General features: G+C 47.1%; 1 protein-coding gene and 1 long non-coding RNA gene across 2 annotated transcripts in view; one reads left to right on the top strand and one right to left on the bottom strand.

Annotated features, from left to right (window-relative positions):
• Positions 1-10,185: 10,185 nt before the first annotated feature.
• Positions 10,186-40,280, top strand: LOC103262675. The gene is made up of 4 exons (XR_504449.2): positions 10,186-10,319; positions 24,003-24,072; positions 32,460-32,563; positions 39,928-40,280. It is a non-coding gene; the product is annotated as an uncharacterized LOC103262675 (long non-coding RNA).
• A 7,902-nt stretch (positions 40,281-48,182) lies between these two features.
• The window catches only part of GTF2E2 (general transcription factor IIE subunit 2), an 83,101-nt gene continuing 79,275 nt past the window's right edge, over positions 48,183-52,008 (bottom strand). The window contains exons 7-8 of the mRNA XM_008060309.1: positions 49,932-50,047; positions 48,183-48,714 (exon numbers count right to left, since the gene is read on the bottom strand). Coding sequence (XP_008058500.1) covers positions 48,598-48,714; positions 49,932-50,047 — 233 coding nt within the window. The 3' untranslated portion in view covers positions 48,183-48,597. The remainder of the gene's footprint in view (positions 48,715-49,931; positions 50,048-52,008) is intronic.

Genomic DNA, 52,008 nt, shown 5'->3' with positions numbered 1-52,008 from the left:
GTAGCTGGAACTACAGGTGCGCGCTACCACGCCTGGCTAATTTTTGATTTATTGCAGAGATGAGGTCTTGCCAGGTTGTCCAGGCGGGTCCCAAACCTGCGGGCTCAGGCAATCCACTCACCTCAGCCTCTCAAGGCGTGGGATTATAGGCTGAGCCACCAAGCCTGGCTGGTTCATAAATTTTTAAAAAATTCATCTTCACCCGGGAGCATTTGTTCAGATTGCCTTGAATATATACTTTTCAAAACACCATTGTTTTAATGTTAGAAGAAAATTTTTTTCCTCCCTTTCTCCTTCCTCTAGTACTCCCAGTGAAGCACAAATTGTTGCTATTTCTCATGTCATCTCCATGTTCTAAACCTGTACTTTTCCATGCCTCCTTTCATCCCTACTTGCTGCTCTTGTACACATAGCATGTCTCCTAACCAGTTTTTGTAGAACTTGTGTCAAAATCACTTTATGGTTATGCTTTTATTTTTATTACAGATTTTAAAAATACATTTAAATATTAATTACAGACTGGGCATGGTGATGCATACCTGCAGTTCCCAACTACTTGGAAAGTAGAGGTGGGAGGATCCCTGAGCCCTGGCATTCAAGGTCAAGTTCAGCCTGGGCAACATAGCAAGATCCCAGGTTTTTGTTTTGTTTTTAAGTACTTATCACTATGACCTAGGAAAGCAGATCAGAATTGTCATGTTTTTAGAATGATCTTTGTGTCATTTATTCATCCTAAAGCAGTGTTCATTTTCGTTTTTGTAGGTAGTAACCTGTCTTTTGCAACTTGGTTCGGAAGTTAAGCTTCATGGTTTTGGGGTGAGGTGTTTATTGGTTAGACAAAACCATTGTGATAGATCCATCACATAATGTAGTGGTTAAGAGCATGGACTCTATGACCACATTGCTTTACCCCTCCCAGCTGCATGGCCTTGGGCCTGCCTCTTTATCTCTCCAAGCCATTCGTTAGTGTCCTCCATCTCTGAAGTGGAGGTGGCAATTGCAGTACTTACCTCATAAGAACATCTGGAAATTAAATAGGTGAGTCTGTGAAGTATTTTGCCCAAAATATACACTGTATAAATATCCTATTATGAACATTTTATATGTGAATAGTGCCATAGATGAGTCACATAGACAACCTCATGTGTAATACTAAAGTCCCTTTATAATCAAAATTATTTACCACAGATGGAAAAGTTCATTTGGGACAGCAAAAGAGGCAGACGAAACACTTTAAGAAAGGTAGTATGGTTCTGGTCTAGAAAAAGACAGGAAGGTGGTGGTATTGAGAAAATATCGAGTGCCTATTTTGTGCCAGGCACAGAAGTGAGTATGACAGAATAGTATGCTGCCCTCATGAAGCTTACCAAGATAGAGCTGAGCAGATGCGCATATGCTGTTCATGTGATATAAAACCACTGCTTTTTGAAGACAGAGCTCTTGTTAAATATCCAGGCTTGATTGCAGTTAAGAAACCCAGGTTCTCAGAGAGGCTGGCAGGTGTTTCGAATGTTCGGTCTGCCGGTGACTGGGAATGGACTTGCTTGGGAAACTCTGGGTAACCTTCATCCCTACAGCTGCAGGTCATAGGAAGGAAAAGGAATGAAAATGTCCAAATGTGCTGAACAAGAGTAGATTAAACGGTAGTGACTCAACTCCTTGGAGGAGCAGTTTTCTTCCTGCTCATTCTTTGGGTTCTCTTCAGCTCTACAATCAGAGAGCAGATCTTTTAAAATCGTGGATTGCATTAGATGGTTTCTTGGCAGTAAGGGCAGAACAGGACCATAGGAGCAGTGACCGGTGAAAGGAACAGCAGAAAATTGTTAAGTGAGCCAGCTGAATCAAGACCAACTTGTTTTGGGAATTTTCTTGGCATGCTTGTTTTGTGGATCCGTTTGCCTTTTTGCAGACTCACAGAGTATTATGAGAGAAATATTGAAGTGAGGAGACTGGAAGTTAAAGAGGCTGTTAAGACAGTCCAGATGAGAGCCTGCATTTGGGTAATAGAAGAAAGGATGAAAAGGAGAAAAGAGGGAGGAAGACATAGAAGAAATGCCTTTATAATCATTAAATGGAGATAATGAATATGGGGAAGCAGTGAAGGGTTTGGACTCAGATAACCTTAACTAATTCACATCCTGGTTCTGGTGACGCTGGCAAGTTACGGGGTGAGATATTTAACCTGTGTCTCAGCTTTCTCATAAGGTAAAGGGCTCGTGTTCTTTATTTTATTTAATTTTATTGTTATTATTTTATTTGGAGTCTCACTCTGTTGCCCAGGTTGGAGTGTGATGGCACAATCATGGCCACCACAGCCTTGGTGTACTGGCCTCAGGCCATCTTTCTACCTCAGCCTTCCAAGTAGCTGGAACTACAGGCACATGCCACCACGCTCGGCTAATTTATTGATTTATTGTAGAGACAAGGTCTTGTTAAGTTGCCCAGGCTGGTCTTGAAACCCTGGACTCAGGCAGTCCTCTTGCCTCCCCCTCCCAAAGTGCTGGGATTTCAGGCTTGAGCCACTGCACCTGCTCATGCTAATGCTTCCCAGGAGGAACACTGGCACATAGAATGTGCTCAGTAAACATTAGCTGCTATTATTACTACTACTGCTGTCATTATTATCATTATCCTTGTCATCTTTATTAGGACTTAGCAATTGTTTGGACATGGCAAGTGATGGAGACTTTTAACCTGAGTAAACGGGATAAAGGAAAGTGTGAGGTAAGAAGAGGAATTGGCCGGGCTCGGTGGCTCAGCCTGTAATCCCAGTGCTTTGGGAGGCCGAGGTGAGTGGATTGCCTGAGCCTGCGGGCTCAAGACCTGCCTGGGCAACTTGGTGAGACCTCATCTCTACAATAAATCAAAAATTAGCCGGGTGTGCCTGTAGTTCCAGCTAGTTGGAAGGCTGAGGTGGAAGGATCGCCGAAGCCCAGCAGGTCGAGGCTGTGGTGGCCGGGAGTGTGCCACTGCACTCCAGTCAGGGCGATGGAGTGAGACTCCAACTCAAAAACAAAAAGCAAAACAAAAAAAGAAGAGGAATTGATTTATGAGTGACAGTGAGTTCACTTTTAGATGAGTTGAGTTTGATGAGTTTAGAATGTTTACATTAGAGTAGAAATCAAACTTGTAGGTTTGTAAGTTCTCCTAAATAGAGTGAATAGTTGAAGCAATGGAAATGGCCAAGGTGGAAGTTGTGGTGAACTGAGCAGAGACTTTATTTCTTTCTCGTATCTCCAATACATGGTACAGTTGTTTCCCTGTGAAGAATACAAAAATGACTGTGGTGATCTGTGCTGGGTGGTGTGACACATCTCCTGAGCTTTTCACCTAGTCTTTTCAGTAACTTCTCTCATAAAAATCTTACCCTACACTTATCTTCTTATGGAGCCAGTGAATGTTTAAGACCCTCTATGGCTAATATATTAGTTCTCTAGGGTTGCTATAACAGTTTACCACAAACTGGATGGCCTAAACAGACAAAGTTATTCTCTGATAGCTTAGGAAGCCAGAAATCTGAAATCAAGGTATCAGCAGTGTTGGCTTCGTAGAGACTCTAAGGGAGGAACTGCCTGTGTCTCTCTCCTACTGGTCATCATTGGCTTTTTTTGACTTGAAGCTAATCCAGTCTCTGCCTCCGTCGTCTCAAGGTTCTTAAATAATTACATCTATAAAGATCTTGTTTCTAAAAACAGTTACATGCTGAGGTTTCCCGTGGAAGTGGATTTGGTAGGAACACGGTTCAGTTCATTACAGGACCACAGGATCTGGCATGAGCAATATTGGTAACCCTAACACCGGAAAAGCATGTCCTAATAATCTAGTCCTTATTAAAAGAGTGGGGCTTCTAAGGCTGATTTTTGAATGGTTTACTTAACAGGCCTGGATCAACTACTTGCTGAGGTATGCAAGTGGGAGTTCATTACTAACAGAATCCTTGATTTATTTTTCTTGTTTCAAAATTGATATTTTTCCTATTAAAAGTGGAATTTTTCATCATGTTTGGATCTTCTGTGTCATGGCTGCTGTTTTTCCTGGCCAAATTCTTTATCTACCAGGAAACTCTCCTGGAAGACTCTGTCCCTGAATTTATTATAGTAAATTGAGTATGCTAAAAGCCAGAAATAAAGATCACGTGCGTTCCAGGGACCCTCTCCCCATCATCTGTAGTGGGGACATTACCCAACCCAGGGAGAATAGCATGGTGAATTGAAGGGACCGTGAACTATTAGACAAGAGACCTGGGTTCTAATCTCAGGTCAGACACTATAAGTTAATGATGAGACCTTAGATAGATCTCAGTGCCTTTAAGTATATATTTCTCTTCCACTCAGAATTAAATCCCTCGATTTGATTATTTCCCCCTGTGAAGGCAGGATGGAAGCATATTTCTTTTCTCCATATTCTCAGTTATAGAGCAAATGGTGGACTTCTCAGTACTGTCTGATGTACTGGGTAAGCAAGAATAAGAACTTACCAATCCAGGAGGTAACTACTGTGATTGAGGAGGTGCAGGATGGGGTGAAGCACAGAGAAGGCAGTCTTCAAACTAGAAAGGTGAAGTCAGGTAAGTAGAGCCTGTGGGAGGAGTATGCGATAAGAGTTAAGCCAGGTGGAAGGAGGAGCAAGAGAATGCCTCTGGCAGAGGGAGCTGTCTGTGGTAGGCTTAGAAGGGGCAGAGAAACAGGCATAGTCAGTGGAAATGACTGATCCTAGACCACGAGGTAGAACCAGATGAGAGCCTGGGCTGGAGAGTAGACGAGAACCAGATTGCCTGGGGTCTTACAGGCCATGACATGGAGTTCAGATGGTGTCCAGTGAGCAAGGGGAAACCATAGAAGGGTTTTAAATGGGAATGACATGACTCTATTTTGTCTTTTTAAAGTTGTCTTGGCTTCAGTGTTTTGAGCAGGAGGGCTTTCCAGCAACCCAGGAGTGGAGGTGAATATCAAAATAGGTGATGGCATAGTTTCAGCAGGACCTTGATGCAAGATTGGAAGGAGGTCAGGTTTTCAGTTTGGCATCTGAGTGGAAGGTGTTAGGGTATGGACGGACCAGATGAGGGTGGAGAGGGCAGGGAGGCGCGCAGCCCTGCCAGGGCCGGCAAGCCGGAGGTGTGCGCCGAGAACCCAGAGATCGGAGTAAATTGCAAAGAATTGCAACACACAAAAAGATTAAGAAAGAAAAGTTTATTTAAAAGTAAATTAGAGAGAGAAAGAGAAGGAAGAGAGAAGATTCACCTCCCCCAAGGTGGGGGAGGGGGACCAAAGCCAGGAAGCATGGCGACAGCCATGGCTCAAAGAGCACATGGCCCCACCAGACTCTAGCAAGGCAATGCCACTGTTTGCTTGTGGTTGAGTCCTTTTAACCATTCCCCTAGATGGGGGAGGATCATTAAGGTGGTTGGGTGGTGGTCTGCTCCCACATCATCACAAAGGGGCAGACAAGTGCAGGTACTGATGATTTCAGGTGATGGACAGCAGGCAGATGGGTGGGTTAGTCGCATGATTGTTGCCATGGTGGGGCTTCTTTGTGTCACATAGGTTAGCCTGGGGGGGGGGGGGGGGGGGGGGGTGATTCGTGCAAGAGACTTGTTAGATATTTGCAATTCACAAATTCCTTGACCAAAGGTGGGGTGGTCATTTGGGCTGTCCTGATCTTGTATCTGAAGGAGATTTTGCACGTGACTGCTGTGACTTCCTTATCAACCACCTGTGGGTGTCCTGGAGAACCTGTTGACACAGAGACCCACTAATGTCCACCCACATTATCATGCCCCTTAGAGAAGGGAGTGATAAGGATTCTAATTCTCCTGTACCTTCCCAAACGACATTCCTTAGACCTAATAGAGGATGTACCTCCCCTTATCTCCTAGGCATTCCCAATAGGTAGCTTTGGGGGATCCTTGTAGATAGTACCCAATTTACTGGAAGATCAAATCCCCACCTGCTCTCCCTCTGAACAGTAATAACTTTTGTAATTACAAGTTTCATGACTTTTACAGTCCTTGCCCAGTGCATGATGTCTTAGGCCTTGTAAGTTCCCTTTACTCTAGGCAAGCGTGATTGCCACTATGAGATCCCTCTGATACCTGGAAGTCTGTTTCTAAAAAGACAAAGTCGGTAAAGTTAATTATACCTAAAGTGTGCATTTCTCCAAAAGCATAGCTTCTACTTTCTCATCATTGTGTCAGGGTTTAAGAACAAGATGAAAAATGGCTTCCCACTCTCAGTCTGTCCTTTCAGAAGGTGGCGTCTTTTACTGAAATCTGGAATGAAGGGGGACATTGGAGGGAGAATGTTGAGTTTGAGGATATGGTGATCATCAGGTCACCAGGGAATATTTCCATATAAAGATTTTCAGGAGACATCATAAATGCTGATTTAAAATTCTTGTACCTTGTGCTCTGGTTTATGACCACATGTAAGTCCGTTAAAGAGTCTCCTTGTTTCTCTCTTTCTCTGTCATTGTTTCTAAGAATCATTCCTCTTTATCTCTGTTTCCTTATGACCTGAGACTGGACGTTTCACCCTTCTGCATCTGTTTCCTCACCTAAAATGAAAAGGCAGACTAGGTGATCTTCCCTGGCTCTTTAGGCTTAAACCTTCATCAGACACTCTGTAATTCTTTCTTTTCAAAGAGATTAGAGGGTGAAGTTGGAAGTTTCCAGGCCTTGTTTTTCAGAATCCAATTTGAGCTCTTCTGGTTGTATATTCTCATGCTAAGAAAAAGGCCTATTCAGATGTATATTGTGAGCCCTCAACATTGTCCTCAAAAGGTGCAAAAAAGAAAAGATGTAGCCAGATTTGGTGCAATGGGAAAGGATTTGCCCAGCCTCTCAGGAGGCCAAGGATTAGGCTCAGACAAAAAAGCCTTGGCCTCTTGATCTGCCCTCTTTCTGCTCACTGGGGCCTGGATCTCTCTGGGTGGTCAAGAGCCTCTTTTGTCAAGAGGACTCTCACCCCCTCCCTGAACTCCAGTCCATCCCAGTGAGCCTTGGCTAGCAATCTTTGTCTTCTGTTTTCAGCCTTCCCATCCTATGAAATTTGCGCAGGATGGGCAGCGACTTGGGAAGGTGAAAGCTGTCGGAGCCTTGCTGCTCCCCTGCCGCGGCCTGCTCAGCAGAAAACCTGTCCCTTTTGCTTTTGTAGTTTTCTCAAGACTAAATCAGCAACCAAAAAATGTACATTGCAGAAAGTTCACTCTGCTCAATACCTGCTTCCATCAAAGGAGAGTGTGTGCTTTAGAAACATTCCCAGTCTCTTACTGAAGTGTAGGTAGGTGTCTGGAGACTGCTTTTCTACAGGTGTGATCCTGACCTGGGTATACTACATGTCTCTCACATTTATGGTAACTCACATTCTTTCATGAGGAGGGAAGGGAGAGATAGATGATAAGATGTATCAAGGGATTTATCAAGTGTAAGTTTACCCCTACTATATGCACTACCTACAGCAACTTTGAGTTTAGGGGATTTCAGAGTAAATCCTTTATTCTGCCGGGCTAGATATTATGCAAATGTTGAATCAGTGAATTGTCTTTAAGCATCAGTATAGATCTAATGGGAAGTAATGCTTTAGAATAAGAATATAGGAAGGTCTGGAATTCATAAATTCCATCAGTCAGGCTGAGATTGAAACTTGATTCCAGCTTATCTCCACTACTTATCTCCTTAGGATCAGATATCTTAAAAGACATACTCATTTCATTTTAAAGTTTTCTAAAGGAAGTGCTCTCTAATCGGGCCACTCCATCTCTTCTCCTCACCCCACCACCCCATCCCCTACCCCCATTAGCCAGTTCCTGTTGGGCAGGAGGTGAGGAAGGACCACTGACAGGCTGCAGGTCAAGCACATTTCCTCTGATGATCTCCTATCAGTTTGTATTTGTGTCAGTTGTATATATCAGTTCTATAGTCTTCTGCTATCACAGTGGGCTTGAACAAGCATGGGCTAGAGATTTGGGTACTAGGGCTTGACTCAGAATGTCTTAAAATAGCCTGGTAGCTAAAATAACAACAGCAGCAACAATAATAGCTTGCCATTCCTGAGAATTGTTGTTTGCCTAAAATTCAAGGCATCAGTTCTGGCAGCAGTTAGTTTCCACTAGCTGGGCTCCCACATGAGTTGTTCTAATGGAAATCGCATGGCTTCATCACGACAGGAAACACAGGGGTCTGTTACACATCCTCTCAGTCCCCCTTTGAAGGATTTCCTGAGTCTTGAACTACAGGCACCTACAAACCCTATGACTTGAAGTAGATGATGTGGACCTGACCATTTTTAAGAGACTGATGATGCTGTTGTTTCCCATCCAAGTGAAGCTCTCAGTCCATTCTTACAGTCTCATCTCTTCAACATAGATACACAGGCAGTCTGTATTTCCACCACCTAGTTCTGAGAAGGAACTTTTGACTGCCTTGGTGAGAGAAGGAGGGAGTCAGGGAGGCCAGCCAGCCACAGTATATGAAAACCCCATTGTTGGGATCCCATTATATCTGCAAGTGAGTACAAGCTGCTCTCTGAGTGGGTAGTCACCTGTCAGCTCTTTTTTTTTTTTTTTTTTTTTTGAGTTGGAGTCTCACTCTCACCCAGGCTGGAGTGAAGTGGCATGCTCACAACCTCTGCAGCCTCAACCTACTGGGCTCAGGTGATCCTCTGCCATAGCCTTCCAAGAAGTTGGAACTACAGGCAAGAGCCACCACACCCAGCTAAATTTTTTTTGATTTATTGTAGAGTTGAGATCTCGCCAAGTTGCCCAGGCTGGTCTTGAACTCCTGGGCTCATGCAATCCTCTCACCTCGGCCTCCCCAAAGTGCTGGGGTTACAGGCTTGAGGCACCATGCCCAGCCTGATCCATCAGCTCTTGACCATGAGAAGCTCTTGCCATGCAGGCTGCCTACAGAAAGTCTCACCTGCCCCCTGCCCACCAGATCCACATTCACCCACAGGCTCTGTCCCTTTCAGGTTTTTCTATAGAGAGTCATCCCCACATCCCACGCAACAAAGCAGTTTTCTGTTTCTAGCCTCCTTTCTTTATTGACAGTCCTACCCAGAACCAAAGTTTTTTGGGATGAGAAGGATGAAGGAGACAGCGGGCCTGGAATGGCTTCTTAGATGGTGGGAAGGGGTAAAGTGACTCTGTTAACCTTGGATCACATGTGCTGTAGACTTCTGGAAAGTCCTGAATGGCAGAGTTACTAATGGCCTTATTGAGTCACCTTTTCCTGACTCCCTCAGCAGTCCTGGATAGCATCCTCCACATACTTGATTTCAGATTTTGACAGGTGATAAAAGCACATATTGAGATTGCTGCTTCACAGGGTCCAAATTCATAACTGTTGACTGAAGTTATTTTTGCCTTTGCTGAGAAGCTCCCTCATGTGTTTGCTGTTACTTTTAATGGATTGCTTCCTGATATATTGGGAGGCCCGGGCACTTACCCTTCGATCTGGCTAACTGCAGCTTGACCTGAGTGGAATTGGAGCTGCATGAGGAACATTTAGACCAGGCAGTTGGCAACAGAACTAACTTTTCCCCCCTAGAAAATAGTGTAAACAGCAACCACAAGCGCTTCTGTTTACATCTTGGTAGAACTTAACTTTAATCAGGATACTCAAGGTTTTTCACTTTGAATCTCTGCATATGTAACATCTTGAATACTCTATGGTCACAGTGTTGTTAGGCCCCATAAAATACTTGATGATCATGATTTATTTGTCAGTAGTACTAATCAGCAGGAAAGTCTTACAGTTCTTCTGCTCTGTTGGGTTCCTGCCATTAAACCATTGTTCTCCCATAGGCTCTGCAGTGGGTTCTCATGGGATATATTTTATTGATTTCTTTTCTCTTCCATTTCCTCAGAGGACCATATTTTCTGTTTCATGCAGGAAATTCCCACTGTTCTTGAGTTCCCCAGCTACAGCTGGAAGGACATCTGAATATCCAAGGCGGAGTCCAGGCCTGAGATCCCAGCAGGCCAGACAGGCAGCAGATGCTTGTTGCTTTTTTTATTTTTATTTCTCATTCCCTCACTTAGCATTTGTGGGACCAAAGCCAACAGGTTGTTAAAAGAATAAGAGTACTTTGACGTCTGACATTGATTGGGGCTCAGGGTTATTGTTTTGTTTTCTGATTTGAAGCCAGCTGTTTGGTAACCACTAACTCTTGCCTTATTCTTTTCTTGCAGATGAGCTCACAGTGCCTGCACTTTACCCCAGTAGCCCTGAAGTGTGGGCCCCGTACCCTCTGTACCCAGCGGAGTTAGCGCCTGCTCTACCTCCTCCTGCTTTCACCTATCCCGCTTCACTGCATGCCCAGGTAATTTATACCCATCGGCCACGACTTCACTCACTTCACCACCAGTCCTTTCAAACCTGGTTCCCCAGAGCACACCATGTAACTAACACCTATCCAGCTAACAGATCCACCTTCAAGAGATTAATGATTCCCTCTAAATCAAGCTGACACTCCTCCAGGACTGACGAGGATCATCTGACAGCAATGATGTCACCCACTGCCTGATGTTTGCCCCAAATGGCACCTCTCTCTTCCTTAATGATCTCACCCTCATATCACACATGAGAGACTGGGGCAAGGTTACCTCCCAGCTCCCAGCTAGCTAGAGGGCATCACCAGAGTATAGACGTATGTGCCTTGTCGTGTGGAAGGGCTGCAGACAGAGCTGTACACTAGTAGCAGGAGTTAAAGTGCGTCTGTGTGTGTTTTGGTGCATTGAGAGATTTCTGCTTTCATTCAGACTGAGAATCTAGTGTCCAAAGGGAAAGCTTCCAGGGGAAGACTGTGCATTTATATTTTATGGGGACAATTAAGGGCTCCTTTTTTCCATTTTTAGGAAACCCCACAGAAATGAGGTACAATATAGTGTCTGGGATGTAATTACAGGTCAAGGTGGAGATCTCTATTCTGACAAGCTTGCTTTTCTTGGTTAAGAATAGCCTGAGTTTTATAAACAAGCTTCCTGTTTCTCCACAAAGATTACTGTCTACATACTAACACTTCCTCCCCCCTTGGAGAAAATGTTCCTCTTAGCTTTGCTTTTATTGCAAGTAGTAGTAATGTAAAGATTGACCTTTGGAGGTAACCACTCATTCTTTGGCCTGCAAAGACTGATGACCAATAACAAATAAATAGAAAGCATGTACCATATATAGGTTTCATTTGTCTTACTGCATGTGTAATTCACCCTGATTTTTAAAAAATTGTCAGGCTAGACAGGTGAGAATTTTGTTTGTTTAGCCTAGTATTTATTTACAAGGCTGGATAAAATAAACAGTTTCCCAGAAAACTTTCTTCTGACTTAAAACTCTTTTATTGTATGGAATTCACTATGTTGATTAAGACCACCTACAAGCATCCCCCAGTGAGGGTTTTTGAAAGCCAAGGCATCAGGATGGTCATTGGCTGAACATCTTTTCATTCTTTTAGCTGAGTTATCAATGCTTTGTGCGTGCATGGATGACCCGGCTTCCTGGGGTGACTCTTCCAGTGTGTTCAGGCACCAAGCAGTCAAATGAAAAGAGAAGTCCTTGGTGCCTGGGCCCCAGTAGTGACTGCCCTCTATGTTGGGAGAAGGAGGGGAAAAGTAGTACAAGTAGTGAGCAAAAAATGCAGATGGTGATGGTAGAGTACTCAGAACAGGAAATAAAGTAACAGGATTAGCTGTGTCTTTTACTTCTCCTCCTGTGGCTTTTTCTACCTTTTTTCCATGTCAGTGCTTGGGAACCTCACAACTGACAGGTAATGGGAGGGAAAGGGGAAGAGGGATAAAGCATCAAATTGTGGCTGTCTTGTGCTGAGCTATCAGGATGTTTGGAGCAGGCTGCAAATAAGTTTGTAGATTACCTGGAACAACTGAAAGAGCCCCTTTTGTTTGCCAACTCTCATCTGGGGATGATGTGTCTTCTCTTTCTAAATTCAGATCAATTGGTAGTTAAGGCAAGTGTAAATAAGTGTAAATTTGCATAGACTTCTGAATATTCATGGCTTTGGTTAGTCAGCAACAAAGCCTTTCACCATTACCCTGAATAACAAGAGTTGACAGTGACCTGAAAGTACTAGGAATGGTGTCTGTTGGCCATGACATCTGCCCTTGCTTCATTCAGAATTAATTGTGGGGATATGGTGGGAGAAAGCCACCATATAAGTAAGTATGGGAGAGACAGTGCCAAGATTAGATGGACTCAGGCATTTGACGCATTGCCCATAGTGGCACTCTCCCCTGTGAGTTCTTCCTTGATCTTGAGACTTTCCCAACCTGGAATCCACTTGGGTTTGGCCCGTTGGTCCTAGATTTGGTAGAACTCTTATATCCGTGAGATCCATGTGTTCAAGACCACTTTTTGTATGGAGTCATTCCCAATGCAGCCCTAGATGCTTTATCCTAAAGATTCATGAACAAATGTGGTTATTTAATTTATCTGTCCAATATGAGAATAATAGAGTGACTTGGTAGAGGCTTTACAGATCAGCTGGTCTGACCCATTTTACAGATGAGGAAACAGACCTGAGAAGATGGAGAGAGTTACCCAAAGTCGCAAGTGGCTCTACCCTGACTAGACCCAGGTCACCTGGCTCCCAGGTCTTGCTTTTTCCACTCAAGGTGCTGGCTCACCAAAGACTTATTCTTTAATGGAGTTTTGGAAAGGCCTTACTCCAGTGATTCCTTGGATCTTTCTTCTCTAAGTAGATGGGAAACCTAAAAGAAGAGACTTGGAGGCCAAGACAAGGGAATCAGCACCTACCCTTCGCGCAGAAGGCCTAAAAGAATCTGTTAACTGGAGGTAGAGCAGAGTGGGAAGGCCCAAACGGAGCATATCCCCTTAGTGGATAAGTTTTGCTTTGGGAGTCGTAATGATGTCTTTGGAGAGGCTTTGAAATAGTTTTACTTTTCTCAGCAATGTTATTCTCTATTTTGAGACATGGATTTTTTTTTTCTTCTAGTGTTTCTCTCCTGAGGCAAAGCCCAACACACCTGTCTTTTGTCCACTTCTCCAGCAAATTAGATTTGTCTCTGGGAATGTGTTTGTAACATATCAACCTACTGCAGACCAGCAGAGGGAGCTCCCATGTTGAATTTGTTTGTTAGCTATTTTTTTCCCCTGTTGCGAAAACTATTTCTTGGCAACGTCTGAGATTTCAATAAAAATTTTAATCAGAGTAAAAATGATCTCAAGTAGACTGCAGCGTTTTGTTTTCATGGTGATGCAACTTTGGCACTAAGGTATTAATCTCTGAGATTTTGGGAGAATTGGCCCCATCACACTAAGTACATTTCACATAGGAGAAGAACTCAGAATGAGCATCCCGGGGAGGCCAGGAACCAGAGCAAAGACTCGCTGCTGCTTGTCTCCTCTTGGGCTCCCAGATGAAGCACCAAGAACTGTGTATCGCAAGATCCTCATCTCAGCCTCCATGGATCAGCCAGGAGATCTCACTTCAGCAGGGATGGTGTGTCTAGCTAGTGGAAGCCTGTGTGAAACAACTGGATATGTTTTCCAGTTTGCCCACTGGAACCCAGAAGAAGAAAGACCCAGGAAACAGACGTGACATTGAAAAGGAGTTGAGCCACATTTCTAGCTCTGCCCCAGCTTCAGTTGTGGTCTGGTACCCCTTCTGAATTCTCATCTCTAAATTGAAGGTACTTGTTTGCCATCAGATCCCCCCCCCCTTTTAAAAATAGAAATTGATTGGATCAGGTAATAGGACTGAAAACCTCAAATACTGCCTTGTTTTTAGAGATGAAAGCATGACCCTGTGCAGCAAACATCTGATTTCTAAGAAGATCATTAACATTTTTAGAAGTGACCATCCAGCTTACTTTCAAAGTCACCGGTATTTGAAGTTTATTAAATACTGTGTATTATGTAAGTCACTCTGGATAGGAGAGGAGGCTTTCATCCATTGCTTTCAGGAAAGTTGCACTCTGAAGACAACTGTTTCTGTCATCTCATAGTCACACACTACTTTTTAAGTCTGGATTCATCTTTTGCTTTTAGTCTTACTGCTGATGGAGCAGAAAGAAAGTAGGTAGAGTGTGCTGTCCTTGCCATATTCTAGAACGACAACACCATGTACTGTCTGCTAGAGTCAGAACCAGTTTGGGGCCAGAAACTTCTGCAGGTAAGTAGGACTGAGAAAGTCCTGGTTACCTGATTCTTTTTCATTTGTCCTGAGAAAAAGTTTTAAAATTGTAACACGGACTTCTGGGGGCAAGACACACATGCCCTTGGAAGGTCTCTGTGACACACTGGAAAAATCTTAAAGGTTAAACCCAAAATAAATACAGAAATGGATCCAGTTTCAAAAAAAAAAAAAGATACAGGCCGACTGGGAAAGGAGATCACAGAGGGATAGATGGGCTCAGGAGCAGTCGGTAGATGCCTAAACTGCAAGGCTGTCCCTGCCACCACTACTTTACACTACTCTTCACTAGTGTACAATTCCTTGAGAACCAGATTTTAAAACTTAAAAAAAAGACACAAATTTTATTAAGCATCTCCTCTGTCACTGTTTTCTGTAGAGAATACTGAGGTAGACGACAGAAGGACTCTGTGACATGAGGTGTGTTTTAAGTACTGAGAACATGAGGGTTGTCTTGAGGGCAGAGGTGACTGGGACTTCTTCAACTCTCCCAGCCGCGGAGCAGCTATGAATCCTCACCAGGTACATGGTAGATACGTGGCAAGGCCTCTGGTTTTTCAGTTTCTATCTCCTGTTCAGAAGACAGTAGCCAGTAGCCAATGCTGTAATGGTGGTTGGTCCTATGGGGGAACCTGTGAACAGAGCCATTTCTGGGACCTGTGGAAGGTGGCGTCAGCACCTCACCCTGTAGGCCTACCGCCCAAAAGTAAGGGAGGGATCAGGAGATTCCAGGCTTTTGCTTCTGTGAATCCCAGACCGGGTTAGCACCTAACCCTTTATTTCCTTGTCCTTGAGGCCCAAAGGTGCATTGTCTTCCTCCAGCTTTGAAGGGCTGCCTTTGGGGCTGTTCTGCCCAAGGCTTTAAATTATTTTCAGACATAACTGAAACTATTAATCCTCTGACATTGATCTTTCCCTCTAAACCTGCAGTTCTGTGAAGGTCAGACTGTGAAGGTCAGAACACCCCTTGAGTGTTCCGTCTCCTGACGGTGCCAGCCTTGCCTAGCTTCCTGTTTTGTTAGGATTTCTAGGAGCATCTCACTTAGCTTTCATAGGAGATGGGGGTAGAGAGGCCAGACACTGTGCCCACGATGCCAGGCCTCCTATGAGAATGGGACTCGCCTTCTTGGGCCCGTGCTGTGAACGTGAGCCCTTCAGGAGAACTCTGATGCTGCTTTTCTTTTTGAGTCCCCGGAAGTAATGTAAGGTTGAAAGTTCAGTCTCTGGAGCTGCCTCATCAGACATGGTTCTGCCAATGAGCTGTGCAGCCTTCACCGAGCAAGTTCCTAAATCTCTGTGGGCTTCAGGAAAATAGGACTGATAATCCCTCATGTAAAACACTTAGAAGAGTGTCTGGCATATAGTAAGGACTTAGTAAATGTTTACTTTAAAAGGAGAAAAAAGGTAACCCTTCCCAAGGGCCTTTTAAGGAACATTTGAATTTTCACTAGGAGAAGGAAGCCCTCCACTAAGTCCAAGGTACCCACGAGGCAGTGAGAGTGAAGCACATAGGCCGTCCAGCACACCTTGATCATGCCAGTGGGGGCTTCAGAGACCTCATGGCTGTAGCCAAACGGAAGGCCAGCGATGAGAAAGAGTGAATGAAGAACAGAGTAAGATGAGACACGTGAGTGGCAGCATCTGCCCTGCATCCAGCAGTTGTGTGGCCTCTGCAGCTTGTGCCAGCACTGGGAGAACGCATCCCCCAGAGGAGCCGTCCCCCAAGCCAGGCCAGAACACACTTGCCAGTAGAAAATCTCCCTAATGGGAAATATATCCAGAAGAGGAAGCAGCTGAAGTTCCAGAGAGACGAAATAGTCTTTGTGTTGCTCTACACGCACCTGCTGTCCTTGAACTTTCCAGCTGCAACCTTATCTTGCTTTCCTATCAGAGAAACTAGGGAACAGAAAGATCCACAGGTCATCCAGCCTGTTTCTCCCTGGACCTTCTGGCACTTTCTTCCCACAGTTCTTCCACTAGCTTTCTACCCAGCCTCTTTCCAAGCCAGAGTCCCATCTTGTGCTTGGGGAGATGATTTTCTTCTTAGTCCTGTAATGGAACCTAGGAGATCCCACTCCTGGTCAAGCATATACTCCCTGATGATCAGCTCCGTCTCTTCCCCTCCTCTGCAGTGAGAGACAAGCATCTGCCCTGTCCTCGCTGGTCTCTTTATAAGCAGTCAAAATCATTCGTCCAGAGGTGTTAGGGATCATTGCTCCTTTGGCCAGAGCTGCTGCTACTGGGGCCCAAAGCTCCCTATACTGGGCAATTTCAGAAGCAAATGCTGTTCAGACACTAGTCAGTCTCCCAGTGAGTGACTGTGTGGCTCTGGCCAAGGTCACTGATCCTAAGGTGACTTCACTAGAAATCACAATGTATTACTGCCAGGCTTGGGAGAACAGCTCACAGTGGGGCCTCCTGTGGGGAGCAGTGTGGCCTTCGTTGGGTACGTCCCAGGTTTCTTTTCTGGGAGTTGGAGACTCACTCTGTCACCTAGAATGGAGTGCAGTGGCATGCTCCTGGCTACCGCAGCCTCAATCTGCTGGGCTCTGGCAGTCCTTCCGCCTCAGCCTTCCAAGTAGCTGGAGCTACAGGCGCGCACTACCACACCTGTCTAGTTTTTGATTTATTGTAGAGACGAGGTCTTACCAAGTTGCCTGGGTGGGTCTCAAACCCGCAGGCTCAGGCAATCCACTTGCCTCGGCCTCCCAAAACGCTAGGATTACAGGCTGAGCCACCGAGCCGGCCTGTCCCAGGTTTCTTAAGTACTTCCTGCCATCCTTTTTCTGAGGCTACCTCTAGATCTATACACTTTCTCCTTTGACCTTATCAGCACTGAAAGCCCAGCCCTGTCTCAGTGAGTCGCACCTGTAGGTACTGTTTGTGAACTGCCTCTTCCCTGGGATTAACATCTGTGTGGTCCAACTTAACAGTAGGGTAGTACAGAGAGAGTGTCTGACACCTAAGTGGGACTTGGGGTTTTAAAATCATACAAACAGGATTTTAATGAGTTTCCACCCGCTCTGCTAAATTTGGGGATTTAAGCAAGTTTTAAAATTTTGTTTAAACCGTATTGAGCCTTGGTTTCATTATCTATAAATAGGAATGGGAAGAACGAACAACTACTTTATCGGTTATTTTGTTGGAAAGATTAAAATGCTTGGCATAGAGTAGTAGTTATTATTGAAATAGCTCTTGACTACTATCCCTTTCTTGGAACTTGATCTTGCCTGGCCCAGGAGCTCCTGAGCCCTCCCCAGACGCTTAAGAAGCATGCAGAACACTAGGACTCCTGACCAAGACCCGACGGGAAACCCGAGGATGCAGGCTTTTACCTTTGGTCAAGAAGAGAAGCAGCTGCAGCCAGAGCAAGCATGGTTTGCAGCTTGTGCTGTGTGCTGAGATGAGGCTCAGTGGTTGGGTCAGCTGAATGTTCACCGGGGTTTTTGGCTGCCTTCATAGGCATAAGGCACCCAGATACCATCCCAAAGTATGTGGATTCTAACTGCTTTGGAAACAAAACCAAGACTGCAAAGAAACTTTCAAATTATAAAATGGTAACCTTCATAAAAGGAGAAATGAACTTTTCCTTGAAGAAAACCAGTTGTGACAGGAGGGGAAAGGAAAATCAACTCCAAATGGGATCATATTTTATTCAGGATCTGTGCTGCCAGTGGGGAAGGCCAGAACCCAGTGACAGGATGGGAAAGTGGGACACCCCAACTTCAAGCTTCGTGCGTTCTGACACGAAGTTCTACTCGCTTCACTGAACTCAGCTCCTGGGGACCTCTAATAGCCCTTGATAGCAAACATAGTTAAAAATTAACAGACTGACAAAATTAAATATGGATGACAAGCAACCACTGTGGACTTAATCTGACACAGGGTGTTGCACGCTTGGGTGCCCTCAACCCAAGTGGCGTCTTAAGTGAACTTCTGAGATGTCTGAGCACATTTCACATGCCTCTTTGGAAGCAAGAGTGCCTGGCTTGTGCTTGGGACAGACAGGAAGAGAGTCTAAAAGCCCATAAGAGAAAATTCTCCCTGAGGTCTTGTGTTTAATTAAACCTATCCTTGATTGGTTTTAGCAGGAGGTGTTCTCAGTCTCTCTGTTCTAGCACTTTGCTCTTACGGTCTAGACCATGTCCCTACCTGGGCTGGGTCCTCAGCATCACCCTGTCATCTTGACTGGGAGATCTTGCAGGAGCTCAAGGCTGGGATGGAGCATGGCCTTCTCCAGCCAGGACGTTTTATATATATCTCCCCGCCTCCCACCCAGCTGGTTCTTAGTGTGCATAACCAAGACACTTGCTCATCTTTTTGCCAACTTTTGGGAGGAGTGAGATGGTAAACTTATTCTTTGGACCAAGCCACATACATCTTGACATTTTGCCTAGATAATAGTGACTTGTGTAATTGTCCTAGGCAAGAAATGGGAGATGCTAGACAGGTAATAAAGAATGCTGATTGCATCCCATGCTTGCTCTCTGCTGACAGTGTGGGCTGGGAGTGAGGGGAAGGAGAATGGCGTTTCCTTCACAGGTGGGCCTCGTTTCATGCAGCAGAGAAATTCCTGAAAAGTGTTCTTTCAGTTTGGGTGTTTTATTAGGAATGGGGAGGGTTGCTATTTAACAGAACCCTGTAATTAGCGCTTTAAAGAGGATAATCTTGTGTAATGCAAATCATCCCTCCAGCCTATTTGGTGAGTTTGGAGTCTCTTGGACCAGAGTATGCTTAGGGCTTGGCAACTGAGCCCGGCCTAACATTCATTGGTGCTGCTACCCGAGTGGCTCCCAGGTCTGGAGCGAGTGAGGCAGAGTTTGATGGGAGTAAATCACTGTGTGGAATGGTTTGCTGCAGTTGGCTCTGTGCCGGGTAAAAGCCCCCACGGGGTTCAGGGCTCCATTTAGGGTGGTGGTAGAACCTTCTTGAGAATACCCATGCCTTAAAAAGTGGTGAATCCAGGCCAGGTGCGGTGGCTCCTGCATATAATCCCAGCACCTTGAGAGGCATAGTCAGGAAAACTGCTTGTGCCCAGGAGTTCCAGATCAGCCTGGGAAAGAGAGACAGTCCTTGTTCCTCTTTTTTTAAAGTGGTGAATCAATGAGTTTGAGACAACATTTCTGATGTTCACATAAAATGGACTTGAAGTTACTGTGTTTAAAACTATTTTCTTCAAAGAGGGAGAGCTTACTTCTGAATGTGGTGCTAGGAAAGAGCCTATGTTAGGAAAGGTAAGAAAAAGCCTTAGCTCTCCATGTAGGTCAGACATCCAGGGCACCAGCTGGTTTGTGGTCGTCCAGCTCTAATTAGGTTTATTAAGAGTTAGATACCTGATTGCCAGTTTGGCACATCTCAACCTCTTAGATTCCTCCAGATGTTACTGTTGGAAGGAGCCTTTTAGACCTACATTTCTCAGCACCCACAGGTATTAATATTTACATAATAAAAAGATTCTGTGATCAGATAAGCTTGGGAGACCCAGGGCTAGATCAGGTCAGACAGGTTTTCTTTATTTTGGAACTTTTTCCGCCTTTAATATGCTGATGTGTATCAAACCTGCTAGAGGGCCACAGTCTTTGCATTTCTCTCAAACTTTCTTGACCAGAGCCTCTCTCTGGTCTAGTTTTCCAGCCATATGTTTAGAAACCATAATCAAGAACAGTGTCTCTCATACTTGATTGTGTGCATCTGCAGGGCTTGTTAAAATATGCGGGTCATTAAACCCCACCCCTAAAACGTCTGCATTTCTAACAAGTTCCCAGGTGATGCTGACATATCCCTTTATTTGGTGGAGAAGAAAATAATCAAACCAAAGGGTATTTACTAACAATAGTGACCTTTAACTGAGCCAATCACCTGCTGAGCACTTCTCATGACTGTTGCTAAGGGCAAGTATGATAATGGGATTAAGTCACTAGAAAGGGGAGTACAGTGCAAACAATTATTCTTTTGGAGTTTGATCCTGTGCTACTCATAAATCATGGCTGGTGGATCAGGCAGGGGTTCCACCCAAGGGGCTAGTCAAGGTCTTCCTGTCCTTGGCATCGATATTGGAAACAAATTCTGTATGTATTTTAATCTTCTGAGCCTTAGTTTTCTCATCTATAAATGGAAGAGGGCAGAAATTACTTTAATGGATGCTTACTACTTTCTGTAGTATTTCATTTTATTTTTCCTCTGAGTTATTTTTTCAGGTATACTAGTGTGCTCCCACTCCTGTCCTATCTACTACTGTGCTAAGGTGTTGGAGGCTTACAGTGTTACCCCTGCAGGGGCACTGCATATTAAAAGAGCATTCCTAAAGAAGTGTAACATTAGACTCCCAAACAGTGTGGCCCCTGGGTAGTGGACTGTGATAGTAATAACTGTTGTCATCCTTACTAAGGTCTAGTGGAGAGGAGTCCCAGGGTCCACCATATCACCTGCTCACTTAGAAATCACAGACTGTGTGAAGCACCTAGCACAGTCTCTGGCACAGACTAAATACCAGGGTTCATTCTGGTTAAATATATAGTGTTAGAGATTCTTAAGGGTGCTTCAGAAGCCCCTGGAATTGTATGCAAGCTTGTGAGTGTGCCTGATTGAATGTGTGTGTGAGGGAGAGAGCAGACACACACTTTTCTGTAAACAGGATGAAGAAATGTCAGGGGTCGTTGCCTTATGTGGAAGGCCAGCCCGTATCACATGATTCAAATGAGTAGGCTTAAACCCCTGCTGAACCGTCTGGAGAGGAGCTTAACTAGGAGTCAGGAGGGATTGATGGGTTTCCCCAATGTTCAGAGGCATCTAAAGCAGCCCCTGGGGAATGGGCAGGAGTGGCCAGGATCTACCAGGGACCAAAAGGCCACAGCACAACAAGCAGCCTGAATGAGAGCAAGGGTGAGCCCTCTCTTCAGCACAGAACATCTGGTTCACCCAGGCCCTGCCTGAACCTTGGTGAAAGCTCACACTTGGCCTGGGGGGCACTGCCCTCTGCTGGAAGGTGGGCACAGTTGAGCCTCTCAAGGCTGGAAGAGGAGACTCAGCCTTGGCTGTCTGGAATGCAGTGAGAAGAGCCCACCCTCTTGACAAGCACATAGTAGGGACCGAGGCATGAGGCACAGGTTGATGACTTTGGGGGTCTGTCTTTCCGCTACCACATGCACCCGGAGAATCAGCCAGCCTACTGTGTTACTGGCACCCCACCTCAGCTGAGCACAACTTACCCTGGACCTCCAGTGTAAGGCTCGAATCTGCCTTCTTGTCACCCTGGTGTGCACCTAAGCAGACTGAAGAGAGCCTGAGGACAGGCCATGGTGCACCAGTCCCACCCACTGCAGGCATGTGTGTAAGAGCGTGGGGGCTGTGTGCTAGAGAGGACGTCAGAGAGGCTGGGGCGAGGGAAGGGGAGGTTTCTCTCTCAGTCACCTTCACCAAAAGCAGATCCATGCCATCCACTGTGCGGCTCCCCCTCACCCCATCAGCCCTCCTTCTCCTGTGTCTCTGAAACCCCATCGTGTCTTGGCCTCGTTGGGGCTCAGCCCACACCAGGCAGCACCAGTCGCACCACTGCGCTCCACACTGATCCCGGTGCACACAGACCCATCCCCCTTCTACTGTGTGTTTAGGTTCCCAGCCCCCCACCTGCCACGGGGTCTCTGTGCCCCCGTCCTATTCTTTACCACCTGTCTCAGGAAGGCAGCTCCAACTCTGCTCTTTGCTTAGTGAGCAAGTGGATTCAGATGCACAAAGCCATGAGCCATGGGTAGGTATGAGTTTTTTCTCCATGTCTCTTTCTGTCTTCTCCCCCTTTTTGCCCTCTCCTCCCCTAGACTCTATTCCCATGTCATCCTACATTATCCCCTTTTTATTTTTCTCTCTTTTCTTTGTTCTGTGTACACTCCTAAATTCCCAATTTGTATGTGTTTTTTGGTTCTTTCACTTTTTTTTTTTGTAGAGATGAGGTCTTGCTATGTTGCCCAGGCTGGTCTTGAACTCTGGAACCCAAGCAATCCTCCCTCCTTGACCTTCCAAAGTGCTGGGGTTACAGGCGTGAGCCTCCACGCTGGCCAGGAATCTTTTTTTTTTTTTAGCCTACTTGCATGGGAAAATTTCTGATCCCTTATCCCGGTAATTGCTGTGCGTGCTGAGAGTGACTCTGGCCCTGCCATAAACGAGCTTTCGTACCTGCTGCTGGCTCCCAAGAAACACAACTCTGTTCTTGCACAATTCTGAGGCCTCAGTCAAGCTAGTGATCTGATTTCTGTTAATCTCTGATGTGGTTGCCGGAGGAGACCCAAAACACAGACGGCTTGAGAGAGTCCCTGAGGAGGATTCCTGGTGTAAGCAGAGGCTCAAAGTATGTGTTTGGTCCTTTCAGGCCCCCACTTCAGATTTAGTGAAGCCAGGCCCCTGTATCCCAGGTTGGCCTAGGTGGATAAAGTTCTCCAATGTGGCCCTGCATCGCAGCTAAGGAGGAGGAGCCACTCAGAACCATGGGGTGGTAGAAAACTCCCAGTGCTCCTGTGTGTGAACCAGAGGAACTGGTCAGGGGCACTATGTCAGCTTTTTCTAGGACCCAAATTCCAGACATCTCAGCTTTTAGAATCAACTTAAGGCATCTCCTAGGGCCTAGTTCTGGATTCTGACCCAGGCCCAACCCCTCTGGGCTCTGAGACCACAGCCTTTTGTAATACCCAGATCTCCACTGATTTTTTTTTCTCCCACCTGTAAAAAAAGGAGATGAGGTGGGAGGTTCCCATCAATCCCTTCAGAGCCCCTGCACCTGCAGAGTTGCTCACAGGCCTCCTCTGGCCCCACCCTGCCTCCATTTCAACCAGAATGCCTCCTGCTTCATCTTGGTGTCTGGGAGATCTGGATGAGCCCCCTCCTCCTGACACACTGGAGGCGGGTGCCACCTTCACAGGGCCCTGCAGTCCTCCCTGACGTTAGGATTTGCTCACCCTTCTCTCCTGGCAGTGCTTCCTGTGCTGCTCACAGGCACAGAGCGACCTCCCCTACTGGTGTGAACAGAGGAGCAGCGGGAAGCAGGCACCTCTCGCCTCCGTCCCAAGGCTCACAGGCAAAACTGACGTTGCCAATAGATGGATGTTTGTTAAAGACAAAGTGCACTTGCCCTTGTGCCTGTTTTTTCATGTTTTTCTTGGCATAAGATCTGGAATATTCTGCCAAATGGACAGAACATTGCTCAATCCATTTGTGTTTGGGGCTGGCCTTCCACTTTGGAAACCTAGAGATGGGGCTGCTGGTCCCACCCATAAGGCTCCTTGCCAAAGGTTTTGGCTCCATCCTCAGCAGAGTGAGCAGAGGGCATGGGGTCCCCGACACCCCACAGTACCAAGAAGCCAGGCCCTTTTTCTAAAAGAATGGGAGTAAAATCTCAAAGAAGTCTTGGCCAGACCACTGGCACAGATGGGGTCACGAACGACCCTTTCCTTATCAAAGCAGATACGTGCTTCCATCAGATGGCTTTTCACCAGCCCAGGCATTTCTGGGTATAGAAAGGGGAATTCACCGGGCCGGATTTTAGCCTCATAATGACTGTTAGCTTTGGCAAGGAAGATGGCAGCAGGGGAGTTGGAACTTCAGGCATTTCTTGAGGTGGGTACTTTTCTGAGGGCTTTTATCCCGTGCATTAATTTATAAGGGCATGGGGAGTGGGGAGGAGTTCTCGGGATACTGCTCTGATGTGTTCCAGCCCTTGGAGGAGGATCCCCCGCAGGACAGTGGGAGCGGTGGGAACGTCGAGGAAATGGTAGACAAGCAGTCCCCTCCATGGGGAGTGAGGTTGTGAGGAGGACCCCTGGCTCATAGCCGTCTCCCCACATGTCTTTGCAGATGCGCTGGCTCCCTCCCTCCGAGGCTACTTCTCAGGGCTGGAAGTCCCGTCAGTTCTGCTGAATATCATGTAAGTATGTGGTTTCACGAGGAAATTTATAAAGCACCAGCTCAGTCTGTACAGAGTGGACATTCCGTGAAGGCAGCTCTCTTCCTTTCTCCACACCCACACTTCCTTTCGTTGTCGTCTTTGTTAAACTCTGGAAGAGCTCCATAGCAGTGCATCTTCTCTGAGAGAAAATCCTCACCTAGGATTGAGGGAGAAGTAGAGATGGGGCTGAGGTAAGGGTGTTAGTCTGTTGCCTTCTAATTTAGGAAATAAATTTTGGGCCTCTCCATGTCATAAGCAAGCAGTCAGAGCTAGTTCTGTAGAACAGATGTCAGAAAATTTCATTTCATCATTGTTCACCTGCGCCAGCATCAGATAAAAGCCTTCCTTCTTCAAGTTACAGGAATGGTCAACCTCTCATTGATATACTGTTTATTTTGGGAGCTCTAGAGATTCGTTAGATGTTTTAAATGTTTCAGTTCCACAGTCAGCCTTCTCTTGGTTTACGTCATTCCTTGGTCCAGACCTTCATCCTGTTAGAACCGCTGAAGAGGCCATGCAGACTGTTGTGCGTGTGTAGCTAATGCTCAGTGGAGTTCTGGGTCTTTCCTTGGAGAAGTTTATTCTAAGATAGAAATACTTCAAAATGAAATGGATGTTCCTTCTTCCACCATTAATACTGAGCCCCATGTGCTTTTGTCAGATTATCTGAAGTCATTTAGACTCTTTTAGAGAGGTGTTTCGTGGACAGAACAGGCCTCCAACTGGCTTAGATACCACTTAAATGAATAAATGTTTCAGACCTCCCACAAGGAAAAGATTGAAAAAATGGTAGGCAGAAGAGCTAGCCTCATGCAGGTTAGTGCCTTAATGAAGAAAGAGGGCTTGAATAAGATTTTAAAAGAGTTCTGGGATTTATTTTCCACAGACAAGTTGCCCTGTTAACTTGAAGTCTCAGTTGGTGGATCAGGTCACCTTCAAGATTTGGGAGGACTGCTGAGTGTGGACTTCATTTACTGAGGTTCTTACTACATGGGAGGCTGGCACTTCCAGAAGAGCTCTGGTACTAGGGCAGAAGGAAGTCTTTATTCTCAAAGGAGGGCCCTCACCAAACAGGAGAGAGATTAGTAGTAGGCATCAGAGTATCAAAAATCCCACCGAAGATTATCAGAGTGGACAGACAGTAGACCAGTAAGCTGGTGGTAATAAGGGATGACATTTCTGTGCTTAAGACCATCAACGGCAATATGTTTCGACTTGTACCTATTCTTCCCTTAAGCCAACTTGTTTCTGAGTGTGGCCAAATAACACTAGTCCTCAGGGATAATCGTAGGCGGAGTACACAGATCCTTCCAATTCTATCAAGGTCAAACAGGGAAACACATTTCTTTACTAAAAGACTCTTTGAACCTTTATGACAACATGAACATCACGAATTTTTAAAAAGAGGGAGGAAGCTCAGGCCAGGTACGGTGGCTGATGCCTATAATCCCAGCACTTTGGGAAGCCAAGGTGAGAGGATTGCCTGAGCCCACAGGTTTGAGACCAGCCTGGACAATTTGGCAAGACCTCATCTCTACAATAAATAAAAAAATTAGCCGGGTGTGGTGGCACACACTTGTAGTTCCAACTACTTGGAAGGCTGAAGTGGAAAGGTCGCCTGAGCCCAGCAGGTCAAGACTGCAGTGGCCCTGAGTGTGCCATTGCACTTCAGCCTGGGTGACAAATGAGACTCCGGCTCAAAAAGTAAAATAAAAAGAGGAAGCTCTGGCTGGGTACAGTGGCTCAAGCCTATAATCCCAGCACTTTGGGAGGCCAAGACTAGAGGATTGCCTGAGTCCACGGGCTCGAGACCAGCCTGGGCAACATGGTGAGACCTCGTCGCTACAATAAATCAAAAAATTCACAGGGCATGGTAGTGCGTGCTTGTAGTTCCAGCTATTTGGAAGGCTGAGGCAGAAGGATTGCCTGAGCCCAGCAGGTCAAGGCTGTGGTGGCTGTGAGCGTGCCACTGCACTCCAGCCTGGGTGACAGAGTGAGACTCCAACTCAAAAAAAAGAGGGAGCTCTAGTGTGCAGTATTTCTTAAACTTACTACAGGCCAAGGAATCCTTGTCTTACAGATTCTTAGGAGATGTTTTACATAATGCACACTTTGAGAAACCATGCCCTGAACCCATAGCCAGAAGTGAAACGGTGGTTCCTATGTGTATAGATCCTTGAACCAGTGTGTTTATCTGTGATACTGCTCATCAATCTGTGATGGTGTGAAAAAATCAGGACAGTTTAATGGGTTCTTTTCTTATAGTTACCTGTATTTGTCCCTTATTCAGAAATTGTGTGTGTGTGTGTGTGTGTGTGTGTGTGTGTTGTGTGTGTCCTGTTTAAACTAAATGTTAGTGTTAGGAAATGGTAATTATATTTTAAATGTCCTTTCTTTAAAAATAAAGTTATCGATTGGTGACAAATAAGTGTTCTTTTATTTATGTATTTATTGAGACAAAGTCTCTATAACCTAGGTTGGAGTACGGTGACACACTCATGGCCACTGCCGCCTTGACCTGCTGGGCTCAGGTGATCCTTCTGCCTCAGCCTTCTAAATAGCTGGAACCACGGGATGGCTAATTTTTTGTGTGTAAGTGTGTGTGTTTGTGTGTGACAGTTACTGTAGAGACGTGGTCTCACCATGTTGCTCAGGCTGGTCTTGAACTTGTGAGCTCAGGCAGTCCTCTCACCTCCACCACTCAAAGTGCTGGGATTACAGGTGTGAGCCACGCATCTGGCTAAAAGTTTTCTTTTAAAACATTTTACTGTTTTGTATAATCTAAGTTTGCTTTGTTGGAGAGACTTTTTTGCCCTCTGAAAATACTATTTTAAAGCTTTGAGATACATTCTAGAGTCTGTGAGTCCATGATTTTGTAAGTTCATGCTCCATAATCTTATGCTTATAATTTTTAAACTTACACTACAGATTCCGAAGTCTTAATCAGTTAGGTGTGCAGAATCCTCTCATTGTTGCCATGGTGATGTTAGCCCAGCACTGCCTTCCACTTTGAGAAGACTCTGTTCTCATGGACCCTGCTGTGAGCACCTCTCTCTTCCGAGACAGGGTGTTTATCTCTCAGTTTTCAGAGGCTGGTAGGTGTCTAGGATAAGATAACTGGGAATTCTGAAGCCTGCAAAAGAATTCATGGCCTGAAATGTCAATCTGGCTGGCACTCAGCATAAACAGAGTGGAGGGAGTTCATGAAATTGGCAGAGAGGTCACAGAGCTCAGAACTTTGCGATCATCCAGACATGAGTCAGCAGAGGAAGAGTAAAGAGTGAGCAGGAGGGTGTCAGGTCCCTTCTGTCAGAAATGTCAAATGCTGTAGGAAAGTTGCGTAAGGTGAGAGAAGACCTTCAACTTGGCAGTTTCCAGGTGGTAGAGAACTGGGCAAAGATGTTGGCCTAGGGCCTAAGGAATTTTAATGAAGGCTTAAAAAAAACTTTTTTTATGGAGTTGGAATCTCACTCTATTGCCCAGGCTGGGGTGTAGTAGCATGCTCACAGCCACCGCAGTCTTGACCTGCTGGGCTCTCAGGCAGTCCTTCCACCTCAGCCTTCCTACAGCCAGAACTACAGGTGTGCAGCACCCCATCCAGCTAATTTGTTGATATATTGTAGAGACTAGGTCTCGCCAAGTTGCCCGGGCTGTTCTCGAACCCCTGAGCTCAGGCAGTCCTCTTACCTCGGCTTCCCAGATTGCTGGGATTAGAGACTTGAGCCACTATGCCCGGCCCATTTAAATTTATTCTTAAAGAACATCTATAGGTCACAGAGAAGTCATCCCTTATTAAGCAGTCACACGGGTTCTAGTGGAAAAGATCCTGGGCTTCTCTTGGGTTGGCTCATGTCATATTTTTCCAAATAATTCTCCATAGACCCATCGGTCCAAGAGCTGGAGGCAGCAATGGCTACCAAAGAGGGACTAGCTGTGGCTACCCGTTGGAAGCACAGCTTACAGAAACCCCGTAAGATCTGAGTAAAAACATTTCTTGTTGCCTGTGTGTTCTGAGCTAAGCTTGGGCCATAGGCCAGGCTTCTTCCTCAGGGTCTGGAGGGAGGGGTGGTCGCTAGGAAGGAGTAAGGGTAATGGCACCCATGACTGCTGCACGTGGGCTGAAGTCTAGTCTCCTGTCCCATGTGAAGTTAGAGCAGCTCAATGTGAATCTATTGTTTAAGCTCCTTCTAGTCTTTTGGATCAAGTCCTTTCCAAGACAGCGAATAATCCAAGCTACGTCATCTTGGGAAATGTAAATTAGAATCGGAAACAGTGGTGCTGATGAGCTAATATCAACACTTAGACCAAAATGAGTCTGCCAGGAAGGCCAGTGGAAGGTGCCACCCACAGCCCATGTGGCCCTCCTCCATCCCTCAGGGGCTTTCTTCCCCCACTTGCTTCCTGCAGGGGAAGATGGTACCAGAACAGAAGACGCGAGCAGGAGTGAGGTCTTGTGTCTGACGTTTGAATCTCTGTGCAGACTGGCCCTGGCTTCTGATGTGATGGGGCATGGGATGCCAGCCTGGCAAATCCTGACAGCCCAGGGCCTGCTTTCCCAGAGGTCCTGCAGGCAGGGATTTTTACTTCATCCGCTTTGACTTCTTAGTGCTAAGGAGAAATCGGTGACTAGACTGGAAATATAAATCAGCACTTTACTCTTTAAATAAACATTTGTTGTGTTTGCTGTGTGCTAGATATAAAGATATGGAAAAAACAGGCCCGTGCCCCTAAGGAGCTTAAGTTCTCATAAGAGCATTGTGGACACGTCATATAAGAGAAGGCAGTGGGCATGCCCAATGCCCACGATGCTCCAAGATCAGCCTGCTGTGCAGAGAGCTGTAAAGTGGGGTGTGTGCCCATCACCAACGGTGGCGTAAACTAGAGGTACCACAGGTTGACAGGGTATCTTTGGCATTTTCATTTGTTCAGCATCTTGCCCCATGGATGGTGCTTTGCTGGTGGTCCAGCCATGTGGCCAAGTACCCCAGAATACAAAATAATGATTGAAAATCATCCATTTTCCAGACATACTGAGAACAGAAGAACATGAGCAAGGTTTTTTTTGTCACTCTTTACAAGTAATGAGAGAGAGCTTCCTTGTTGGGATCTGAATATAGGTAAGCTGCTTGTAAAAGGGAAGAAAGAGCATTTGGGAGGTGGGCTAGCCATGGGAGGTATTCTTAAAGAACTCTTGAAATTTCCCTGGCCATAGACCAGAACCAGAGTACAGAAATTATAAGCACATGTAGTTATAGCCTCACCAAATCAGAGAAGGAACCAGCAAGAGATAACACAGATGGAACGTGGAGCTATATTTTCCTTTTATTTTGTTTGGGGCAGAATGGCCTTGCCTGTGTTTGGCTATGAGCACCGAGCTATCCTCAGGAGCCCCCAGTGCTAGCATCCAGGCAGAGCTTGAGCTTGGGGCTGCACAGAGAGGGAAAGTCACTGGGCCTCATGAGGCCCAGATGGGCTGCTGTGGGTCCTGCAGTTATCCCTGCCTTCTTCCTGGAAGAGCCCTGTGTGTGATGCTGTCACACTGCAGTGTGCCCAGAAACAAGAGCTGCACTTGGGACTCACTTGCCATTCCCTTCTGTTACCAGGGCCTTCACGTCACACCTAATAACCACCAGAAACACTCAATGAACAGCTGCCATAGGACAGAGAGGAGATGGGTAATAGATAACAAAATAAGAGGTCAGGCTGGTGATAGGAAAAAGTGGGGTGAGTAGACGAATGCCATGGTGTGACAGGCACCACTGTTTTATGCATGGTAGTGGAGTGGTCAAGGTCAGCCTGAGAAGGCAACATTTGAACAGAGACCTGAAGCTTTATCAGATTTGTATGTGGTGTTTTTTCAGGACAGACCCCACTTTAGTGAAGTTTTGAAGACAATTTTTTAGTTGGAGTCTCACTCTGCCGCTCAGGCTGGAGTGCAGTGGCATGCTCACAGCTACCACAGCCTCAACCTGCTGGGCTCAGGTGATCTTTCCACCTCAGCCTTCCAAGTAGCTGGAACTACAGGCACACACCACCATGCCTGGCTAATTTTTTTATTTATTGTAGAGGCGAGGTCATGCCATGGTGCCCAGGCTGGTCTGGAACCGCTGGGTTTATAGGCGTGAGCCATCGCGCCCGGCTTGAAAATAATTTAAGTTTTGTAACCCTCCTCTTCTTGTCTCTCCCTTTGCTAAATCGAAGTAAATGGGCTTGCTTCAGGCATGGCTTTCAGGAGCCTGAAGGAGAATGCCCTGGCTCCCAGTGTAGTGAGTCCTGGCTGCAGAGAGCTGTTCTCTGGGGGTTCCCCCATGTTCCCAGTGAGGAGACGCAGGCCCTGGTTCTGCCATTCCCCTAAGTCCCAGGTCTGTTAGACCTTCCGCGTGAGCTCTAAAGGAACGGTGGGCCTGAAGACCTTCCACTTGCCAGGCACTTCGGTGGGCAGTGCTGTCTGCTGCTTCATAAGCACTGGCTGAACTCCTCTGCGCACCAATACCCGTGACAAGCAAATGCAGTACAAGCTGCAATCCCCCCAACCCCTCTGCCCATTGCCCATTGGGTCTGACTGGAGTTCTCTGACACCCCCAAGCACACGTAGGTACATGCCCATGTTGCCTGACCGTTCCTTGGCAGAAGTTAAGGGAGACAGCCCATGTATTAAGACCAGCACATTGAGTCCGGTGGCTCCGCATCTCCTGAGAGCAGCTCCAGGTCAGGGTCACCTTCAGGAGCCTCTGTCCCACCCCCGATTCCAGCGTCCCTCCTACTTGGTTGAACATGGAATTCACAAGGCCTATGTGCTTAGCATAGTTAGAAACGAACACAACTGGAATTCTATTTTCTGCAGGGAGTTCTCTCATGGGGTCTATAGAATAGACTCTAGTCGTTTGTTTTCAGGCCTACCAGGTGAGCCCAGGGTGCAGACAGCTGTGGTTGATGTGCAGAGAACAGCTTGTTGGTAAACGCCTGTGCTCCTGGGAACAGGGTGAGAGTGAGGGTCCCAGGCCTCTTTATCAGTGCCAAGTCATACTGATTAGCTTAAGCCCAGAGGCCAAGGGGAATCTGCCATCAGTGTGACATCTTAAACGATAGACATCCTAAAATTGCAGCCACCCTAAAAACGCAACCTAGCTCTGCGTCAGATGCACCCTCCCTGTGTGGAGATGGCCAGAGAAGTTTGGGTCCCTGATAGGTTTCCAAAGATGAGTATTTATTTTCCTGTCCTCAAATAATCTTTTATTAGGAAACTAGAATTATATTTCATCTTTTAATGTTTTGTAGTGAAATTCTGGGGGGAAACATTGTTTCCTTAATTCTGAGAAGATTGATGTCCTAGGAAGGCTGTCTTCCATCATCCCCGAGGTGGGTTTCAGCACAGGGCAGTCTCTCTCCCTGTTGAATTCTGGGGTGGCCAGCCCCGAGGGGCCTGAGCGTCCCCCGAGAGCAAGCAGTCTCCTTTGCCCGCTGAGCCAGTGACACGTTTCTGGGGAACCTGGACGGTTTGCTGCAGTACATTACACATTCCTGTTCACCAGGTCCTGTGCGCTGGAAACAGCCTCTCTGTCTGCAGGAAGGAAAATCTGAGAAATGTTAGTAAGAAGTAGGACCACTGGCGTCCACGTGCACAGAGCTGGGCTTCCTTCTTCGGCACAGCCATGTCCACAGGAGGAATATAAAAAATATATTATTTGCTGGGTCTCTGCACCTTCATATTTCAAAATTCCCAGACCCCTAGGGAGCAGCAGAATACATTAACAAATGTTTTTCCTTTTGGTTTTTGTTTTCAGGAGGTGCTTAGTGCAAAATTGAGTCATTCATTGGTGCATGTGACAGGGTTCTCCTGTGGCCTTGAGCTGGCCAAAGTTACTGTAGTGGCCTGAGGCAGCTCCTGGAGCCAGTTGTTTCTGTATCTTCCTCATGGGCGGTGAGAGGGGTGGCGTGTCAAGTCCCATGCCTTTCTTCTGTGAGGTTTTTGGACAGTCCTCAAGGCCTCACCCAGGGACATGGGTATAGAGTCCTGCTTGCTGGGCTTCCTAGTGCTGCCTCTGTCCTGGGAAGACTTGCCACCGCACTTACGTTTCTCTGAAAGTCTGTCCTCTACGGCCCCCAAGAGCCTTCTCTTATTTGCTCTACCAAAGTCAGTCCTAGTTGGTTTTCCTGACTGAGAGCTTCTCGTGGCGCTGATGCAAGTTCTCACGTGGCTCCTTGTCCTGGGCTCAGCAGCAAAGGCCTTTGTTCTCGTCTTTGGTTCTCGGCTGTCAGAACATGCCACATGCCGGTCTTCAAGACCCAGGCAGCCGCAGCAGGAGTCCAGCCCTGGGTGGAGGTGACTGTGCACTGTTAACCAGTGATGTCTTTCTCCACCCCAGGTCCCAGGTGTGTGATGGCGGCTGCAATCTGTCTTGTGGGTATTAATGCAATCTTCCATGGTGGCTACTGTTCTCTAGCTGTTCTACAAAACTGGAGCGTGCTGGTGAGTAACAGAGGCAGTGCCGAGCAAGCCCTTGAGGGGCAGCATGTCCCGGGCAGGGCTCGGCAGTGTCGGCCAGTGTGGTCACCTGGGACTGCAGGCCTCCGGGGCTGGGCCCAGCAGTGTGGGTGTTCTCTAGGTGCTCTGCCGGGGGCTCTTGAACACCTCCTCCAGCCTGGCCTGCCTAGGGAAACTCGTCCCAGGATAGCAACTGCTGGATTCCAAAGCACATTGCCACAGTACAGGTCCCCGCTGTGACTTTCTTAGCTGCGGCTGACACTGCTAACCTCTGGTTATCGGTAGCACCGTGGAGTGAAGTATTCCACCTAAAGGAATTTACGGAAATGGAACTTTTCCCTTTAAGCGTCAAAGCCCTTTTTTGGAAATTTACCATTTGGTTGGAAATCTATTTCAGATGTAGTGTGTATGTTCCGCCTATGTACATTATACTGAGTATAATTGTCGCTTTCTTGATGACTCGGGGACATTTTATGAGTCTCAACAGAATAGGATGATTGCCTTTGGGCATGACTGAATTATATAGGATTCTCAGTGAATTCCTCTAGACTGCTGGACTTTTCTAGTAGGTAGTGATTTTGGTGATCTGTCTTTTCAGCCGATATCACCTCATTAGCTTCTGGCAGTTTTGTGTTATCTTAAAAAAAAAAGTTGCATTCCCAGCGGTGACCTGCCTGCCAGGCTGCACGTGTAAGGGGCCTCGGGGTCTCTCCGGAAAGCCAGGCTTAGAACAGCAGGAACGCCTGGGGCAGGCCCGGCAGCGCTTTACGTCCCAAGCCAAATAAGGTAGCAGATGGCATCCCGGTGAGGGGCCGTAAGAAAGATGAGAAAGGGCGGCAGGCTTCTTGCTGTGGACAGGGAGCCAGCCATGCCGGCCACGAGGCCCTGTCTGCACCTCAGGCTCAGGCAGTCCCTTCCCAGGCTGTGCTCCACAGCTGCCTCCCACCGGCCCAGCCCCTGCCCCGCGGGGGGTTCTCCCCGTTTCTCACGTGGGCCCAGACTTAGCAACAGGTAGCGTCTTTCCACACCACGTAGGGCAGCTGGTGTTCATCTTGCTCGTTCGATACGTCTATTATTAGCTTTGCCTTTTGGTTCTTGATGCCCATGTGATTCTTATTATCACTCAGTAAAGCTGATTTAAAGGACGATTTTGTTTTTTCCCTCCTGGGGAAACTTAAAGGCCAATTAAGAGCCCACACAAAGACCAGTTAAAAGCCCACACGTGCAAGTTTTTGGAAGCAGGTTAAACGTCATTTTTCAATGCAGTAAATCAGCCAGAATGTTGTTAATTCAAGGCATGAGCACATGAGTCCAGTCACAGCAACAGCAACGGGAGCAAGGGGGATGGATTTCTTGACACCACGGAACGGCCTAGTGACGAGGGACTGAAAAGAAAGGGGAGAACTGGGATGTGGTCATGGGGACAGCTAAGGGCCAGTTTGCAGACACCCCAGGGATGCCAGAGGAAGTGGGCAGCTGGCCAGCTTGGAGGGAGGAGCGGCTGTTCTCAGCATTAACCGTGTTGGTTGTGACTTGCTGCTGCTCAGGGCCATCCCTGATTACAGGAGTGAGTTTGGAGGAGGCTTTTATCTGCTAGAATCTGAGATCAGGTGCCGCCACTTATGGCCTGCCTTTGGCGGGCAGAGATGGGCTGGGCTGTGAGGAGGGATGATCTCCATCTTCCCGGGGATGGGCCTTCCTTGCCCGGGTGGGAGCTGGAACCACAGGAAATGGCTGAGGCAGCGGCACACACTGTGACCACCGGCCAGGGAATGTGGCAGAGGGCAGTCTAGGATTGTTGTCTGGGGCAGAGCAGGGTTGCTAAATGCAGAAAACTGTTCTCTAGAGACCGTGAACTTTTAAAATGATGTGTTATTTATTTATTTTTGGAGCCAGGTTCTCTCTTGCTCAGGCTGCAGTGTAGCGACACGATCATGGCTCACTGCGGCCGTGACCTCCTGCCTCAACCTCCTAGATAGCTGGGACTATAGATACCACGCCTGGCTAACTTTTTTATTTTTTGTGGCGACGGGGTCTTGTTATGTTGCCCAGACTGGTCTCAAACTCCTGGTTTCAAGCAGTTCTCCCACCTTGGCCTCTCAAAGTGTTGGGATTACAGGTGTGAGTCACTATGCTCAGCTGTGACATGGTTTTTAAGTGTCTTTTTATTACAAATTAATAGCAGTATTTTTTTAAAAGATCAAGCTGACAGGTATAAAGTGAAAACTAAACCACTAATTAATTAAAAACTGTCATCATACGCTGGCCATTTTCATTTGGAGTTGGATAAAGGAAAATATTCGTTAACTGATTTTTGGTAAGAAGGAAGAAGAAGGGACAAACTCCGGAGGAGGAAGTCACTGGTGACAGGCCAGGCATCTGTATGTGGGGGATTTCTTCTTACCACGGGACACTGGACAGAGACTGACTTGGCGCGGCAGAGCCTTGAGTGCAGCGAGAGTGGCCTCTTCAGGCCTTTGCCAGCCAGCCTCTGACCCCCACACCCCTCAGCAGCTGTCCCCAAGCTTTCCCATCAAAGACAATTGAAACAAAATGTTTTAGAATTGCATAATATTCCTTAAGATCCCTGGAGACATCCTCTGGTGTCCTTAAACTGGGACTGTCAATGTACCATATACAAGGAGATTTGACGCGTTCCTTTATGTTCCATCACACGCATGTTTCCCTGCTTCAGGCTCTGAGGAAAATCTGCTCCTAACCAGAGCCTGACCCTGCTCTGTGTTCCCGGATGTCTTTGGATTCTGTTTAAAATGTCCTTGCTAATGCATTCCAAAGTTTGAACTCCGTTCCTAGCTAAACCTCTTCCTTGTTTACAGGGACTGAAATAGCCACATTCTGACCTTCTGTTCAGTCTGGGGACATCTACAGCAATGTGGATGCATTCTTTTCCCATGTGAGGATTACACTGACATGGCACAGTTATGGAAGGTTTGGGAAACTATAGACCATCTCCCTCTTCCTTTCTTCTCCGCCCATGTTTTTTTCACTTCAAAACAACAGCCTGTTTCATCAGCCAGAGCTCCCAGACTCTTGTGCCTTACTTCCTGCTTAGGGGTCCAGGGAGAAGGGAACAGAGTATCAGGAAGTCAAGATGGGGTGTTGATTGCCCAGGAAAGCTGCAGTGCCTCCCTTTCCCTAGAGGTAGTGGCTTCCTGGGGCCACAGCTGCCTGGTGAAGGTGCTCAGGGATGCTCAGGTCTGGTGCGCAGAACCCGGAGCAAGCCCCCAGGCTCAGCCTCTTGCTCCCGGGCCAGCCCTTATGGATACCACCTTATCAAGTCTAGGGGCCCAAGTCTCAGTGCCACGGGCTGTCACTCCCCTCTTTTGCCCTAGGGTCCAAGTGTCTGAGTGGAGGGTTTCACTTCTGCTCATGGCAGGTGACCAGAGTTGAGGGAGGAGGAGCTAGAGAGAGGAGGAAAATCATAAAGGTAACCCCTGCGAAAGCCAAAGGCCAGGACCTCCTGCTAGGCGGCTAGGGGAGGAAGCCCAGCCGGCTGAAGGGATCAGGAAATAGAAGCTTTTCGGGTCTTTTTTGAGTCAGAGTCTCACTCTATCGCCCAAGCTGGAGTGGAGTGGCACACTCATGGCCACCCCAGTGTCAGCCTGCTGGGCTCATGCAATTCCTGCGCCTCAGCCTTCCAAGTAGCTGGAACTCCAGGCACACGCTAGTTTTTCATACCCGGCTAGTTTTTCTTGATTTATTGTAGAGGTGAAGTTTTGCCAAGTTGCCCGGACTGGTCTTGAACTCGTGGGCTCAGACAGTCCTCTCACCTCAGCCTCCCAAAGTGCTGGGATATAGGCATGTGGGACCATGCCCAGCAGGAAATGTGGTCTGAAATACAGTGGGGCTTGTATCTGCCAAGAGGGAATGAAACAAGAGAAAGTAAGAACACGCACAGCATGTTCTTGTTGAAAGAAGACCGCAGCCAAGCTTTTGAGGGCCTTGAAGGGTATGTTAGTGGTTTGGGACTTGGGGAGCCACTGGAGGGGTTTGAGGGGCAATGCTTTAGCAATTATTGCCATCTTGCTGCCAAAAACAAAAGACTAAGATTCTAAGGCCAGGTGTGGTGGGTCAAACCTGTATTCCCAGCACTTTGGGAGGTCAAGGCAAGAGGATTGCTTGAGCCCAGGGGTTCGAGACCAGCCTGGGCAACTTGGCGAGACCTTCTCTCTACAACAATGAAAAAATTAGCTGGATGTGGTGGCGCATGCCGGTAGTTCCAGCTTCTTGGAAGGCTGAGGCAGAAGGATCACCTGAGCCAGGGGCTCAAGGCTGCTGTGGCCATGAATGTGCCACTACACTCCAGCCTGGGCCACAGAGTGAGGCTCAGACTAAAAAAAAAAAAAAAAAAAAAATTCTAGGTAGACACTGGTGCCAGGGGGGCAGCACCACGGTGATGGTGACGGTAGTTTGCGGGAGGCAGAGAGCCAGGCTGTCGGGGTCACTGTGAGGGATGGGGTACCCCCCGGGACAGGAGCAGGGACAGAGAGACATGTTTAGTTATGGTGTGGTGAAATCTTGGCAGAAGTGTCAGGAAAGGGCTGAGGACGGGGACGGGAAAGCCATGTCCAGGAACTGGCCGTGGGGCATCCGCCTGGGGTCATCGGGCTCTTCAGAGAACAGAGCAGACCCACCAAGCCCTGCCAAGCGCAGTCTGGGCTGGAGAGATGCAGGGACTTCACCAGCTCACCCCAGTGGCCCAGCCCACAGGAAGGAGGGCTCACCGCGGCCACTTCCCTCGCCCGGTTCGCCCAGTCCCTGAAAGCCATGGCAGCTGTGGTGGCAGGTCTTTGGTCTTGATGTTGTGTCACCATATCTAGGTCCAGCTGCTTTCCCAGGATGGCGCTCTCACGGCCTACACCCAGGCAGGGGCGTGGCAGCATCCAGGCCACCTGGGTTCCCAGAGTCCAAGGGCTGCCTGCCAAGTGCTGTCCCCTGTGAATTGTTTCAGAGCAGGAACGGCTGTAGAGCTGTCCTCAGAAAGGGTTTCCTGGAACCGCCACACACGGCTTGGGCTGTGGAGGAAGGAAACTGGCCTGGCATCAGCTCTTTGAGCCAGTTTCACTCCGCTGTTGAGGGGAGCGGTCATTGCCTCTCCACAGTTGAAGATTCTCTTGGAGGAGCAGTGTCCTTGGGGGAGGTTCCTTTGGCAGTTAAAGGGCAGCGAATCAGACATTCGTGAGGATGAGTCAGGCCCGAGAAGGCCATGGGCTCACGAGGGAGCTTCAGCTGCTGCAGCCCCTAAGCACTGCAGCTTCACATCCTGACCTGTGTAAAGATGCTCCAGCCCTGGGCACCCTCCTCACCCAGGTCTCCTTCAACCTGTGGGACCCCAGTGCCCCACCCACTTCTGGGCATTATTCAAGGTGTGGCAGAAAAGATGGGTAATTTCCAGAGGAGTCCTGCTGGCTCTGCCTACTAAGCATCACAGGGTGCACGGCCCCGACCAGAGATGGGTGTGAATGGGCCCTGCCCACTTGGATTTCCTCACCATAGAATATATGGGGAGTAGAGGGTGTCCCCACCAGCGGGAGGCAGAGGAATCAGAAAATGAGATTTTCCTGAAGGAGTTTACCTCCTTGTTCTCTCCTACGAGAGACAAATCCTCCTGATTGAGAATTCTGCCCGGAAAGTGAAGGCAGGACACGGAAACAGGAACAGGATCACCACGACTGTGCGTGTCAAGCCCTCAGAGCTAGAGTTGGGAGCATTTCTTAATTGGAGGGCTCTCTAGTTTGGCCTCTCTCTACAACGAGCATACTTAAATTCATGTGCGAGGGCTAATTTATTATGTGCAATAAGCTGAACAGACAAGTCTTAGTGTAATGTCACAGATAAAGTTCAGGGTGTCCAGTTCCCTGCTGGAAAGCTCTGCCTGGCTTTCTCCCATGATGCACAGGCATGAGGTGGTCATGTTAGGTCTCAACAGGCAGGCCGTTATTATTTCCACCCACTCGTACTGTCGTCCCAAAACGGGGATGTGGAAAGATACACTGGCTTGTAGTTTGGATTCCGGTGCAGCCAGCATTACACAGATTTGGCTTGTATAGGAATATTTACAGGATACATGGTAGCATCTATTTAATGTGCGAGGGCTAATTTATTATTTGCAATAAGCTGAACAGACAAGTATTAGTGAATGTCACAGATAAGGTTCAGGGTGTCCATAAGCTAGTTTGAGTGGTCACCTGAGTACAAGTGGGACCCAAAAACACCTGTATTTATAGAAAATTACGTATTTACTCTTACATGTTTAAACTTCAGTCACCTTTGAAGGACAGTCCCATTTATACAGTACCCCTATCAAGATGCTTTTTCCACTGTTCAAAACGCTTCCCCTTGAGGACTTTTTCATCGGGAAGCAAAAAAAAGCTGCTGGGAGTGACAGCAGGTGAATAGGAAGGGTGGGCATGGGGCTCATGCCACTTTTGCTCAGCTCAGTGTGGGCAAGTGTGTTGTCATGTTGGTAGAACCATTCCGCTTGCCGCTGCTCAGGACTTTTCTTCCACAAATCATGATGCAACCTTCTCAAAACTTCCAGATAAAAACTGGTTGACTGTTTAGTCTGGAGGAACACATTCCGAGTGTACTACGAGGGGCCTGTTCTCCAAAAGACAATTCTGGGTTTTTTGGGGTCCCCCCGGGTATTTGCCTAATTTTCAACTTAACATTCAGCATGTTTTCCCAAACAGTCAAATAGATTGTTGCCAACAATGATCTATTTTCTTTATAGCCTCTTCTCGCACACAAATAAGCATATCTCTGTGCAGTCCTAGAATGTGCTGATTTACAGCGGCACACACCTTTTCTACAACCTCACTTAAAAGAGTCTGACATGTAGGAAAGATGACAAGAAGCAAGGGACTTGGGAGGTGGAGAAAGAAAAGGAAAATTAATGACAGAATAACACAGCGGAGCTGAGATGTGTTTAAGAAAATCTTCAGGACCAGGGTAGAACTCTGTCCATAGGCATCAAAGACTTCAGTGATCGTTTGATCATCTTTTTCTTCTGCCACAAAGCAAAACAAATCCATGAGCATTTTCTTCCAACTTCAGTGGAAGGAGATCTTAAAGAGTTTCTATTATGTAAGCGATAATAAATGGAAATTAAATAGATGCTGCTACCCACGTATCGAAGGTGAGACCACTGATAGGGTGTGTGCAGTCTTTAACTAGAGGGCATGTGTTTATATACACACGTCCACATGCACACTGTCACCAAAACCAGCCATTCTGTCCAGAGGCATCTCCAAAATGAAGGCATACCAGCTAGAGAGGAAGTACTGCACGCAGTGTTGACAGCTGTTCTCCTGTTTCCTTTGTTTCAGGCTTGAAAAAAACCGTGCCCAGTTTTGATCCCTTCAAGACTTTGCCACAGCCTCTATCACACATCTGTTTTTCTTGAAGAAAAATATATAATAAAAATGTTTTACTCTTTTACACTGTATAATTGTAAGAAATAGTGTGTTATTTGTGAGTGCATGGTCTGACATTTCTGTACAGTTTGAAGATATTTTCAAACGAAACATAAAGGAAGTCAACAATAAAACCAAGAAAGTGAGTATTTTTATACCAGACATTTTAAGTATTATGGGATAGATGATCTTACACTGGGTTGGATCACAATTTTTGTGCTTGACTTTTGAATGCCTGTAATTAAAAATATCTATTTTTTTCCTCTAAAATAAGCTGCATGTTTGAGGCATGTTTCTAAGTATTATCAAAGTTTCCAGGACTGTCTTGTGAATGTATAGAAGCCTGTTTGCCTGGCCGGAGTCCAGGGTAAATTAGTCACTTGGTGTTAGATGTTAGAAACAGAACTGTCGTCTGCAGTATCAGGTCTACATCCCAGTTCCACAGGACAGCCCTGCAAGACAATCAGAACCCAGGAGCTTCTGCCATGATGGCTTATTCACAGCTGGGCAAATAAAACTTTCATTGGTTAAAAACTCCTGACCAGAATGTGCCCTTGGAAAGCCCTGGCAGTTCCAGATGTGACTATACAAACTGTGTGCCAAGTGTGTGTTTTTGCAGTCTTACGTTTTCTTTTGCAAGAGCACGCACCCATGTGTGTAACCACTCAACGCAGAACTCACCTGTAGGCCTCCCTGTTCCCCGGTGGAAGTGCAGAGCCGGCCTCACTGATGAGGGAAAGCAGTGGCTTGGGAGGCCAGCCCTGCCCCATGTCCGGCCTGGCCTCTCCCAACCCACTTGGCTGCAGTGGGCCGCTCATCGCTTCAAAGTGATTTTGTAAAACACCGGCCAAACCGAGCTGGTGTTGCCAAGTCTTGGCAGCACCGGGCCAAATGGACAGACCACCTAACACGCGCTCTGGAGCAGCGCGTGCGCACTGTGAGATGACTTTCTGGACCGCACAGGAGATGGGGAAGCAGTGGGTGTCTGGATCAAGTACTTCCCAGCCTTCACAAGACTCCTTCAATACCAAAGTCAGTCTTGTGCTGTGAGTTGACACATCTCCAGAGTCTGACAGCTCAACCTCTCCCCCTTCGTACAAGAGCCATGCATAAAATTATTTTCAACTGCTGATGTAACCAAATGAGATCACAATTCTCCTTACTAATCTGCTCACCTTGTGTTGTAAACTTCAGTATTTCGATGATTATATAGTTGGTTTGGGTTTTTGTTTGTTTCATTCTTTTTCACTAGAAATAAAGATGTCAAGAAGCTTTTCAGGGTCATCACAGAAAACCAACAAGGCCAGGAGTGAGGGGCTCTTTCTTACCATCAATAAGGAGAAAGGGCAGTTAGTGACTTGGGGACCCGAGACGAGTCCACTTGGTGTTCAGGGACGTGCTCATGCCCTCAGTGCTGCTTGGCTCTCGGTGAGACTCCTGTATTCATTTCTAAAGAAAACAGCCACCTCTACACGGCCCTTTATGCTTTTATAAACTGTCTGAAGGTACTTTTCTATTGTCATTTTTAAAAAAATAAAAGTGTTTATTCCAGCTGTCACACCAATGCTTGGCAATTTTTTTATTTTTATTTTTTTAACAACCACCAAATGCATCCCACACTGCGAACGAGAGGCTGGCGGATTTCCTTCTCGTTTTCAGGCTGTGGCCACTGAGCTAAGGCGCAGGGAGGCTAAAGGAGGAAAACCACGTAGCACAGCTAGAGAACAACCCCAATATGCTCCGCGGCAGCCACTTGGTCACCACGCTGACGCCAGAGGCATGAGGAACTCAAGGTAGACTCTCACACCTTTTTGAGATGCCTTTGACTATACTCAGCTGTTTTCCACACCCACCGCAGTCCACACAGCTCGAGCTCAAGATTATTTCAATTCTATTAAAGTGTCACTTAGGTTTTCTGCTGTCTTAAATATATTTAACAAGGGATAAACCCATAGCCAAGACAATCATGTTTTATATACATGTATACACACGTACACATATATACATTTTATATGCCTATTCTTCCCCCAAAGGAGAAGAGAAAAAACGGTGTTTTAAGTCCACTAGTAACTGAGTCTCACCGGGCCCCAAGACGGCCTCTCACAGAGGATGCCACCTACCAAGTATCATGCGTGGCCACTGCCGTCCAATCCCCTGGGACTCTAGTAACTATAGAAAGTGAATGTGCAGCTTCTGCAGCCGGGCCTGGAGTCCGTATCAGCATGGCTCTCTGGGACAGGGCTGATGCTTTCCTCATCTGTGAGCTCCCAACGCAAAGGTACCAGAAATACCAAGCAGCCCAGGAATGGAAAGCGACTCACTCTTGAGCTTGGCTGACTCAACTGCCCTGGCCCCCCCATCCCAACCATTCACTGGCTGAACACACAGTCACTTCCTTAGGATTCTTCCCAAGGGCCTTGGGATGGGGTGCCCCAGTCATCACCATGCTGACAGTCTGGATGGTGTTTTCCAACCCAGCGTGGGTTCCAGATATATTCCCATCTACCAGCCAGTTGAATACCAACTTCATTACTGTCCAAAAAACTACGCTTTCTGTCACTATTGAGCAGGAATGAATGCAGTGTGTCTTGGGAAAAGAAAGGCAGCTGGTGTGTCTGTAGGTTCCCAAAAGATGGTAACTAAGCCATCTTTTTATATTATTACTGAATGGACCCTCATTAACACAGCCATCATAGCTATAAAATTAGCATCTGAAATGAAACATTACACGTGCAACCTCTATAGCAAAATTGTAAGTTAAAGGAATCTGAAAAGGACAACTCACAGAATCAAAGTGTCTGTGTCTGCCCTACTTTTGTGGACTAACTTGGCAGTTAGTGAGGCTCTCCCAATCCCTATGCCATGGCAGCCTTGAGCCCTGAGCTGTGTTTCCTAAGGAGGATAACATTCTTAGGAACAATGGAGGCAGGGCTGATGTCCTTGAGTTTTCAATATGCAAAGCAGTATTGGTGTCTGACAAGGAGATATGTAGGAATCAACTAGTAATTTTTTTTTTTTGAGAGGGTCTCACTATGTTGCCCAGTGGCTACTCACAGGCACGATCATCACATCCTATAGCCTCAAACTCCCAAGCCCCCGAGTAGCTGGGAGTACAGGCATGTGCCACTGCTCTGGGCTTAAAGCAAACACTTCTGAGCGTTTTGGGTTGGACATGCTGTGTACATAGCTTCCAAGAGCAGTCTTTCTTTTTTTAAGAATATCGGGCTGGGTACAGTGGCTCACACCTATATCCCAGCACTCTGGGAGGCAGAGGGGAGAGGACTGCCTGAGCTCAGGGGTTCAAGACTAGCCGGGGCAACATGGTGAATCCTTGTCACTATGGTAAATGAAAAAATTAACCAGGCGTGGTGGTGCACGCCTATAGTCCCAGCTACTTAGAAGGCTGAGGCAGAAGGATCGCCTGAGCCCAGCAGGTCATGGCTACGGTAGCCGTGAGCATGCCACCGTACTCCAGCCTGGCTGACAGAGCAAGACTCTGACTCAATTAAAAAAAAATTAGCACATGGTTCCTCTCTTACTCTTCAACTCTTAAACCAATCTCTCACTCTCATTATGCAAAACAATTTTGCAACATTCTTAGAAAACTGGACTATTTATTACAGGTGAGGTGTTATTGGAAACACTGGTCCCAAAATGCCTCTACTAAAGCTAGTAACTGATGCTCAAGAACTCTGTAGTCAGCAAAATGATTCAGACCCCCAAACTGGGAAGATTTAAGAACTGTCACCACAAAGCTGCTTTCTGCCACTGCTGTGGAACAGCCCGGATGGTGCTAACATGAACTCCTCCCTACCCTGGCCTGGCAGGTCCCTAAAGATGCCGCTGGGCTGTGAGGACTCTTCCTCCTGTTTTAGCTTTTCTGCAGCTCTCCTGTGACAACCACGAGTTCTCTCTTGCTGTTGCCTTGGTTCTAACCACACTGATTCCTGCTTGGGGGGGGGCTTCCCACAAACCATAATATAATTTGCCTGTAAATAAACAAAACAGTGAAACCTTCCATTCTCCACTGCTCCATAGATCTCACTTATGGAAGGTCCGAGGGGGAAGAGACCAGGTCGTTTTGTTCCACACGTGCAATTGATGGTTTCAAGTGGAACTCCTTAAGCAAATTAGAAACCTGATGATGCCAGATGCTTAAGTTCAACAAACTATTGAGCAAAAAGGACAGCCTAAATGCAATGAGGGACTGGGTGTGGTGACTCACACCTGTAATCCTAGCACTTTGGGAGGCTGAGGCGAGAGGACTTCTTGAGCCCAGGAGTTTGAGACCAGCCTGGCCAACACAGCAAGGCCTCGTCTCTACTAAAAATCAAAAAAATTCACCAGGTGTGGTGACCGCCTGTAGTCCCAGCTACTCAGGAAGCTGAGATGGAAGGATCGCCTGAGCCCAGGAGTTCAAGGCTACAGTGAGCTATAATCATGCCACAGCACTCCAGCCTGTGGAACAGAGTGAAACTCCAACTCAATAAAAGTGATGCAATGAGAAATGGTGCTAAGTTAAAATATTTACCTGGAGAAAGCAGCACTTTTCTCCTGCAACTGGAACATGTCCCTTGGGTGTGAGTGCTTGGTGAGCACACTCAGAATTTGACAACAATCATGTGCAAGGTAAACCTGCTCTTAGCGTTCCTGGAGCTGGTCCTGCCAATTTCAGGATATAACTTACTCAGTTATCCCTTGTGGGTACCTTCTGTGTTTTCTAATTTAAAAAAAACTGAAGCGAGGCTAAGACTCTCCTTTGAAGTATGATTCCTGCAAAGTTTTGGGTGAATGAAAGTCACTGGGTCTTCACCAGGGTCTTGGAGCCACCGGGTGTGAGTCACCAGACGTACCCGGCCCCACTCTGAACCAGCAGAGCTGGAACAGGCCCACAACCCCTCACCTGTGACAGTGGCCTTGTCTGTCTGCTGAAGAGTGACCGTCCACAGCTACTTCTAGGAAAATCCTTCTTTGAAGGAAATGAGCTTTGTTCTTTAAAGCCCAAGGAAGGTCATGGCACAATGCCAGGGCCTATTCTAGCCCCAGGTTTCCAAGGGTGCCTCCCCCAACTCAAGACAGGATAGGGACGGGGGTGGGTTCCAAGGGCCAGGTCACCTCAGCAGCAGTTTCCAGGAGGCCTTCGAACCGTCCCCACCCAACTCCCCCAGAACACCTACTCCTCAGCACAGTCCCACAAACCCACATCAGAAACGCACCATCCTGCATGTGGCTCCAGGACCACAATGAGCGTGCTCAGAGGCCACAGGCTGCAGGGGGCACCAGGCCAGGCTTGTTCACAATCAGTAAAACCCTAGGAAGCCCACATCTTCCCCACAAATTAATCACGCAAAAGTAAAAACAGTGGCTAGAGGGAAGAGAGGAGCTGAGCCTCATCTTCTGTGCCTCAGAAAACTGCCATCTGCTGGGAAGAATTGGGGAACTTATCAACCCCAATGCCCTAGTCCCACAAGACCGCTTATGTTCAGAACGCATTGCTGCTGCCAGTGATTTCAAAGAACTCGTGAAACGCACCCCAGCTGCAATCGCAGGCCCTCAGGCCCAGGGCTGGAAGGAAGAGGCTGCGCCCACACTGCCTTCCACTACACTCTGCTCAACAGGTATCAGGTGCTCCTCTGTCCCCCAGGTCCCACCATCAGCTGGCCACCCTTACAAGCTGTGACAGCAGCAGCCAGATGTTCATTTTTTACACTCTGTCTAGGCTCCACGACATTTCTCTTAGCTCTCCCCTAAAAGCCTCACATGACTGATGAATTATAGATCAAACACATACAGCCTGTCTCAACCTCTTAACTCACCCAGCCGTGCCATTCCCACTTGCTTCTAAATGGCCCGCAGAGCCAGCAGAAATGGGCCGGGGTGAGACATGACTGACTGTAACTTGGGACTTCTGGTGGATATGTCTTCAGATGCCCAGAACTGCTAAGACACTTACTTTCTACAGGCACACACACCTCAGACGTATTGCAGATTTGGGTCCAGACCATGGCAACAAAGCAGGTCACGCAAATATTTTGCTTCCACAGTGTATGTAAAAATTATGTTTATGAGTTATACCCAAAAAACAATGTATAGACCTTCACTTAAAAGTATTTTGGAGCCGGGCTTGGTGGCTCAGCCTGTAATCCCGTGCCTTTGGGAGGCTGAGGTGAGTGGATTGCCTGAGCCCGCGAGTTCGAGACCCACCTGGGCAGCAAGACCTCATCTCTACAATAAATAAAAAATCAGCCGGGCGTGGTAGCGCGCGCCTATAATTCCAGCTACTTGGAAGGCTGAGGCGGAAGGATCGCCAGAGCCCAGCAGGTAGAGGCTGCAGCAACTGGGAGCGTGCCACTGCACTCCAGTCTGGGCAACAGAGTGAGACTCCAACTCAAAAAAAAAAGTATTTTGGTTCGAGACCCACCTGGGCAATTTGGTGAGACCTCATCTCTACAATAAAATCAAAAAAAATCAGCCGGGCGTGGTAGCGCACGACTGTAGTTCCAGCTACTTGGAAGGCTGAGGGGGAAGGATCGCTGAAGCCCAGCAGGTTGAGGCTGCAGCAACTGGGAGCGTGCCACTGCACTCCAGTCTGGGTGACACAGTGAGACTCCAACTCAGAAAAAAAAAAGTATTTCATTGCTTTAAAAAAAAAGCCAACAAAATGAGCACATGCTGTTGGAAAAATGGCACCACCAAACTTGCTTGAAGCAGGGTTGCCACAAACCTTCCATTTGGGAGGAAAACCCCCACCATATCTACAAAGAGCTGTAAAGCAAAGCGCGAGACCATGAAGCATGCCTGTATTGTGGCCATCAAATATAACCAGGCTCCTACTGCAAGCTTCCCACAAAGTCTGTGTCCTCCTACACGTCACCAGTGACACACCCCAGTACCGCGACACAGGCATGTGGAAGAACCACTCTCACATGTAGTAGGCAAAGGGGATCAAGGTTCAACAAAAGAAAATGTAGGAAAATGAGACAAAGCCATAGAGAATCTGCAAGTTTGGCGACTCAGCAAGTCACACCATTTTCCTCACTTCTGAAATGAGTTTCAGACACAATAACCGAACTCAGTGACCAAGCCAGTTCACGGAGTTCTGATGAGCATGGGCATAGTGAGCAGTCACTAACAATACCCACCTGGCAGTAAAGCACTTATATCAGAATCCATAATGAAGGTCTTGACATGTCCCCTTGAAATAAGATGAGGCGTTTGAGCTGCATCCTACTTGCAGCTTTAGACCCAGCCCATAAAATAAGATGGAGGGTACAGCCCACAAAAGAAGGCATCTCCTGGAGATAAAAGAGCCCCAAGTTTTTACAGGAAAGCCAGTTTTATGCCATAAGACGTTAAAGCTCCTGCTTACCAGCAAAACACTTCTGACACACGGCAGTAGGACTTCATGTGTTCTGAATCTTCGTGGAAAAGCTTGGTTTTACATCCTCTCATTCCATTTTGAAGCAGGCTACTGTAAAGGGATGGGATAAACAGAAAGGATAAAAAGAACTAAAAAAGCAAAATGGCCCCTTGTCATCTGCACAGAGTACTTACTGCTGGGGTGACTATCATGCCTTGAGAACCAAGCCTTGCTATGACATGAGGATTGTGACATCAGCCCAAAGGACGACAGCAGACCATGTAAAAAGCGCAGGTAGGAAAACGCAGGCTCTGCCCCAGAAGGCAGGAATGACCACGTCAATTTCCCACAAGTCACTCAGACTCTAAAGGACTCTCACATGTTTGATAATGGCTCAGGAGCCGGGCCGGTAGCCTGGGGACAAAAGGCGTCTCCACCAGAAGAATCTCAGGGTCAAGTCACGTGAGGGTTGGGACACGGCAATGATGATGTTCAAGTTGGCAAACAAGACTCTGTCCATCCCTGTGCAACATGGAGTCAGACTACCCTGGAACTCACTAAATCCAAGACACTACACATTGATTTGTTCTTTTGAAAGAAAACATTAACAATTCCATTTAGTGCATCTTGATCGCTCAACGTGCTAACAGGAGGCATGCCTTGTATTCACTTCTGTGGCAAAACCCACATACTCAGCAACACAGTGCAGGCTCCATCTTCACAACAGCCCAAACACGTGCCCCGTGGAGGTCAGAGCCTGGGACTGCTTCCTACTGTTCCCAAGAAGGAAAGAAACAAACGGAACTCATTAACATCATAAAAATCCATCTACAATGATTTTATTATAAATATGTTCTTTTGGAATAAACAAATATTGCCACCAAGACTATCTGCAAACTTGCTCTAAAAGTAATAAAAGAGGGAGAATGGAACCAGGACCCATGTAGAAATAGAGATAAACAGCAAGGACACCTGCATGCCATGCTCAGTGCCTTTCTCCCAGGAAGGAACAGAAGGGTGACAGGGAAATCGTTTCTCATTTGCCCATTCAGTTAAAATAAGCTTTGAGGTTGGTATCGGCACTTGTTCTGTAAACTGAGCTGGCTCCTCTCCTCAGTCCTGGGAAGCAGAATGGAAGACAGTCAGTCTTCAGACCCCAAGCATCAACAAGAAAGATCTTGACTGTGTATCCAAAGCTCACTGTTCAGGGGCAAAACTGTTCCTTATTTGCCAGGAGTAATGTCGGAGTAATCCTTCAGCACTCCAGCCAAGTGTTCGTTATGAGTCTTAAATCGACGCTTTTTCTGTGAAGCAGGCTTTTTCCTTCTCTGAATAGGGGCCTAAAAGAAAAGGTAAAAATAGAAACAAGAGTTACTCGGAAGGGCAGGATTTAAACATGCCCAGAGACCAGCAGCCAAGGATGCAGGGCTTGGACCTATCCTGCCCTCTGCAGTCCAGCATCACACACCAGCACCGTACATGCCTCAACCAGGCCTGGTACCTTGTCACAGTGAGATGCAAACTCCATCAGGAATAAACGAGCTGGCATGAAAACTCACCAGAATGATTCTAGGCACTAAGTGGGTAAAACAAATACAGCGAAGCTTTTTGGGTTTTATCTGTTATCAGGTTTAAAAATATATCCACCATTACCAGTGAAAAAAGATTAGAAGTAAATGTGGCAAAATACTGAGAAATGGTTGGACACATGAAGGTCTTCAAGTCATTCTGTTCTCCTTTCTTTCAAAATATTAAGCATCGCATGATAAAAAAAAAATAAACACACAAAAATAGGAAACTAGGCAGGACTGCAGTTACACTCACTTGTGAACAGACCACCAGCAAGGAATCCTCCCTTTTTATGTGTCCTAGATAGTCACTAAGTAAAACACATACGCACCCCAGAAAGCCACAAAGAAGACAGGCTACAAAGCATGAGGGAGGACAAGGCGAGAGAGAGGGAGGCTCAGCAGTCACGATCTAGGGTGCTGGAGCATTGTTCCTCACCCTGCTTTGCTCTTGGACTACAGATCGGGTAGCTGGTACAAGGCAATTTACAAGTCTTCAGAAGATTACTGTGCCTAAGGGACCTGAAAATCAAGGACAAATCAGTGTGCTCAGGACTGTGCAGAGTCAGGTGCCAAGACCTCCAGGTTCATGGAGCAAGTGGGAAGCACAGTCAAGGTCCAAAGGCCAAGCAGATGACGCCGCGGGCTCTCAGAGGCGGGGAGAGATGTGTGCGGTGGACTGGAGGTGGAAGGGGGCGGCATGCAGACCTGAGAAACAGTTCCAAGCAACTGCATCTCAAGGGTGGGCACTGCCAGAAAGGAGCTGGAGGTGTGGGAAAGGCTCTCGCAGGCCTAGGGCTGCAGCAAGGCAGGGCCACTGGCCCTCAATACGTCAGACCCAGTCTGGGCTGTGTCTGACCAAATCGCTGGATTAGGACACTGAAAACACAGGCAGGAGAACAACCACCTGTGCTTCAGAAAGCAGAATGGGAGGCAGGCTAGCCTGTTCAAGGACATGGGGCTCAACCGCTTTTTTGGAGATCACATACCACTTTCTTTGGTCCAGACTCCTGCATGGAAGAAATACCCTGTCGCTTCAGATATTCTTCAATTTTCTCCTCATCCATTGAATCCACAGTGACGCTCCTCCACAGCTTCTGAAATTCTGAACCAAAGAGATAGTAGTGGTTATTTTATCATCGATTCTAACGAACCATAGTCTAGCATCTTGGTGATCGCAGTCCAGGCTTCAACATGATCTCCTCTGGATCTAAACAAGCAAATCCATCACTATAAAAACAAAGAAACCGGGCAAGAGCATTCACATTATGGAGCCTGTGCAGGTAAGAGCCTGGAGACAGAGCTGCACCCGCGCAGCTTCAGAGGCCAGCAAGCGAAGGGCGACGTGACCGAGGCTGCCCGGCTTTCCTGGGAAGAAAGTCCCTCTTCCTGAGACTCCTCCATTTTGAGCAAAGAGCTCCAATTCCTGCCTGGCTCCCCAGCTCAGTACCCTCCACCTCCTCTCCAGCTGACAACAGGGAAATGCAGTCGATGGCAGTGAAATGCTGTAACTATTTACTTGCAAAAGGAACTTCTGAAACCAAATAGCCTTGGGGTTGGTGACTAAGAGGACATGAAAGAGAAAGGGAGAAAGAAATGAAACAGAAACACTGTCTCCCCCAACCCCAACACAAGGAGGATGCCACCATCTGGCCTAAGGCCCGTGTCTTGTCCTCAGAGGCCTGTGCTCCCTCTGCCACATCTCCATTTTTGCAATCAAAAGAGATCACAACTGGGACACACCCGAAATGAAAGTTGTTCACACCTTACTTTCTGAACCTATAGACAAATGGGCTCTAACACCTGGGTTCACTTAATTACCAGCATCTACTTTTTCTTTTCTTTTTTTTGAGTTGGAGTCTCACTCTGTCACCAAGACTGGAGTGCAATGGCCACTCTTGGCCACTGCAGCCTCGACCTGCTGGGGTCCGGCAATCTTTCCGCCTCAGGCTTCCAAGTAGCTGGAACTACAGGCGCATGCTACCACGCCCGGCTGATTTTTTATTTATGGTAGAGATGAGGTCTCGCCAAGTTGCCCAGGCGGGTCTCGAACCCACGGACCCAGGCAGTCCACTCACCTCAGCCTCCCAAAGGCACGGGATTACAGGCTGAGCACCAGCATCTACTTTCAAACACAAAGAGCTTCTGACAGCAAAGCCATAACCCTTACATACTCTTACCAAGAAAAAGGGAAGGTCCCTGAGTGCTGGGGTAGTTTCTGGGCCCCTGCTTGAATTCCTCCCTCCCCCATCCCTGCACAGCACCGCCCTCCCTTCTTCCTTCCAGGGCATTAACTTTCCATAGCACAGACAACTCTGGGATGGAACAAAATGCTCTTCCATTTCCTCTATTCTTCCATCCTCCTTTCTTATTTCAGTCCCTACTACGTGAAGCAAATGATGCCAAACAGTCGGGACTATGGTAACACTGTGGAAACCTCTTTTCTGCTATACACCCTGAAGCTTTTTGTTACTGGTGACCAAATGCAAAAATGGAATAACCTACTACAAAGGATTCAACCTAGGTACAACCCAAAATACCTCTAAGTATTTTTCAATTTCCATAGATAGATTGGGGTTCTTTCTACTACATGCTCACTGAACTTCTACCTGCATATGTTATGGATATTACTAACTGGCACCAAATGTTTGTCTGCATGACTTTCTCAGCCTCCTGAGTAAGCTCCTTGAGGGCAGGGAACCCTATTCATCCAGTTCCCACAGCAGTCGGCAGTGGACCTAGCACACACAGGCTGTCAACAGCTTGACTACTGAATGGATGAAATACTACGGTCTACATGGCCTAGACAACACAAACTAATTTTTCTTTTCACATTGTTTAGACTTAAGATATTAAAACTTACTAACACCGACACACTACTATTAACTCACTGACAGACCTTACTCACATTTGACTAGTTTCACCACCAATGCCTTTTCCTGGTCCAGAATCCATACCAGGATCCCACACTGTATTCATTCACCACATCTCCTTAGTACCCTCCAATCTCTAGGCCCTCCCAATTCTTCTCTGTTTCTCCTGACCATGACACTTTTTTTTTTTTTT

The sequence above is a fragment of the Carlito syrichta genome, unplaced genomic scaffold (assembly GCF_000164805.1).
Source record: "Carlito syrichta isolate Samal-C Ts95f unplaced genomic scaffold, Tarsius_syrichta-2.0.1 Scaffold304591, whole genome shotgun sequence".
Taxonomy (NCBI): Eukaryota; Metazoa; Chordata; class Mammalia; order Primates; family Tarsiidae; genus Carlito; species Carlito syrichta.
The sequence above is the reverse complement of the archived record's forward strand: the minus strand, read 5'-3'. Positions and strand labels throughout refer to the sequence as shown.